We start from the raw sequence: 72,089 nt of genomic DNA on the forward strand, positions 1-72,089 counted from the left end.
TTGCTAGATTTTTTTCCAGTCATGAAGCTGTCTCTTCATGCACATTGATACACCAATGTTACTGATCTGGCACAGAAGTCACTGAATGAAGCCCCCCAAATGTTATATTATTTTCCCAGTGAACAATATACTTTTTCCTCTTCAACCTATTCTAGTTTATCTTTGTGAGTTGGTGTGCCCCTAACTCCCCTTAATACATAAGACTATATTTATTTATCTTTTGTATATAAAACATAATTCATATTTTTATTTGTGTGCCATTATGCAAGAAATGTACATGGTCTTGTGATTATTGGCCCAAGGCCACAGTATCTTATTAATTAGAATCTTTGTGTTAAACTAAGTTTCATGGTTTTTATGTTTTATTAAAATACAAAGTATTAGGTATTATTATAATGCTTTATAACCAAATTTATTTTACTTGATTCTTGCTTGTCCATCCTTCCCAATTCCCCTGACCTACCCTGTTTTGTTGTATACCCTACTATTACCCCCTCTGTTTTATAACCACAGGTGTCTTTAACACCCTATCCCCACCATCACTTCTTACCCTCATGGTCATCGATCTTGATTCATAGCCTATACCCACTCTCACAACCACTTATATACATACATATTAACATTGAAATTTAATATCCACTTGTGAGAGAGAACATCCACTTTTCTGTATTTCAGAATCTTGATCACCTATTTTATTTTTTTTATTTCCATCTTATTTCCTTGAAATTTTATAATTTTAGTATTATTTCAAAGATGAATAAAATTCTAGTTTGTATGTATAGCATATTTTCATTATTCATTAATCAGTTGCTGAACATCAAGGCTCTTTTCATTTACTGAATATTATGAATACAGTAATCATGAACATGGATGTATAAGTATCTCTGTGGTCAGCTATTGAGTCCTTTGGGTACATATCCAGGAGAGGTTGGGTCAGATGGTAATTCTATTTTTAATTTTTTTAAGAAACCTCCATTCTGATTTTCATAAAGGCTACACTAGTTTACACTCCCATAAGCCATAAATAAGCACTTTAATTTCTCCATAGCCTTCCTAAACCAAGATTTTAGAAGTTGTTTGCTTATATGATGAGATTTTTTTGCCAGTTACATCATATTATTTGGAGCTCTGATTGGAAAATTTGAGTTTCTTAGATAAAAACCTAGAAAAATGTACTAAATCTTGGTCATTTTTAAATAATGAAGGCATTCCTGGTTGAAATACTGGAAATTGTTCTAGTTGGTGATTATCCTGGTTAACCATGATTGTCAATTTGACATAGGCTAGAGGTATCCTTTTTAAGTCTGGAAGATTTGTCTAGATTAGATTGTCCTGTGGATATGTTTGTTGGGAATCATCATGATTATTACTTGATGCATGAGGGTCTAGCTTACTGTGAGCAGCACCATTCACAGTTAGGTAGTTTTGGGGTTCTAAAAGAAAGTTAGGTAAGCATGAGTTAATAAGTAGTATAGTTTATGTATCAGTTCCTGTCTTGGGTTTCTACCTTGGCTTTTCTCAATAATGGACTATGTTTTCTCAATAATGAACCAAGTTGTATAAGTGTAAAATGAAAGAAATATCTTTCCTTTCCTAAGTTGCTTTCTGTCTGTTTTGCCATACCATCGTACAGGAAATTATAGTGCTAAATGCAAACATGTTGAATTGGTATGTATATAAGTTTTGCTAATTATTTATTAATTGAAAATTATGTCAAACAACATTTATTTTTAATCTTGAAAACACATAGAGCACTTGGAAAGTCCTGTGAACCACTTTTTCTGTTCTTGAGTTCTGGAAACCTTCAGTGAATTCAATCCTCAGACCATTGCTCTCAGCATCACATATGCTATGTCATGGTCAGAAGTTTCTTTAACTCTTCTGGACAAAACAATTTTGGTTTGGGTCTGTGAATAAGGAATTATTCACTCACTATTGATCAAGAATATTTGCCAAAATAATTGCTACTTTGATATAGCTTTTTGTTTATTATCTACTGAATATTGTATAAGGGAATATCTTTGTCACATCAGTATATAAATGTACAAGGATGTAATGATATAGGTCTCTTAAAACCTCTATGGTTTTAAATTTGACATAGTTATCTTATTCTGTGGTAATTATCACTCTGTTTTGTGTTTTCACTATTCTGCTGATCATAATCATGAATGAAATTAGCTTATCATTATGACAATACCTATAACAACAGGAAATGGAAATGATAATATAAAAATTCAATGACCTTCTATGAAACTTGGAACTACCTTCCAGTAGTACATTAAAGACCTATATTTTCCTATTGATGTTCATGACCTTTATCATTTTCAAACATACCTTTATCTGTCCTTCCTTTACATCCTACTCTTTGACATATACTATTTGCTTATATTCCTTCTTCCCTATTTTACATGAACCTCTCTTTCCTTATTTTTATTTGAGCTATGAGCCCCCTTCTTCCTGTTAGAGGCATTTAGAGGATACAGGGACTTCCTAAGGGAAAATACTAACGGCTCACAAAGTTGATTTGAAATCAGCTTGCTTTTCATCTATTCAGTAAAACATGACCATTTACTGTTTCCTTATTTTTCTCATTCCAAATTCGGTCCATAGAATCTATAAGATTGTGTATCACAGAAAACAAACCATATTTAAAATTTATCATTTGATAGTTTTATGCATTTATATGATAAATTTTAGTTATGTTCCTCCCATGTGCCTCCCACAATTCTCCTCTTTCTCCAGCTGGATCATTTCTTCTTAATAAATCCCTACCCCATCTTTAATGTCCTTTGTGTATATGTGTGTAATCTACTGAGTTTAATACAAGTTTCTTGTCCAAGCATGGATGGAAAGTTATTTACTAGAGGAAAGACAATGTATCTGTGGCTACAATACTAAGGAAAAATGACAATAGCTATGGTGTTTTAGTCAATGTTCTATTGCTGTGAAGAGATACCATGACAACTCTTTTTTTTGGTATTCTTTTAGTGACATGATATATTTTGTTGTTTTTATTGAGTTATACATTTTTCTCTGCTCTTCTCCCTTCCTCCCATCCCTTTCTACACTCTCTAGTGGCCCATACACTCCCAATTTACTCGGAAGATTTTTCCATTTTCTCCTTCCTATGTAAATGCATGTATGTCTTTCTTAGGGTCTTCTTTGTTGCCAAGGTTATCTGGGGTTGTGCCACAACAACTCTAACAAAGGAAAACATTTGAGTTTCAGAAGTATAGTCACTATCATCATAAACAGTAAGCATGGCAGACATGATTCTGAAAAGGTAACTGAGCGTTCTAAATTCAAATTCGCAGGAAGCAGAAAAATGAGAGATAACTGGCTTAGCTTGCACATTTGAAACCTCAGTGCACCCACACCCACACATGCTTTGTTCAACAAGGCCACATATACTCTTGTCTTCTAATCCCTGCCAAATAGTTTCACTCCCTAATGACCAAGCATTGAAATCTATGAACCTATGAGGGTCATTCCTATTCAAACCACCACAATACCTGTTATGGTTTGTTTCTCAGTTGCTATGACAAAACACTGACCAAAAATAACTTTGGAGGAGATGGTTTATTTTGGCTTATATGTTATAATCCATCATCAATGATACCAAAGCAATAGCTTAAAGCCAGAACCTAGATGGAAGAACTGAAGCCTGGGTAAAAAAAATGTATTTTGCTTTGCTCCTCATAGTTTGCTTAGATTGCTTTTTTTGATACAACCCAGGGCTACATGCCTATTGGTAGGACTGACAAAAGTGGGTCAGGCCCTCCCATATCAATCAATAATCGAGAAAATGCCACGGCTGACTTTTCTGCAGAATGACCAATTTTTGGGAGATTTTTCTCAGTTAAGATTTCCTGTTTCCCATATGACTAATGTTTATGTTAAGTTGACAAAAATTAACCAACACAATCAAACCCTTTTCTACTTGACTCACAAATAATCAATAGTAAACTATAACTTCTCTTTTCTTAGTTATCTTCAATATCTCCCATAAATATAGTTATATACAACCTAATACAACATTTAAAGTCCCAAAGTCCTTTATAATAATAATAATAAACAACTGCAAATACCTGACAGTGCCGCAGGAAGCTAGAACTCATGGGCCCATCTTTCACCCATGATTATATGTTTATGGGACGAATCTTGTACAAGATAAACCCAGCTTCAATAAATTCATGGTTGCAATGTTTATGCCATATACAGAAGACATCTTTATTCTGCATCTCTCCCTATCATATAGTTCTCACATTCTTTCTAGCCCCTGTTCTGAAATGTTTCATGAACTTTGGATAGGGTAACATAACTGTCCTATTTATGGCCCTGAATTCTATCATCAATTATCTTAGCACTTACCCAATTATGGTATATACATTAACCACTGCAGTAAAAAGATTGTCGGATTGAGCTTTGAGTCAACACTAATCCTTAAGAATAGATGAAAGTATTTTAGAAGGCAAAGTGATCATTTAACAAAATAACAGTAGGTTTCCTGTATGACCCAAGACTTAGCAGCCATGGACCATTGACAGGTTTGCAGTACTATGTGTGACTTCCCTTTTCTGGAGTAATTATTAAATCCAACCAGAGATCAGTTTGTTAACACTATAACAGTGATACCACTATTGTACTAGCAAACACTTTGGGCCTGGAATGTCATTATCATAGGTCATAGGATTCATAGCTGGGTAAGACTGTTTTTGACATTTTTCTCTCTGTAACCTGCATAGAATCTCTGGAAATATGAAGATTGATTGTAGAGAAGTTTCTAGTTAAACTCCAACAATGTCAAAGAAAATATTTAGCTTCTTCTGTAGTAGTTTATTGTTAATGAGGTTTTTGTGATAACAATTGAGCTGATTACTTCAACTTTTTACATATATCATAACTAAAATGCTGTTTTATAGAGTAAAAATAGTGAAGAAAGACAAAATTTTCTTGTAGATAAACAAAATAATTGTGTTTGTCTACAGGTCCATATCTGATCACATGTGTACATGTTAAACATGCTATTTATATACCTTTGGGTTACATTATCAAGTGAGAAAGTGAAGTAACAATAAGGGAGCTCTCTTCTGATTGCCTCAAAACCAAATAAAGTAATTGTACAAATTAAGTATGTTAAAATTCTCCAAATTATTATTACAAAAATAATATAAGTATTTTTTAAAACAAAAGACATAGATTAAATCATAGGAAATGATATTACCTTCAATACTGTTCAACAAAACAGCTATTTTCTGAGTTACTAGGCATACAAACAGTATAAATATGTATTGTTATTCAATTTAAGATAATATTCCTAAAATTATTCAAATCTATTGATTAGATGATCTAGCCTTATACATACTAGATATTTAAGACAAAAATCAAGACTTTACGTGAAACCAAATAAAATTGTTATTTTATTAACTTTATTGCATCACAAATTGTATGTTGTAAGACCCTTGGATAAGTCAAAACCTTGTAGATATGCAAAATTTAATGTATTATTATTTATAAAATGTTTTGATGGGTGGGCAATGGTGGTACATACCTTTAATCTCAGCACTCGGGAGACTGAGGAAGGTGCATATCTGTGAATTTGAGGCCAGTCTAGTCTACAAAACAAGTTCCAGGACAGCTAGTGATACACAGAGAAATCTTGTCTCATGAAATAAAGCCAAAATAAACAAACAAACATGTTTTGATCATTTCTAAGTAAAATATAGAAATACTCATTGCTTTCAAACTTTAAGGCTGCATGTTTTAGACTGCTAAATAATTCATTCATTTTTGTAAATTTCAAAAGATATATTAAAAGATATATATTTATGAGTTTTCTTAATCTACTATAAAATCTGTTTATTATATATGGTTCATACCTGCAAGCTTACTATGATAAATAAAAGTACTACAGATAAAATGTATATTCAATGAATATGAATAAAACTCTTCCAGGAGTAATTGCATATAGTTGATCAGCTTTGAATAGATGCTTTTTTATAGAATATATTTTTATAAAATACATAAACATATTTTGAGACAGGTTCCTATTAAGGAGCTAATGTTGCCCTATAAGTAACTCACAGTACAGCCAGGCTTGCCTCCTCCTGCTTCAACTTTTTGACTTCTAAGATTTTATGAATATGATATCATCCCTTGTAAGATAAATGGATATTTATTAAGGAGAAAACAAACTTTGCTCTAAAATAGAATCTTTATTATTTACAGAAAGAGGATGTGATGCAAGATTTAAATAGCTATAAAAAGTATAAATGGGTCTGTTACTTCTTATGATAAGAGCATCTACACATTTTAAATTAACTAAAATGTGAGATGTTACGTTAATATAAAACTAGAATCTTATTTCTGTTAAAATAAAATTACTCATAATGTCACAGTCTTATATTAGTAGGAATTTATAAAAATTTATTTTTATTTATAAATTAATGAAAAATAAATTTATAAAAAAATATTGTCCTCCAAGACTCTGAATTTTACCAGATTATCTTTATGTTGAGTTTATCATGTCACTGTATAAACTTGTATTTTATTCTTATAGACTATAAAGTTCTTTATAATCATTCTATATGTCAAATATATATATATATATATATATATACATATATATATATATATATATATATATATATATACACACACACATAAAATCACTGTAACCTCCAGTGTGATCCTGTTTGGAAATGGGACATTGGTTGTTAACTATGTCATGAAGATAGAGACCTAAAAGCAAGAGACTTAAGAACTTGAACTCTTTCTCTTACAGTCTATTCCATATAAAAACAGGAACAGAGCAGGTGCTTGAACTCGTCATCTCCTGTGATCAGATTGATGACTACCTGAATTGTCATCATAGAGCCCTCATCCAGTAACTGATGGAAATAAATGCAGAGATCCACAGCCAAGTACTGTCTGAGCTCCATGGATCCTGTTGAAACGAGGAAGGAAGAAATACAAGAGTCAGTGATTCAATGTCATCACACAGGAACAGACAGAAATAACTATCCTGGGCTCACAGGACCTCACAGCCTCTGTAATGATAGCTAGGGAGCCTACATGGAACTGACTTAGGCCCTCTACATATATATGGATCTGTGTAGATTGGTGTATTTGTGAGTATCCTAGCAGTGGGATCAGGGCCTGTCCCTAATGCTTGAGCTGGCTTTTGGGAACCTATGCCCCATACTGGGTTACCTCACCCATTCTGAATACAAAATGAGGAGCTTAGTCTTACCTCAACTTAATATGCCATGCTTTGTTGACACTCATGGGAGGCCTGTACCTTTCTGAACAGAAGCACAGAAGAAGTGAATGGGGGTAGAGGGAGGTGGGGGAGCTTGTGGAAGGAGAGGAGGGATGGGAAATTGTGATCAGAATGTAAAATAAATGAAAACAGTAATTAATTAAAAATAAAAATATTAAATTCTTCAAAAAACACATAAACACCAAGAAGATGGTTATCTATAGCCAGGAATAAGTTCTCACTAGATACTGGATCTACTCAAGCTTTGATATTAGACCTCTGTCTTAGGGTTTTTATTGATATAAAGAGATAATATAACCATAGCAACACTTGTAAGGGAAACACTTAATTGGGGTTTCGTACTTACAGTTCAGAGGTTCAGTGCATTATCATCATGGTGGGACATGGTGGTGGTGCAAGCAGATGTAGTGCTGCAGAAGTATCTGAGAGCCATACATCTTATGGGAAGTAGGAAGTGGCCTGTGTCATTTGGAGTAGCTTGAGCATAGTAGAACTCAAAGTCTACCCCCACAGTGATACACTTCCTCCAACAAGCACATACCTACTTCAACAAGGTCATATCCCCTAACAATGCCACTCCCTTTGGGGTCATTTTTTTTCAAACTTCCACAATGTCCAGGCCTCCAGAAATGTGGGTAATAAATGTTCATTAATTTCACCAACCAGTTATATCTATATTATTTGCGGCTATACTAACCAAAAAAATGAGTAAGACTTTTCAATTCTTAAATTATTTTGTTGGCATTCAAGTTCAACACGGGTGTGAGTTTTTAAAACATGGTCCTATGTGTAGGAAGTACTAAAATGCTCTCAAAATATTTGACATTTTGACCTCTCCAAATCAGATGCTAAGTGGATTTATTTATTTATTTGTTTGTTTATTTTATAATCTGAGAGCCTTCTTTCAGAATTTTTTTTCTTTTTTTTCATGGTTTATTTTTTTATATTTAAAAATTTCCATCTCCTCCTCTCCTCCTCCCCCTTCCCTCCTCTCCTCCTCCCCCTTCCCTCCCCTCCTCCTCCCCCTTCCCTCCCCTCTCCTCCACCCATACCTTCCCTCCCTCCCTCTCCAGGCCAAAGAGCCATCAATGTGCCCCTGGGCAATCAAGAGAACTTGTTCTTTCACCTTATTAGAAGAGACACTAATAACAAAGTTATTAAAAAGTTATAAATTGCATGGAAGTTGCAGTCAATTTTAAAAGACGCTTAGTCCTATTCATGTTAATTTTATATTGATTAATTTTATCAGCATAAATTTTGTTATTGTTATACAAAACTATTAGAGATTTTTCTGTTTTCTTACTGTCCGTGAGATATGTCTATCTAGTAGAGTCCTGATCCTGATATTATTTCACTGGTACCCAATATCATATCAATAATTTAAAACATTTTATCACTAATTCTTCTCTCTAAACTATTCCACATCAAGAATTTAAGCATCTCAGTTTTCTGGACATCACTAATCATGTGTCACATTAAAAAGACCCTTACACAGTCCTTCTTACTATCTGAGAACACTATGTTAAGACTGCCTGTTCTGTGCAACAACCATTTATCTTTCTCTGCTGAGTTTAATATGATAGCATGTCGAGCAAAATGAACCATACATACTTCGAAATAAAATATGTAGATAATTCTTTCTATGAAAGCTGGATAGCCCCTAAGGAAACTTAATCTTACTTTCTAGGTACTCTCATTACCACTTATCAAATATTATGTGTCTCTGTGCATGTCTATATGTGTTTGTATGAGCATTGATTTATTTTGTTCTGGGGATCAAACCTAGACCCTCAGAAGCACAAGGCAAACTTTTTACACTGATTCAAATCCCCACTTGTCAAATCTTTGTCGTAATTATGATAAGTAACCTTGTTAACTTATTAAACTTGGGAAGAGGGAACTAAAAAATTCCTTTCCCAACTCGTTGCTTAATCTCAGTCCCCAACTCCAGAAAGCACTCCCTGGGAACTCATAGGTCATTGTAGCCAGGGCAGCAGGTAGTCTAAGTGCAGACCTTAACCTCTCCTTCTACTCCTCCAAATCTAATCCCCTGGTTTTATCCACTGCTCTGTAGCAGAACATCTGCTGCAGCCTCCCTTCCCTTCTGCCCCAATCTCCACTGAATCATACAGATTTTCCCCTCCAAACTTCCTTCTGTAAGCCCACTGTCTTAGTTAAAATGTCTTAGTTAAAATTTTTTCTTTATAAGAGTTGTCATGGTTGTGCTGTCTCTTTGCAGCAACAAAAACATTTAATTGAGGTGGCTAACTTAGAATTTCAGAGGTTCAGTCTATTATCATGATGGTGGGAAGCATGGCAGTGTGCAGGCAGACAGTGCTGGAGTAGCTGAAAGTCCTACATCTTGAACACAACAGGAAGTCAACAGACAAACTCAGCAGTATGTTGAGCTTAAGAAACCTCAAAGCCTCCCCTTAGTGAGAGATTTCCTCCAACAAGGCCTTACCCACTCCAAAAAGTCACCCCTCTTAACAGTGCTGTTCCCTATGAGATTATCCCCAATTACATTCAAACTACCACACCCCTCAGGTCTCTCCCCTGAGTACCTCAGTACTGCTAGGTTCCATCTGCAGAACACGCTAACTGTCCTAATGACTGGACTCTACCCTAACCCTACAGAGGTAAAAGCTCAAGTGTAAGAACCGAAGTTACATTTTAAGCTGCAATTACTATGCCTAAGAGATCCATGAAACAAAAATATGTCTGATCTGCAAGTCATCTGCCCAAGGACAGACAGTTCCTGAAATGCTGGAGGTTATTGTTTATGGGAGATAACAAGCCACATGTTTTTCATTACCCTAAACAAGCTTGTGTGACCCATACACACAAGATACCCTTGATCTCATGTGGGTAATTTTACAGGATGGAGGTAAGTCAGGATGTATGCCCGCCCATGATTTGACTTGATGGGAAATGCAATAAAGTATGGGTTTTCCTTCTTAAGCTACTACAAACTATGAATCTGGGCCATGTTCCAGGAACCTGGGTATGGACCTGGCCAGTAATTAATTAAAGCACTAAACTGTGGTAGTGGTCTTACTCTCGATCGGTAGGATTAACACAAATTCTGAACTTGAAGTCCCTCCAATTCCCATCATGGAAAGTTCCACACCCATTCTCAAAAAACTCTATGTAAACCCTACTTTCTGTTCAGTTCCCTTCTGTTTCCCAGTGAAACAGATCCAGTCACCCACCTGGTTTTGTCCTCCCAATAAATCTATTGTGTGAGTTTTGATGTGTGTTGTGACTTTATGGTATTATTTGGCTTCAAACTGCCAGGATACCTTTCCATCTGATTCCTAATTGATTTCCCCCAGCTCCCAACTCCAGCTGGTACTCCCTGGGAACCCTCAAACTACTGCAATTAGGAAAGTAGGTAGGCTGCCTATCACTCACCTCTCCCTCAGTTCCTCCAAATACAATCTCCTAGTCTCATCCTCAGTTCTGTAGCAGACCACATACTGATCCCCGACACCTTTCTGCTCAAATCTCAGTGTAACACAGAGATTTTCCCTTCTAAATTTCTCCCCCTCATTGCTTTATCCTGGCCCCAATCCCAGCAGGCATTAACTTCCATTTTAATTTTCTAGACACTGAACAGTCCAAAATGTCTACCAAAATAAGTGAAACCTGCATTAGTTAAGTCAACATCAGATGAATTTTGTAACCTTTTCTCACCATAAACTTGAAAATTTGTAGAAGAGGTTAAGATAAAAAGAACATACCTGTAAATGTCTGCCAGAATTTATGGTTGGCTAATCTTTATGTCCAAAACTGCTGTCAAGTCAACTATTTATGAAATTTACTAACACTCCAATATTTTATATGCTTTTCTCAGGAATTAAACAGAACTGTACATACTCTTACCAAATCTACCAAAACAACACTATAAAACTATCTATTACTACATCAGAAAAGTAAGACAACTACTTAAAAAGTTTCTGCTAAGCCATCTCCCTATATTAAAAAAATTTTCCTGTTTAATTTTGAGGCATTTATGTATATCAAGGTCAGAATTCTCCTTCTATCAGTAGCCGTTTTGAGCATTTTATTTTGCTCATCTAAATTTTGGATTGTTATCATTCACTGGTAGAATTTAGTAAAGAACCTGTGATATAATATGTGTCTTAGCTTCATTTATATTCCTATGATGAAACTTCACTAACAAAAGTAACCTGGGGGAGAGGGTTTATTTGGTTTACATATGTAGAATCACTAACATTTCCCTAAGGGAAGACAGGACAGGATCTCAAACAGGGCAGGAGCTTGGAGGCAATAACTGATGCAGAAGTTATAGAGGAGTGCTGATTACTGGCTATCTCCCCATGGCTTGTTCAACCTGCTTTCTTACAGACCCCAGCACCATCAGTCCAGGGAAAGCATGGCCAATAATGGGCTAGGCCCTACTCCATCAGTCACTAATTAAGAAATTATCCTAGAAATCCACAGGAATGACCTCAACTAAGACTCCTACAATAGTGTAGAGGGCATCTCAATGAACCTTCCCCTATAATCAGGTTAGGTCTACCTTAATCTTAAAGACTATTTATTGACTGAAGAAGTTCCCACAGCACCAGTAAACAAGGAGGACATTAAGAGAGACATACATGGATCCCCCTGGGAAGGGGAAATAGATAAAATTTCCTGAGTAAAGTGGGGGTGTGGGGAGGGAGGGTAGATTGAAAGTGGGGAGGGGAGAAGAGGAAGAGGGAGGAGAGCATGAAGGACTGGGAAGGTAGAGTTGGGGGAAAGACAGAAAGGGAGAGCAAGGAAAGAGATATTTTGGTTGAGGGAGTCATTATGGGGCTAGAAAGAAATCTAGCACTAGAGAAATTCCCAGGAATCCACAAGGATGACTCCAGCTAAGACTCTAAACAATAGTGGAGAGGGTGCCTTAACTGCCCTTACCCCGTAATCAGATTGATGAAAGACTTAATTGTCAGCATAGAACCTTCATCCAGTAACTGATGGAAACAGATGCAGAGATCCACAGCTAAGCAATAGGCCAAGCTCCTGGAGATCAGTTGTAGAGAGGAAGGAGAGATTATATGAGCAAAGGGGTCAAGACCATGATGGAGAAACCCACAGAAACAACTGGCCCGAGTTAGTGGGAGCTGACTGACTGTGGGATGACAGTTTGGGAGCCTGCATAGGATCAAACTAGGCCCTCTGAATGAGGGTGACAGTTGTATGGTTTTGGCAGTTATTAGGCCCACTGATAGTGGAACCAGGATTTATTCCTAGTGTATGAACTGGCTTTTTGGAGCCTTTTTCCTGTGGAAGGATACCTTGCTCAGTCTAGATACAGGGAGGAAGGCCTTGGTCCTGCCTAAAGTAATGTAGCAGACTTTGTCAGCTCCCCATGGGAGGACTCACCCTCTAGGAGTAATTGATGTGAAATGGGAGGAGCAGGAGGAGAGGAGGGAGAGGGAACTGGGATTGGTACATAAAATTTTTTTTTAAGATTTTTTTTTTAAATAACAAAAGTAAAAGGAATACAGCAGTATTTGTAGCAATGTAGATTGTGAAGGTACAGCTCAGGAGGCTTCAGAGGGGAACAATATTAGCACCTAGGCTAGAGGCCATTCTTGTGATAATTTGACAAAGAATGTGTCAGTCCTTTGTCCATTTCCTAAGAATGTACCAAACACTAATTAAAATGTAATGTATTAATCTCTTTGGAAGAGGCAATTTCAAAGCAACATAATATTAACTCTGTGGAATAGTTATGATTAATAACTCTTATACAGCTCTATGTAAAATAAGACAATGAATATTAATTTTGAAATCTATGCTTGTACTAAAAGAGATAAGAAGATTAACAGAACTAAGGAAAGATCTCATACCCTGCAAGAAATAAATGGAAACGTGTCCTCAGGGCAAGACCCCACCTAGCTAAGCTTCTGATTTATGAAAAAGGGTCAGGATCCATCCCAAGGTAGTATCTGAACTTGGCAGTATCGTGTATGTTTTATTGTTTTTATAGGCATAAAATATGTAAGATGGAAGTTATTCCTTCGTGATGTTAGAGAGCTTCTGAAGTCAAGCAGCATGTGACAGTGTGTGACATGCATTAAAGTCCTAAGAGGAAAAGAGGCCCCAAGTGACTCTTACATGAATCTGGGCCCATTACATGAAGTAAGGTGTGGGTTCCTATGGAGTCTCCAGGATATTAGAGATTTAAGAGGTATTGGAAATCTGCCAATGAAATCTATATACAAGAGGTAGAAAAAAACCAAAAATTTATGGTTCAGGGAGCAAAGGAGGAGGAGTGGGGCCCTTTAAAATTAAAACCTCACATGTGAATTATGGATTTGAATGTTTACTCTGCTAGAATATTTACTCTCCTCAGTTTTATTCTTGGTTTAGTATAGTATTTCCTTAATATGTCTCCATTCCTCTGTTTTTGGAATGGTAATATATTGTATGCTATTATACATTGAAAGTGTGTGACTTTCATTTTGAATTTTCAGGAAGTTAAAATTAATACATTGCCTTAAATTTCGGAAGACACTTTGGACTTTTAAACATGGTTGATATCATAAAAGACTGTGATTGTATTAAATGAATTTTGCCTTGTGATGCAGCCATGAGCCTGTGTAGAACAGAAAATAGATTGTGGTGGTTTAAATAACAAGTGTCCCCCAAATTCTCAGGAAATTTGAATACTTGGTGTTCAGTCACTGGTGCTGTTTACAGTGGTTTAAATGGTTTATATGTCATTAGTGGTAAACTCTGAGGTTTAACTCCTTTAGGGTTTTGCAGTTTTTTTCCTCTGATTCCTTGTATAGTTAAGTATATGAGCTTGAAGCTTTCTGTTCCGATTACTACATCTCCCATCCACTGTCAAACTTCTCTGTCATGATGGATTGTATTGTTTATATCTAGAACCATAAGCCCAAATAAACTCTTTCTTCTGTAAGTTGCCTTAGTCATGGAGTTTTATCACAACAAAAAATAACTAACACACAAAATATGTCATATTTAATTTTTTTTTTAGTATTCATATGGTTTTACTTACTTAAAAAAGATAATGAATTTGGGGTATGCCAGAAGCAAAAGGAGTAGTAGTATCATATTTATATATTGCATATGTGAATAATGCTGTTAAAAACAAAGAAAAAATTTAAAAATCATCAAAATATCATTTAAAAACTTATAAGAACTGCTATTTAAGAAAAAGAGCATTTTGCCCAACTAAAAATAATAAATTGATTTTATATGCTAGTATATTCATTAAAAGTAGTTCCAATCCTGTAATTTAAAAAACATTGTGAATAATTTTATACTTTTTTCTAATTCTTTGAAATTTGCATCATTTTGCCTACTATATAGTTAAAACAGGAAGCTTCTTTTGAAACATGTTTGTGTGATTGAGGAAAACAACTGCTTCTATATAGGATTCAGTTTGGCCAATTTTAAGTCTGTATACAGTAATAGGTACTATTTTAAGAGCTTCTACTTCTACAATTAAATATGTATATTTATTTTTGGTATGAAATGAGCTGTTGAATATTAATGTTTTAAAGAAAAAACTTTCTATACATATCTAAACAAGATAAAATAAAAACACGTGTATACAAGAAGGAAAATCAGCTATCAATAGAGTTATAAAAAAGTTGAAGGAGAAGCCCAGCCAATCACCTTGTTTATAAGGCATGTCCCCCTTAGGCTAATATTTACTTATAAAATCTTGCAGGCATGTGGCCCACTGGAGGACTCTCATTGGCTAATAAAGAAACTGCCTGGCCCATTTGATTGGCCAGCCCTTAGGTGGGCAGAGTAGACAGAACAGGAAGAAGGAAGTGAGGTAGATGGCTCAGTCAGATGCTACGCCTTTCCTAAGTTAGACAGACCTCCATGCCTCTCCTCAGGAAGACAGATGCAATGAAGCTAGCCACCAGGTCAGACGTGCTGAATCTTTCCCGGTAAGACACCATTTGTGGTGTTACACAGATTATTAGATATGGGTTAGTCAAGATGTGAGAAAGAGGCTGGAATTAATGGGCCAAGCAGTGTTTAAAAGAATACAATTTGTGTGTTGTTATTTTGGGGCATAAGCTAGCCGGTGGCCGGGAGCAGAGCGGCAGGAAGCTGGCCCACAGCCTCCTCACTACAGCCCACCTTCTCTTTGTTTTCCAGTACTCCTCGCTGGAACCTTGGACTTGTAAGTTCCCTTTTCGTCCCTTTATTAAAGCTGAATATTATATATTAAAGCTAGTTTGGTTAATCATAACTGCCGGTAAACCACGCCCCTTCAAAAAGTGATCATTTAATCAGCAAATGGAGAAAAATCAAAGCAAGAAAAATATGAACAAAATTAAAATAAATTCCTTTTCTTATGCCCATCAAAAATTTGAATCACATGAAAAACAGGCAAATGGAAAGACTGACAATTGACTTTACCTTACACAAAACAGAAATGAAAACAAACTGGTAGGAAGACTTAAACAGTCATTCTACTGAATTGGTTGAGAATCATTGTAGACCAGGTAAGTATAGGAAACTAAAGTGGGAATCTTGGGAAGATTTCCATTGCTGTGAGACAATGGTTTTACCCTATAAAGATTTGTTTCTTATACTTGTTTAATAAAATGCTAATTGGCCAGTAGCCAAGCAGGAAGTATAGGTGGGGCAATGAGAATTCTGGGGAGAGGGAAGTTTCAGTCTGAAGTTGTCACCCAGACATAGAGAAAGCCAGGCATAGAGCAAGCAAGATGTGACTGCCTCGCTGAAAAAGGTACCAAACTATGTCTCTAACACAGACAAAAATTATTGGCTAATATAAGTTATAAGGGTTAATAAGAAGCCTGAGCTACTAAAACAGCCAGTTCATGATTAATGTAGACCTTTGTGTATTTCTTTGGGACTGGACAACTGCAGGACCAGGTGGGACAGAAACCTCTGTCAACAGATTTGTTCAGTTTTATTTCCAGAATTTCCAAGAAATCCACTGTGATTCTGGCAACAGAAGTAGAAAAGCATCTGTCTTGAATATCCCAAAGCATTCTTTTAGTATGGTTATGAGGAGAAAATAATGCCTACAAACTGACTATATAGAGAGGCACTGATTACATAGGATCTCATTATACCAGCATCAGCAGTTAATAAGCTAATGGGGAGCTAATTATGTGATTCCATTCTGAGTCAGAACCATGAGTATTAAGATTGTATTAGTTATTTTTCTGTTGCTGTAATAAAATATAATGACTATGATAACTTAAAGAAGAAAGAGCTTCTTTTGGCTTATGGATCCAGATAGCAAAGCAGAGGTGTGACAAGAGGTCAGACATGGTTGTAGGAAGAAGAAGCTGACAGCTAACATCTTGATTCACAAACACATAACACAGACCAGGAAAGGAAATTGGCACGAGCATTTCAACACTCAGAGCAGCTACTAGTGATATGTAACATCTAGTTAAACTGAAATGTCTAAACATCACCAAACAGCATTAGCAACCTTAGACTAAGTATTTAAGTACATGAGACCATGGAGGACATTTGCAATCAAAGTCCAACCCTTAAATGCCATAGGAATTAGCCCAATTTCAAAAGTACTTTACAATATGCATCAATAATGTTTAAAATCCCCAAATCTCTCCTGAGATTAAGCACTATCTTCTAAGTGTAACCCCTTGCAAATTTAAAGGGAAAATTATGTACTTCCAATGTATAGTAACACATCATATGCATTTCTATTTCAAAAGGGAAAAATGAAGACACAGAGAGGAAATAACTGAACCAAAGCAAGACAAAAAAATGAGCAGGGTAAACATCCAAATTTTGAATCTTTAATACAGTTCTTTATCTTGTGGTGACCCTAACCATAAAATTATTTTTGTTGGTACTTAATAACTGCAATTTTGCTACTGTTTATGAATTGTAATGTAAACATCTATGTTTTTCCAGTAGTCTTAGATGACCCCTGTGAAAGGGACATTCAACCTTACAAAGTGGTCATGACCCAGAAGTTGAGAACCTCTGCTCTGTTTACCTTGTATGGGACTTTAATTTCCATGGCTCCACCTTAATACTTGTTCAATTTCCTGTGTGCAGCTCTCTTTGGCAGATATGCTATGACTCTCCAATCTTCAAATATTGGAGTATCCACTGCAACTCAGATTTTAATTTCATAGCTTGACACAATGGATTCTCACTACCTTCTGCCTACACAGTTCCCTCATAGAGGAAACTGCCTGCAGCATGCTGCCTTGCCTCAGTAGTTCTCAGGATCAGTGAAGGAAGAATGCACAATCTCTTTATTCTTTGATACTTTGTGCCTCTAAATCCAGAACCATGTAGTAGCAAGTTTTGTTGCCAACTTAGAATGGACCCTGGCCCTCTTGGATCACACCAATAACAGCTCTTTTTTTCAGTTATTTTTGAGGAGTGAAAACTCCTTAAGTGCACTTTAAGGAGCTGGAAGCATATCTGGGTGGGAGTCATTCCTTTGGATAGCAGACCTCTCTTAATGGAACAGCTCTTCCTTACAATTGTAGCCTCTGTTTCAGCACATTCCTTATCAACAACATTAATATTCCTATATCCTTTCTTTCTCCCAGCTATATATTTTATGTTTAGTTTTACTTTTTTATTATAGAACTACATAAGAGATATTGATAATAACCTTTCCATCTTAGCCAAACAAACAACAAAAAAACATTACATTGCTTTTTAACTTCATAAGTGCATAAATTAAACAGATTCTTTGTTAAAGCATCACAGAATTACTTCTCTAACAGTAGCTGATATTATTCCTCTCTGAAATTTCTTGACCTAGGCCTCAACATTCTGTATTGCTTAGTGCTTTGTCTTCCAAGCTCCTATAATACAGTCTATTAAGATCTACTTACAACATCCAACAACTTTTCTAGGCCAAAGTGGCATAATGATACATGGTGGCCAGTGCCTCGGGGAATTGTGAAAGAGGTTCCAAGAAAAAAAGGTAGAGGGCCTTCTACCTCAAGTGCTCTTTTTTCCTCTGGATTGTTCTTGGACATTATTATTCTTGTTGGATGTCAGAACATGGCTAAAAAACCCAGTCTAGTGAAAGGATAAGCTGAGTGCTGCCCTCAGTGTACACTGAATTTTGATATTGCCTTCTGCCTTGCTTTTTGCTTTCCCAAATATAATCCATACTACGTACCAGGCAATTGTGTTAACGTTGATCTGCCCTGAGAAAGTTCTGGGAAAGGGCTGCTCTGTTAATATTTAGTATGTGTTTGCTGGTGTTTGTTTACATGTTTTTATGATCATGTTTTTCTAAACTCAAACAATGTTTCTTGGATCACCATTTTCTTTGTTATGTTGTTTCCACAACATGAGACCCTCCAGAGACCACTTGGGGTCTGAATTTATATGATAAAGCAAAGAACCTTTATTGTAAGCTTGAGCTTGGGCTTTCCATACATTCCAACACAATTGTTAGATGAGGGAGAGGCTTGAGCTCAGCTATGGCAGGGTTTATAAGAGAAAAGGATGGGGGTAGGGGAATTCCTGATTCAGATTGGGGTTGAACTACTGATTGGACAGGAGTGAAGTAACAGAAATTTGGTCAAACAGGGATTGGTACTGGCATTGCTTTTATGAAATTGGCAACCTATATACAAGTTAGGTATGTTATTCTTAATATTGTAGAGTATATAGTACTTGTTTGTCTCAATTCTGATTGGTTCCCCACAGGGTACCGTGAGTGGCTTTTCCTAGTTATTGTAATGGTGAGGCTTAGAATCAGCATTGTTAGTTTGCAGCCTGTCATGACTTCACTGATCTTAAGTTAGGCCTTTTCAGTTCCATTCATGTACAAAAACACACTGAGATTGAGGTAAATATGTCTGCAATATTAAACTGTTGTCTGCATCATTCTTTAAGGTCCATGGAACCCAAGTCTCCCAAACAGATCTGCATAGGTCAATAAAGTTGACATGAAGTTCCAAAGACTTACATATTTCTTCAAAAACTAGGTCAGGTATTTTACAACAACAGCCCAGTTTCTGATTACAACATCTTTATTAGTTATTTTTCTGTTGCTGTAATAGAATACCATGACTACAGCCACTTAAGGAAGAGAGTTTATTTTTGGCTTATTACTCCAGGCATATTAGAGTGCCTGCCAGTGAATGAGAGGCATGATGACAAATATCAGGCCTGGTGGCAGGGAGCTGAGAAATCACAATTTGAACTGTAAGCATGAAGTGAAGAGAACAAACTGAAAATGGTTCAAGGATTTAAACTCTCTTACCCTGCCACTTTTGGCATACTTCCTCTAGCAAGGCCACATCTTCTAATTGCCCTCCCCAATAACAACACCAACTAAAGATTAAGTGTCCAAATTCAATCCAACCACCACAATGATATTGACTTAAATTTGTAAGCTGTCATATTGAAGGTATAGAAAGAGTAGATTTAAATTTAAGTTCCGGGTTCTAGATTGAAGGCAGGTAGGTAGAATTTCACCTATTCATTGTTTTACTTCTAGTCTAGACCATAGATCACTAGATGAATGAGGTCCATATAATCTTTTCTCCAGAACTCTTGATTCAGATATCATTTTTAAGCCTTATAGTAACTGTTTCACTAAATATCTTATCTAAGATTCATGACTTTATTAACCCTAAGTAGCTGACAAGTTGCCAGAACCAGGCATAATTTCTTCTGTTTGAGCAAATATTAAATTAAATTAGGATCTTTGAGGAGAACATATAACCACCACGACTTTATTAAAGAAGTACAATCCTGAGCTGGGCATTGCAACACACACCTATAATCCTAGCACTCAGGAGTTCAAAGGTCAGTCTGGACTACATAGTGAGTTCCAGAACAACTAAGCTACACAAGGGAACTGTGTCAAAAACAAACAAACAAACAAAAAGCAGAACAATCCTTAGCTACATTCTAAATATTTGTCCTTATACTCACAGATAATAATATTCTCCACCCTTATTAAGAAAACTTCTCTTTGCAAAAGTTGGAGACTATTCCAGAAAACCACAACCAATCAAAATGCAGAATTGTGGCACCCAGTCCCAGTGGATACAGCTGTAAAAAACACTCCTGCACCTAAGGCTCAAGGATCATTACAGAAGTAGGGGTGGAAAGATTGTACAAGCCAGAGAATCTGATAGTTTATTGTGAGTTTCTGCCTCCTAGTAGTGTCACAAGCTACACTCATAATGTCTCACCAACATGACTGTCTTAATATGGGCTGAACAAGGACAACCACAATGTACATGTTGACATGTACAGGGGAAAATTCATTAGTCCTCATCTCTATACAAAGAACTGCAGTCAACTAAGGAATGTCAAGAGTGGGGGAGTTCTGAAAACATATATTAAAAAGTGACATTATACAGATTGATCAGGTTGTGATATATATGTATGTGTGTGTATGTATGTATGTCTGTCTGTGTCTATGTCTGTGTGTGCATGTATGTGTATGTATATATACATATATGTTTATATATTTATATATTCATGTAACAACAATTAATGAAAACCAAGTAGATGAAATTGAAAGAGAACAAGGAGGGATATATGGAGGATTTGGAAGGAGGAAGGGAAAGTTTGAAATGATGTAATTATATAATAATATCTAAAAGAAAGAAGTGAAAAAATACCCTGAGGGCTAATAGCTCATAAAAAGTAAAACATAAAAGGAACTATTTATAGTCTTTATAACAATGACCTACTCTAAAATGGAAAAAAAAAAATCTGCTGTAGTTTTATCAGACCCAGAGAAAGACAAACATCATACCTTCATTCTCCTTTTGCTTTCAAATATCTCCCAATGTGAAGAGGAAGTCACAAAATGTTTCTAAAGGTAACATTTCTGATACCAACTGGAAAATAAACATTTATATATATATATATATATATATATATATATATATGTGTGTGTGTGTGTGTGTGTGTGTGTGTGTGTGTGTGTATGTATGTTCTTAATCATATTCTACCCTATTAACTGTAGATGGAATGGTGGGGCTGTGTCCCACCACCCAGCTAGCTTTATACCCAAAATAATTACACGGAAACTGTATTCTTTTAAATACTGCCTGGCCCATTAGTTTCAGCCTCTTATTGGCTAATTAACCCATATTTAGTAATCCCTGTAGCACCACGAGGTGGTCGTTTACCAGGAGAGATCTTAACCTGCGTCCATCTCAGAGAGGAGAGGCATGGTGGCTGCATATGGCGACTGCCTGAAGCGTCTTCCCAACTCTCCTTCCTTTCTCCCACAATTTTATTCTGTCTACTCTGCCTACCTAATTTTCTGTCCTCTAAAAGGGCCAAGGCAGTTTTTTTATTAATCAGTGAAAGTAACATATAGACACTCCTCCATCAATTAACTTCTTATAACAGTAAAGACTACTGTTTCCCTTCCTTTTATCAATTATCCTCTCTTCACACTTTATAACACTAAGCCCTAATGCAATAAGAATGTTCATCCACTCCATTATCTGTTACTACATTGATACTTTTAAAGTATAATAACAGTTGATTACTGTTGAAAAAACAACAAATTGAAGACTGTCCTCAAAACTGTATTTTAATAGATCCATGTCATAAGAGATCAAAGCAGAAGTATTGCCATAGTTCACTTTTCTGCCTTAACAGAGTATCTGAACTGAGGTGTTTTCTAAAGAAACAAGGATTATTTTGCTTATGAAATACTGGAATGTCAAAGAATATGACACGAGCATATGGTCAGTTTCTGCTAAATCTCATGCTGCCTTGATTCAATTAGAAGGGCAAAGGAATATGAGGAGAAAATAGGTCAAGGACTCAAAATACATGATAAAATGTTTTAATCAAACATCACTTCCTCTGAACATCTTTATATTAAGGGGTAAACATTTTAGTATAAAATTTTGTGTACATAAAGCATATACAAGGGCTGAAAATATAGCTTAGTGGTTAAGAGTAGTTGCTGTTCTTATAGAGGGCTTAGGTTCAATTTTCAAAACTCATGTAGAAGATTATAATCATTTTTAACTCCAGTTCTAGTGGTTCTTATGGTCTAGTCTCACCTCCATATATACCAGGAATGCATGTTGTATGCATACATACATACATATAGGCAAAATCTTCAAATATATAATATAAAAATAAATCTTTTATAGTGTATATATAAGTGATAACAGATACTACAAATATAAAGTGTTAAGTACCTAAAAGTTAAAGAAAAGTTAAATAAACCTAAATGCTAACCTGACTAACATAAAACCTCCAATATTGAACTTAACCTGAATAAGGGGAACCTGGGGACGCAGTTACCTTCAAAGAATCCCTACCACACATTGTCATGTGAACCAGCTTACAGAAAAACATCATCCTTCTTCATGTGTCTTAGCAAAAACTTATCAATCATCTCATAGTTTACTTATAACAAGGCCAGTCACAGGTTCTTCAAATTTCCATTCGTCATCTTGTAAGTACTAAATTAGATGAACTGCTTGTTCCTACTGATTAATACCAACAAAATGCCTATTATTGTGACTTGAGAAAAATTGGTGTCTCTCTTTTCCATTGGTTCCTGAACTTTGACTTAACCCTAAGTTTAAAAAAGAATTAAACTACATAATACTACCTCCTTAATGATCCTGCTTCAGAATGGACTGACTACAGTGTAATATATTTCTGACTCTTATTGCCAATCATATTTCATAAACATGAAAATCTTACAAATGATTTGATCATTCCACTTATTCATAACAAGTTCCTATTTGCCCTACTATCTCCTATCAGTGTGAAAGTACCAACTTACCTTAAAAAGATAAGCAATTTATTTTGAGCCAAATATTAGTAGCCATGATCCAGAACCCAGTAGATTTTGCCTGAATAAATCCAGGCATCAAGATTCTAGGTTCAGTGGATATAGAATTACTCGTCTATTGCTTTGATAAAAACACCAGGGCCAAAGTAACATATAGAAGAAAGAGTTTATTTGGGATTATGATTCCAGAGGATTAGACTCTATGAAAGTGTGGTAAAGGCATGGTATCAGGAGCAGGAACTTGTGTGTTCACATCTTGAACTGCAAGCATGAAACAGAGAGAGCAAACTAGAAATGGCATAAGTTTAAACTCTCAAAGCCCACCTCTGGTGGCATACTTACTCCAACAAGGCTACAAGCCTTATTGTAAATTTCCCAAACAATGTAATCATGTCCAAATGCCTGCGACTATGGGATACATATCATTCAAACAACCACTAGGGTGGGTGGGGTCATGAGGTTCCATTCCTAACTGATGAATATTGACAGTTGATGGCTTCTGGGAGAGGAAGGGTCAGTTTTCTTTAAGTGTGTCACCACTTACAGGTTGATTGTGTTCCAGTAGATTGGGTTTCTACAGTACAAATTGGCTGTACATAAAATAGGAAAGGAAGATTTCCAAACACTCTTTTGAATCCATTATTTCTCTGATACCAAACAAGATAAAGATGCAACAAGAAAGAAAGCTTCAACCAAACTAATTCATTAACAAAGATACTAGCAAACTGAAGCCAAAACCATATCAAAAGAATTTCATCATGGCCAGGTAATATTCATTCCAAAGATATAGTGACACTTAGTACCATGAAAATGCTAGTGGAAAAAGCAGGAATACAATTAAACTTATAAATATAGGTAAGGACATTGCAAATAGGGCTCTGAAAACTCTGGAAATAAGACCATCAGTTGACAGATAGGAGTTTGTGAAAGTTAAAAAAAAAAAAAAACTTATGTAAATCAAAAGACAACATCATTGAAGTGGAGAAATAGTTCACAGAACAAAAGAAAAATTTGCAAGCTATTCATCCTAACAGAGAATTTTAAAAATATAAAATGAAAATTGAACACTAAGAAAATAAAACTCAATTTTAAAAACAATCAGTTATGAAATTTAGTAGAAAGTTCTCAAAAGACAAAATAGAATTTGATAGTAAACATATGTTTTATCAACATCCTTAGCTATGAAAGAAACAGAATCAAACTATATTAACAAATCTCACTCAAGTTAGAATTACCATCATTGGGGTTACAAATAATAACAAAAGCTGGCATGGATGAAGGGAAAGCATGTCCTTTACATGCTTGGAGTGTAACTAGTAAACCCACTCTGGAAAACAGTCTAAACATTTCTTTAAAAAAGGATAGAAATATATTTATCTTATGACCCAACTATACAGTTCCTGGACCTACACTCAGAGGGCTTTTTATCTTATTACAGAAATAATTACATGATCTATTCATTAATGCTGCATTCACAACAGCTAGGAAATGGATTCCACCAAGATGTCCATCATCTGACAAGTGAATAATAAAATTGTTGTACATAGTCACAATCTAATGTTACTCATTTGTAAAAAAATAATAAAATAAAATCATGAAATGGGAAAAGTTATTCATAATAAGGTCACCATGTCCCCAAAAGACAAGTAGATGGATTCTAGGAATATAAAAGGGAATAAAGAGATCCTTAAACTAGGATAAGGGAAGGGGATAGAGAAAAGAGAAATCTGTTATGGGTCAATCCAAACTAAGAACATATGAAGAAGCCTCATGAAACTCTACCACTGTGTGTGTGTGTGTGTGTGTGTGTGTGTGTGTGTGTGTGTGTGAATAGTAAATAGTTTAAACAAAGGAATATAACATCAATGAACAATAATGTTACCAAAAGACAAGGTTTATATCAAAATTTTAGTGAGATAAGGGTTACCTCCTCAACCATTGCTGTTATTGCTCTTGGTTGTATACCAGAACTAGCTGGTAAAATACTATTGTCAAGATATCAAAATGGTTGCTGGGCACAGAGCCATTCGTCTTGAATGCACCAGGAAACCTTCTCTATGAGTAGGTATCATAGGTGCTATGCAAGCTGCTGGGAAAGAAGAGGGTTAATGGTCATGTTTTACTGAACACTGGTCCCTGCATTTTGTAGGCAGAAACTGCTCATTCATTTCCCAGCCTCCTAGATGTGAAATAATTATACAGAAACTATATTAATTACAACACTGTTTGGCTTATTAACTCAGGCTTTTTATTAACTCTTACATGATGGAGGAGTGTAAGAATCCTCCATCACTTACATCTTAAATTAACACATTTTTATTATTTTAAATTTTACCACAAGACTCATGGTCTACCTGTAAGATTATGGGGTTTCTGCCTCCTTCAGCAGTTACATGGTGTCTCTCTGACTCTGCCATTTTTATCTCTGCTTGGAATTTTGCCTTGCTCTATTCTGCTCCATCATATGCCCAAAAAGCATAAGGCTAGGAAAGATAAACTCACTCTTACAAGAGTTCTATGACTGTTTATGAGGGTAACCAACTGCTATCTTGATTTTAATTGGATTATATGCCTACTGTATAGGAGAAAATACGTGTTTGGTATTATATATAGACTCAAAGAACTATGGTGTAGAAACCATAATCTCCAAGGAAGAAGTCATTGATGTTGTGAATATAAATGTTCATGTTTCCAGCCTGTATTCTAAATTTTTATGTTTATATTCATAGATTTTTTTGCTGCTTTCAACTTTGGACAGAAAAGCTTTTGATTATGGTGGGTAGTGGTTAATGCAAAGATTATTACTTTTCAAAGTGCTAAGAATAAGCAACTTGAGAGGTCAACCATAGACGGAACACCTATATGAAACTCACATCACCAAGGCTCAGAAAATATCATGGATTATGGGGAGGGAAGAATGTAATAGGTACAGAATGGGGAAGAGTGCTGTGAAATTCTTATTTCTGGATGTATATGACACCTTTGTTGCACACAAGAACTCATAGTATCTGTGATTACATACACATGACCTGTACAACATCAAGCTATTTAAAAATTCTGTCATGGAACTAGAAGGGATTCCTGAAGCTCAAGCTCTACCCAAAGATCTATTGAAGGCTGATAAAGGAGGGAGAGTTACTTTCCATTAGGAATGTAGACATTGATATGTTCACTGGTCTACTGTGAATGAGTCCACATGCCTGCACATACAGGCAGTGCAAAAGGACCTCAGTGTCTTCAATAAATAACAAAACATACAAAGTAAGGACATGGCATTGAGTGTAAGAACTGATAGTGGGGAGCCTATGGTAGTTGGAGGAGGGGAATGAGGGCAGATAGGATCAAGATAAATTATATGGATGTATAAAGGTTTCCAAAAATAAAGAAAAAACAAACACTTCAAAGTTGTAGAAATGGAAAAGTATACAGTTCAATAATTTTTAAACTACTGAAATGTTAGAAAAGACAAAGGAGACACTTTCTAGGCTTCCAGCTGGGGCTAGTCTCACTGATTACTGCCTCCATCTTCCATCCCCACCCAGCTTGCACCCAGAAAAACCGTCCCTTCTTCCTCCCCCCCCCCTTCGGGTTCATAACATCTCCAGCTCAGCCCGATCAGGGTGCTGGGACTGCATAAGGAGTGCAACCAGCAGGCGGGAGCTTCTTTGTTTCATTAGCCTCCCTGCAGCAAGGTAGGCCCTCTCCGGAACTCCCTGGCCAGCAAAGACACTAGATATTACGACCAGAAAACACATCTGGGAGCTTGCACCCAGAAAAACCGTCCCTTCTTCCTCCCCCTTTCGGGTTCATAACATCTCCAGCTCAGCACAATCAGGGCGTGGGGACTGTGTAGGGAGTGCAACCTGCATGCGGGAGCTTCTTTGTTTCATTAGCCTGCCTCCGTAGGCCCTCTATGGAAATCCCTGGACAGCAAAGATACTGGATATTAGGACCAGAAAACACATCTGGGAGGACCAGAAGACAAATCTAGGAAGACCAGAAGACACATCTGGGAACAAAGACACCAGATCTTAAAACCGGAAGACACATCTGGGAGACGTCCCTCAGCTACCAGGAATCCCTGATTCAGTGCTGTGGAGTCCCATCTGGACAGCCTTCCCTAGTGAATTTAAGTGTCCTGACCCTGAACCAAGGACACCTAACCAGAGGGGGGAGAGGCCACCTCCAGGCAGGTCTGAGGAGCCTGGCAAGGGAGTGCAGGCTCCTTCAGATTATGCTGCAAGGAATAGCTCCTGCTCTGGCACTGCAGAGATCCACCCAGATTCAGTCAGAGCAAGGATTGGAACAAGTCACCAAGTCTCTCCTAGCTCCATTTGAAGAAAGAGATGGGCAGGCGCCAATGAAAGAACTCCTCCAACAACCCAAATGGCAACATGACATCACCAGAATCCAGTCATGCCGAAACAATAAGAATTGAACACCCTATTCCAGAAGAAATAGAAGAAATAGACCTTAAACAGTACTTTATGAAAATAATAGAGGACCTTAAACAGGAGGTAAAAAACTGCCATAAAGAAATGGAGATGACAAACAAAAAGGTAGATGAAATAAATAAATCTCTCAAAGATACTCAAGAAAAACAAGAAAAAGCAATCAAACAGGTAAGGGAAACAGTACAAGACCTGAAAAATGAAATGGAGGTAATGAGGAAAACACAATCTGAGGGAAGACTAGAAATGGAAATTCATTTTTTTTCCTCATGGTTCATTTTTTTATACTTAAAAATTTCCATCTCCTCCCCTCCTCCTCCCCCTTCCCTCCCCTCCTCCTCCCCCTTCCCTCCCCTCCTTCTCCCCCTTCCCTGACCTCCCCTCCACCCATGCCTCCCCTCCCTCCCTCTCGAGGCCAAGGAGCCATCAGGGTTCCCTAATCTATGCTAAGACCAAGGTCCTCCCGACTCCCCCCAGGTCCAGGAAGGTGATCGACCAAGCTGAGAAGGCTCCCACAGAGCCTGTCCATGAAGAAGAATCAGAGCCCAGCGCCATTGTCCTTTGCTTCTCAGTCAGCCCCCGCTGTTGGCCACATTCAGAGAGAAGGGTTTGATCACATGATCCATCAGTCCCATTCCACCTGGAGTTGGTGATCTCCCATTAGTTCTGTCCCACCGTCTCCATGAGTGAACGCACTCCTCATGTTCCTGACTTTCTTTCTCATGTTCTCTCTCCTTCTGCTCCTCATCAGGACCTTGGGAGCTCAGTCCAGTGCTCCAATGTGGGGCTCAGTCATTTTCTTCATCTATCGCCAGCTGGAGGTTCCCTCACGGTCCTGACTTTCTTTCTCATGTTCTCTCTCCTTCTGCTCCTCCTCAGGACCTTGGGAGCTCAGTCCGGTGCTCCAATGTGGGGCTCTGTCATTTTCTTCATCTATCATCAGGTGGAGGTTCTTCTTATTATCTTCTCAAGGATCCCAAATTTAAAGGCTCCATGTCCTCTAATTATGGCTAGAAACCGATTATGAGTGAGTACATCCCATGTTCATCTTTTTGGGTCTGGGTTACCTCACTCAGAATAGTGTTTTCTATTTCCATCCATTTGCATGCAAAATTCAAGATGTCATTGTTTTTTACCGCTGAGTAGTATTCTAGCATGTATATATTCCACAGTTTCTTCATCCATTCTTCCACTGAAGGGCATCTAGGTTGTTTCCAGGATCTGGCTATTACAAATAATGCTGCTATGAACATAGATGAGCATATGCTTTTGTAGTATGATTGGGCATCTCTTGGGTAGATTCCCAATAGTGGAATTGCTGGGTTCTGGGGTAGGTTGATCCCGAATTTCCTGAGAAACCACCACACTGCTTTCCAAAGTGGTTGCACAAGTGTGCATTCCCACTAGCAATGGATGAGTGTACCCCTTACCCCACAACCTCTCCAGCAAAGGCTATCATTGGTGTTGTGGATTTTAGCCAATCTGACAGGTGTAAGATGATGTCTCAAAGTTGTTTTGATTTGCATTTCCCTGATAGCTAGGGAGGTTGAGCATGACCTTACGTGTATTTTGGCCATTTGAACTTCTTCTGTTGAGAATTCTCTGTTCAGTTCAGCTCCCCATTTTTTAATTGGGTTAATTGGCATTTTACGGTCTAGTCTCTTGAGTTCCTTATATATTTTAGAGATCAGACCTTTGTCAGTTGTAAGGTTGGTGAAGATCTTTTCCCAGTCAGTAGGCTGCCTTTGTGTCTTAGTGACAATGTCCTTTGCTTTACAGAAGCTGCTCAACTTCGGGAGGTCCCATTTATTCAATGTTGCCCTTAATGTCTGTGCAGCTGGAGTTATGCGTAGGAAATGGTTCCCTGTGCCCATTTGTTGTATAGTACTTCCCACTTTCTCCTCTATCAAGCTCAGTGTGTTCAGATTAATATTGAGGTCTTTAATACATTTGGACTTGAGTTTTATGCATGGTGATAGATATGGATCTACTTTCATTCTTCTACAGGTTGACATCCAGTTATGCCAGCACCATTTGTTGAAGATGCCCTCTTTCTTCCATTGTGTACTTTTGGCTCCTTTATCAAAAATCAGGTGTTCGTAGGTTTGTGGTTTAAGATCCGGGTCTTCTATACGATTCCATTGGTCAACTTCTCTGTTTTTATACCAATACCAAGCTGTTTTCAATACTGTAGCTCTGTAATAGAGTTTGAAGTCAGGGATGGTAATGCCTCCAGAAGTACCTTTATTGAATAAGATTGTTTTGGCTATCCTGGGTTTCTTGTTTTTCCATATAAAGTTGATTATTGTCCTCTCAATCTCTGTGAAGAATTTTAATGGGACCTTGATTGGGATTGCATTGAATCTATAGATTGCTTTTGGTAGAATTGATTGATCCTCTCAATCCACGAGCAGGGGAGATCCTTCCATTTTCTGGTATCCTCTTCAACTTCTTTCTTCAACGACTTAAAGTTCTTGTCAAATAAATCCTTCACTTCCTTGGTTAGAAATACTCCCAGATATCTTATGCTATTTGTGGCTATTGTGAAAGGTGATACTTCTCTGATTTCCCTCTCTGCTTCCTTATCCTTTGTGTATAGGAGGGCGAATGATTTTTTGGAGTTGATCTTGTAACCTGCCACGTTACTGAAGGAGTTTGTCAGCTGTAGGAGTTCTTTGGTGGAGTTTTTGGGGTCGCTTACGTATACTATCATATCATCTGCAAATAATGAAAGTTTAACTTCTTCCTTTCCAAATTGAATCCCCTTGATTCCCTTATGTTGTCTTATTGCTATTGCTAGAACTTCAAGCACTATATTGAAGAGATAAGGAGAGAGTGGACAGCCTTGTCGTGTTCCTGAATTTAGTGGGATAGCCTTGAGTTTCTCTCCATTTAATTTGGTGTTAGCTTTCGGCTTGCTGTAAATAGCTTTTATTATATTTAGGAATGACCCTTGTATCCCTAATCTCTCCAAGACCTTTATCATAAAAGGGTGCTGAATTTTGTCAAATGCTTTTTCAGCATCTAATAAGATGACCATATTTTTTTTCCTTCATTTTATTTATATGATGGATTACATTGATAGATTTTCGTATGTTGAACCAGCCCTACATCTCTGGGATTAAGCCTACTTGATCGTAATGGATAATTTTTCTAATGTGTTCTTGGATTCGGTTTGCCAGTATTTTATTGAGAATTTTTGTGTCAATGTTCATGAGTGAGATTGGCCTGTAATTCTCTTTCTTGGTTGAGTCTTTGTGTGGTTTAGGTATCAGGGTAACTGTAGCTTCATAGAAGGAATTTGGCAGTGACTCTTGTGTTTCTATATTATGAAATACCTTAACGTGTATAGGTATTAGGTCTTCTTGGAAGTTCTGGTAGAATTCCACATTGAAACCATCTGGTCCTGGGCTCTTTTTGGTAGGGAGGTTTCTGATAACAGTTTCTAATTCTTCGCGACTAACAGGACGATTTAGAGCATTTACTTGTTCCTGGTTTAACTTTGGTTTATGGTATTTATCTAAAAAATTGTCCATTTCTTTTACATTTTCCAATTTTGTGGCATACAGGCTTTTGTAGTAAGATCTAATGATTCTCTGAATTTCCTCTGTGTCTGTGGTTATGTTCCCCCTTTTCATTTCTGATCTTATTAATTTGTGTGTTCTCCCTCTGCCATTTGATTAGTTTGGCTAAGGGTTTGTCAATCTTGTTGATTTTCTCCAAGAACCAGCTTCTTGTTTCATTGATTCTTTGGATTGTTTTCTGTGTTTCTATTTTGTTGATTTCTGCCCTTAGTTTGATTATTTCCAGTCTTTTACTTCTCCTAGGTGAGTCTGCTTCTTTTTTTTCCAGAGCTTTCAGATGTGCTGTTAAGTCACCAATGAGTGCTTTCTCCGTTTTCTTTAAGTGGGCACTTAGTGCTATGAACTTTCCTCTTAGCACTGCTTTCATTGTGTCCCATAGGTTTGAGTATGTTGTGTCTTTGTTTTCATTAAATTCAAGAAAGACATTAATTTCTTTCTTTATTTCTTCCTTGACCCAGGTATGGATCAGTAGTTGACTGTTCAGTTTCCATGAGTTTGTGGGCTTTCTGGGGGTAGCATTGTTGTTGAATTCTAATTTTAATCCATGGTGATCCTATAAGACACAGGTGGTTACTAATATTTTTTTTGTAACTGTGAAAGTTTGCTTTGTTACCAAGTATATGTTCAATTTTCGAAAAGGTTCCATGAGCCGCAGAGAAGAAGGTATATTCTTTCCTATTTGGGTGGAATGTTCTATAGATGTCTGTTAAGTCCATTTGGATCATTACCTCCATTAAGTCTTTCAATTCTCTGTTAGGTTTCTGTCTGATTGACCTGTCCATTTGTGAGAGAGGAGTGTTGAAGTCTCCAACTATTAGTGTGTGTGGTTTGATGGCTTCCTTGAGTTCTAGAAGTGTTTCTTTTACATAAGTGGGAGCTTTTATATTAGGGGCATAGATATTCAGGATTGAGACTTCATTCTGATGGATTTTTCCTGTTATGAGTATAAAGTGTCCCTTTCCATCTCTTCTGATTGATTTTAGTTTGAAGTCAACTTTGTTGGAAATTAGTATGGCCACATGCGCTTGTTTCTTAGGGCCATTTGCTTGATAAACCTTTTCCCAACCCTTTACTCTGAGTAGGTGTCTGTCTTTGTGGTTGAGGTGTGTTTCTTGTAAACAGCAAAATGTTGGATCCTGTTTTCGTATCCAATCTCTTAGCCTGTGCCTTTTTATAGGTGAATTGAGTCCATTGATATTAAGTGATATTAATGACCAGTGTTTGTTAACTTCGATCATTTTTTGTAGTAGAGTTTGTGTGTTTCCCTTCTTCTAGTTGTGCTGGTGAAGGGTCGCTAGATGCCTGAGTTATTGTGGGCATTGTTGGACTCCTTGGTTTGTGATTTTCCTTCTATTACTTTCTGCAAGGCTGGATTTGTGGCTACGTATGGTTAAATCTGTTTTTTGTCCTGGAATATCTTGTTTTCTCCATCAATGGTGAATGCAAGCTTTGCTGGGTATAGTAGTCTAGGCTTGCATCCATGTTCCCTTAGTGTCTGTAGCACATCTATCCAAGCTCTTCTGGCTTTCATGGTTTCCATTGAGAAATCAGGTGTAATTCTGATAGGTTTCCCTTTATATGTTACTTGACCTTTTTCCTTTGCAGCTCTTAATATCTGTTATTTATTCTTTATGTTTTGTGTTTTGATTATTATATGGCCTGGGGATGCTTTCTTTTGATCCAGTCTATTTGTTGTTCTGTAGGCTTCTTGTACCTTCATAGGAACATCCTTCTTTAGGTTGGGGAAGTTTTCTTCTATAATTTTGTTGAATATGTTTTCTGGGCCTTTGAGTTGTAATTCTTCTCCTTCTTCTACCCCAATTATTCTTAGGTTTGGTCTTTTCATGGTGTCCCAGATTTCCTGAATGTTTTGTGTTAAGAATTTGTTAGATTTGTTTAGTTCTTTAATCTGTAAATTTATTTCCTCTATAGTATCTTCAGAGTCCGAGATTCTTTCTTCCATCTCTTGTATTCGGTTGGAAATACTTGTCTCTGAAGTTTCTGTTCGTTTACTCAGAGTTTCCATTTCCAGTCGTCCCTCAGATTGTGTTTTCTCCAATACCTCCATTTCATTTATCAGGTCTTGTACTGTTTCCCTTACCTGTTTGATTGCTTTTTCTTGTTTTTCTTGTTTTTCTTGGGTATCTTTGAGAGATTTATTTATTTCGTCTACCTTTTTGTTTGTCATCTCCATTTCTTTATGGCAGTTTTTTACCTCCTGTTTAAGGTCCTCTATTATTTTCATAAAGTACTGTTTAAGGTCGGTTTCTTCTATATCTTCTGGAATAGGGTGTTCAATTCTTATTGTTTCGGGATGACTGGATTGTGGTGATGTCATGTTGCCTTTCATGGTGTTGGAGGAGCTCCTGCATTGGCGCCTGCCCATCTCTTCGTTCAAAAGGAGCCCGGAGGCACTTGGTGTCCAGTTCAGATGGAATGTCAGTGCACAGGATTAGGGATTCCAGGCAGCCCAGGGTCGCCGCCCAGACAAAAGGGCCAAGGTGGGGGCAGGGCGGGATGGAATATCACACAGTGTACCTGGCAGCACAATCTGAAGGAGCCTCTGGAAATTCTTTGTAAATGAGCAGAAACTTCAGAGACAAGTATTTCCAACCAAATACAAGAGATGGAAGAAAGAATCTCAGACTCTGAAGATACTATAGAGGAAATAAACTCACAGATTAAAGAACAAAACAAATCCAACAAATTCTTAACATAAAACATCCAGGAAATCTGGGACACTATGAAAAGACCAAACCTAAGAATAATTGGGGTAAAAGAAGGAGAAGAATTACAACTCAAAAGCCCAGAAAATTATATTAAACAAAATTATAGAATAAAATTTCCCCAACCTAAAGAAGGATATTCCTATGAAGGTAAAAGAAGCCTTTAGAACAACAAATAGACTGGATCAAAGAAAGCATCCCCATGCCATATAATAATCAAAACACAAAACATACAGAATAAAGAACAGATATTAAAAGCTGCAAAGGAAAAAGGTCAAATAACATACAAGGGAACCTATCAGAATTACACCTGACTTCTCAATGGAAACCATGAAAGCCAGAAGGTCTTGGATAGATGTGTTAAAGACACCAAGGTAACATGGATGCAAGCCCAGACTACTATACCTGGCAAAGCTAGCATTCACCATCAATGGAGAAAACAAGATATTCCAGGACAAAAACAAATTTAAACAATACATAGCCACAAACCCAGCCTTGCAGAAAGTAATAGAAGGAAAATCACAAACCAAGGAGTCCAACAATGCCCACAATAACTCAGGCATCTAGTGACCCTTCACCAGCACAACTAGAAGAAGGGAAAACACACAGACTCTACTACAAAAAATGACCGGAGTTAACAACCACTGGTCATTAATATCACTTAATATCAATGGACTCAATTCACCTATAAAAAGGCACAGGCTAAGAGATTGGATACGAAAACAGGATCCAACATTCTGCTGTTTACTAGAAACACACCTCAACCACAAAGACAGACACCTACTCAGAGTAAAGGGTTGGGAAAAGGTCTATCAAGCAAATGGACCTAAGAGACAAGCTGGTGTGGCCATACTAAATTCTAACAAAGTTGACTTAAAAACTAAAATCAATCAGAAGAGATGGAAAGGGACACTTTATACTCATAACAGGAAAAATCCTTCATAATGAAGCCATCAATCCTGAATATCTATGCCCCTAATATAAAAGCACCCACTTATGTAAAAAAAAAAAACCACTTCTAGAACTCAAGGCAGCCATCAAAACCCACACACTCTAATAGTAGGAGACTTCAACACTCCTCTCTCACCAATGACAGGTCAATCAGACAGAACCTAACAGAGAATTGAAAGACTTAATGGAGGTGGTAATGAACCAAATGGACTTAACAGATATCTATAGAACATTCCACCCAAATAGGAAAGAATAAACCTTCTTCTCTACGATACATGGAAACCTTTTAAAAATTGGCCATATTACTTGGTAACAAAGCAAACTTCCACAGTTACAAAAAATATTAGTAACCACCTGTTGTCTATCAGATCACCATGGATTAAATTTAGAATTCAACAACAATGCTACCACCAGAAAGCCCACAAACTCATGGAAACTGAACAGTCAACTACTGATCCACAACTGGGTCAAGGGAGAAATAAAGAAGAAATTAAAGTCTTTCTTGAATTTAATGAAAACAAAGACACAACATACTCAAACCTATGGAATACAATGAAAACAATGCTAAAAGGAAAGTTCATAGCACTTAGTGCCCACTTAAAAAAAAAAAAAACAGAGAAAGCACTCATTGGAGACTTAACAGCACACCTGAAAGCTCTGGAAAAAAAAGAAGCAGACTCACCTAGGAGGAGTAGAAGACTGGAAATAATGAAACTGAGGGCAGAAATCAACAAAATAGAAACACAGAAAACAATCCAAAAAATAAATGAAATAAAAAGCTGGTTCTTGGAGAAAATCAACAAGATTGACAAACCCCTAGCCAAACTAATCAAACGGCAGAGAGACCGCGCAAATTAATAAGTTCAGAAATGAAAAAGGGGACATAACCACAGACACAGAGGAAATTCAGAGAATCATTAGATCTTACTACAAAAGCCTGTATGCCACAAAATTGGAAAATGTAGAAGAAATGGACATTTTTTAGATAAGTACCATATACCAAAGTTAAACCAGGACCAGGTAAACGCTCTAAATAGTCCTGTTGTGAAGAATTAGAAACTGTTATCAAAAACCTCCTACAAAAAGAGCCCAGGACCAGATGGTTTCAATGTGGAATTCTACCAGAACTTCCAAGAAGTCCTAATACCTATACACGTTAAGGTATTTCATAATATAGAAACACAAGAGTCACTGCCAAATTCCTTCTATGAAGCTACGTTACCCTGATAGCTAAACCACACAAAGACTCAACCAAGAAAGAGAATTACAGGCTAATCTCACTCATGAACATTGACACAAAAATACTCAATAAAATACTGGCAAACCAAATACAAGAACACATTAGAAAAATTATCCACTACGATCAAGTAGGCTTAATCCCAGAGATGTAGGGCTGGTTCAACATATGAAAATCTATCAATGTAATCCATCATATAAATAAACTGAAGGAAAAAACCATATGATCATCTCATTAGATGCTGAATAGCATTTGACAAAATTCAACACCCCTTTATGATAAAGGTCTTGGAGAGATTAGGATACAAGGGTCATTCCTAAATATAACAAAGGCTATTTACAGCAAGCCGACAGCTAACATCAAATTAAATGGAGAGAAACTCAAGGCCATCCCACTAAATTCAGGAACATGACCAGGCTGTCCACTCTATCCTTATCTCTTCAATATAGTGCTTGAAGTTCTAGCAATAGCAATAAGGACAACACAAGGGGATCAGGGGATTCGAATTGGAAAGGAAGAAGTTAAACTTTCGTTATTTGAAGATGACATGATAGTATACATAAGTGACCCCAAAAACTCCACCAAAGAACTCCTACAACTGATAAACTCCTTCACTAATGTGGCAGGATACAAGATCAACTCCAAAAAATCAGATGTCCTCCTATACACAAAGGATAAGGAAGTAGAGAGGGAAATCAGAGAAGTATCACCTTTCACAATAGCCACAAATAGCAAAAAATATCTGGGAGTAACTTTAACCAAGGAAGTGAAGGATTTATTTGACAAGAACTTTAAGTCTTTGAAGAAAGAATTTGAAGAGGATACCAGAAAATGGAAGGATCTCCCCTGCTCGTGGATTGAGAGGATCAACATAGTAAAAATGGCAATTCTACCAAAAGCAATCTCTAGATTCAATACAATCCCCATCAAGGTCCCATCAAAATTCTTCACAGAGATTGAGAGGACAATAATCAACTTTATATGGAAAAACAAGAAACCCAGGATAGCCAAAACAATCTGTTACAATAAAGGTACTTCTGGAGGTATTACCATCCCTGACTTCAAACTCTATTACAGAACAACAGTATTGAAAACAGCTTGGTATTGGCATAAAAACAGAGAAATCGACCAATGGAATCATATAGATGACCCGAATCTTAAACCACAAACCTGTGTACACCTGATTTTTGATAAAGGAGCCAAAAGTACACAATGGAAGAAAGAGGGCATCTTCAAACAAATGGTGTTGCTGGCATAACTGGATGTCAACCTGTAGAAGAATGAAAGTAGATCCATATCTATCACCATGCATAAAACTCAAGTCCAAATGTATTAAAGACCTCAATATTAATCTGAACACATTGAGCTTGATAGAGGAGAAAGTGGGAAGTACTCTACAACAAATGGGCACAGGAGGACCGTTTCCCTACGCATAACCCCAGCAGCACAGACATTAAGGGCAACATTGAATAAATGGGGACCTCCTGAAGCTGAGCAGCTTCTGTAAAGCAAAGGACACTGTCACTAAGACACAAAGGCAGCCTACTGACTGGGAAAAGATCTTCACCAACCTTACAACTGACAAAGGTCTGATCTCTAAAATATATAAGGAACTCAAGAGACTAGACCGTAAAATGCCAATTACCCAATTAAAAAATGGGGCACTGAACTGAACAGAGAATTCTCAACAGAAGTTCAAATGGCCAAAATACACGTAAGGTCATGCTCAACCTCCTTACCTATCAGGGAAATGCAAATCAAACAACTTTGAGATACCATCTTATACCTGTCAGATTGGCTAAATTCAAAACACCAATGATAGCCTTTGCTGGAGAGGTTGTGGGGTAAGGAGGTACACTCATCCATTGCTGGTGGGAATGCACACTTCTGCCATCACTTTGGAAAGCAGTGTGGCAGTTTCTCAGGAAATTCGGGATCAACCTACCCCAGGACCCAGCAATTCCACTATTGGGAATTTACCCAAGAGATGCCCAATCATACTACAAAAGCTCTGCACAACTATCTTCATAGCAGCAATATTTGTAATAGCCAGATCCTGGAAACAACCTAGATGCCCTCAGTGGAAGAATGGATGAAGAAACTGTGGAATGTATACATGGTAGAATACTACTCTGCCGTAAAAAAACAATGACATCTTGAATTTTGCATGCAAATGGATGGAATTAGAAAACACTATCTGAGTGAGGTAACCCAGACTCAAAAAGGATGAAACATGGGATGTACTCACTCATAATCGGTTTCTAGCCATAATTAAAGGACATCGAGCCTATAATTCGGGATCCTTGAGAAGATAATAAGAAGGTGAACCCAAGAGAAACATATAGTAATCCTCCTGGATATTGGAAGTAGACAAGATCGCTGGGCAAAAATTGGGAACTTGGGGGTGGGGTGAGACTGGGCCAAGGAGAGATGGGAGAGAAAAGCGTGAAGGGGTGAATGGGGAGAGTTCTGGGGGAATGGGATGCTTGGGATACAGGAAGGGTGGATATGGGAGCAGGGAAGCATATATCTTAATTAAGGGAGCCATCTGAGGGTTGTCAAGAGACTTGACTCTAGAGGGGTTCCCGGGTTTCCAGGGAGATGCCCCCAGCTAGTTCCTTGGGCAGCTGAGGAGAGGGAGCCGGAAAAGGCCAGACCCTATAGCCATACTGATGAATTTCTGGCATATCACAGTAGAACCTCCACCTGGCAATAGATGAAGAGAATGACTGAGCCCCACATTGGAGCACCTGACTGAGCTCCCAAGGTCCTGGTGAGGACCAGAAGGAGGGAGAACATGAGAAAGAAAGTCAGGACCATGAGGAGTGTGTTCACCCATGGAGAAGGTGGGACAGAACTAACGGGAGATCACCAACTCCAGTTGGAATGGGACTGATGGAACATGTGACCAAACCGGACTCTTGAATGTGGCCGACAGTGAAGGCTGACTGAGAAGCCAAGGACATTGGTGCTGGGCTTTGATTCTTCTGCATGGACAGGCTCTGTGGGAGCCTTTTCAGCTTGGTTGATCACCTTCCTGGACCTGGGATAGTTGGGAGGACCTTGGACTTAACATAGAGTAGGGAACCCTGATGGCTCCTTGGCCTGGAGAGGGAGGGAGGGGGGTATGGGTGGAAGGGAGGGGGAGGAAAAGGGGAGGTGGAGGGGAGGAGATGGAAATTTTTAAATAAAAAAATAAACCATGAAAAAAAAGAAAAGACAAAGGAGGAGATAGATATAAAGAGCATTCTGTTATAAATTACCTTCCTCCTTGTGAAATGATATGATGTTGTTTGTAAGTTGTTTATGAACTCACCTATAAATTTATATTGCAAACTCTACAGAAACGACTAAAAACCATTTAAGGGAAGTATAATATTTATGCTAAGAAGACAAAAAATTGAATTAAATAAAGAATTAAAACCAGAGAAGATAAAAGAACTCTGAAAAGAAATAAAAAACGAAAAAGATATAATTAATAATTAACAGAAAACTAATTATGAAAAATAATTACTATCAACTACACTATAATAAATAACTAGCAATAAGAACAACTATGAATGGTTTAAATAAACTAACAGATACCATACTGAAGCTTAAAAAAATGAGACCCAATTATGTGTTGTCTATAAGAAGCAATATTGACAAATTATAATATAATCTAATGAATAAGGAAAGATCAAAATGACTTCAAATAAAACATTTGACTCACTGTAACTCATAAGACTTTAAATAACATACTTTGTAATTTAAGTAAGAGAAAGAAGAAAATATTGATTATGAAAAGGAAAATCATGGTCTAATGGATTGTTTTCATTTCATTTTATTCAGAGATAAACTAAAACAGAATGATTAATAGCATTTATTTACATAAAAGTTTTCCTGAGTATCTAAGCTCCCACATTAAATATATCTGTTATGCAATAGTCATAGGTATCACGCTGATATGTAAGAAACACATTGTGTTTGATTATAAAAATAATTTATACTTCAGTTAAGTGTATATAATGTATATAATGTTAAGTGTATATAATGTTAAGACCATGATGGGGACACCCACTAAAAAAAGCTTACCTGAGCTAATGGGAGCTCACCAACTCTGGCCAGACAGGGAAGGAACTAGCCATAGGATCAAACTAGAAACTTTGGATGTGGGTGACAGCTGGCTGGCTGGGGCACACTGGTCACTGGCAGTGGGACCAGGATTTATCCCTACTGTTGTACTGGCTTTTTGGAACCCATTCTCTTTGGATGGATACCTTGCTCAACCTAGATAAAGTAGGAAGGACCTTAGTCTTTCCTCAAAGTAATATGGCTTACCCTCTCTGAGGAGTTGATGGGGTTGGGGTGGGAGGGAAGTAGGAGGAAATGGGAGGAGGGAAATGAGTGGGAAGTGGTATTGGTATATAAAATGAAAAAAGATATTTTGTTTTATTTAAAAAGTGAATATAGGTAGAATAAATTAAAATATTTTTAAGATTTTTACTTTGTTTTATGTTCCTTTTTATATCTGCTAAAATATACAATGAAGAAAATATAGGCTGAAGAAAGTGCTTCTCATTTATCTTTCAGAATTTTCTGTTTTATATGATTGATATTTGTCACTCAAAACAACTAATTTGATTTATAAATATCTTTTAGTGTCATACTTATTTTTGTATATTTTTAAATTTTAAAATAAAAATTCAATGACTTTAAAGTAACATAAAATCAAATTCATTAATTCATTCTTAAATATTTATTACTCATTTTGTACCGAATATTCTCTGATATACCAATGGTTTAGCAGTAAATGAGCCTCATATATTTCACAAAACTACCTCTTACCATGCAAAACTATTAAATGCTATTCAATAGTTTTGATGGATTCTTTATATCCCACATTTTAAAAATATTTGTTTAAGGGAGCTAAATTTTGCAGATGTCAAGTTACTTATGAACATCACATAGCTAATGAAAATAAGATCTGGGCCAAGTTTATAACCCAATTTTGCATTTGACTTTCAGAGTAACTTCAGGAAATGACTTTGTTCTTTTTACAGGAATTATGTACTATATTTGAGTAGGAAATGTTACTGAAAGCAAATTGGAAGATGACCAAAAACAGCTACTGACCCCGATCTTGCTTGTTTAATTGTTTAGGATTTAATGGGCATTCATTGATTGTTGTGTCTCCCATTCTTCCATCAGACAGATACTGAAGATTGTAAGAGAATTAAAATAGCTAATTTGCTTAGAGGTGATATTTGGGAAGGGACTTTATTTAGAAAAGTCTTAACACAAAAAATGTGAATATTTATTTTGAACCTTTATGAGAAACATTTTAAGAACAAAATAATTTCGCAATAAAGTTATGCAGTATATATTTTTAAGCATGATATGTCATCGTTTCATTGCAGAACATTTTTTGAGTAACCTATCCACCAGTTCATAACTACACAGGAAGTTAGCATTTGAAAATAACTATAGTCATTAGTGACACATTTATAGTTTTGAGAAAAATATGATCCTAGTATGCCATCAACATAACATAATGAGAACAACATGTTTCAAACTAACTTTCTATGGCAATTTTACTCATATCCTTCCTCTCCCTTTATCTCTCTTGTTCTACTGTATTTTTTGTTTTCTTTGTTTTGCTAATATATGAATTTTGCTTCGGAGTATCCTATAGCAGCTCATAGAATTTTATTCTGACATATGGGACTACTTTTCCAATTACTAACTGGACTACTCCATTTACATGGAACAGAGACAATACTTCTGTATAACAAAACAAAAATAGTTTCACCTATATGCCTGCACATTTTGAATGAATCTAAACCAATTGTCATTTCCTCCTCTATATTTCAAAGAATGCAGAATCCTCAGATCTTTACTGTATATAACTCACTGCCAATATTTGCTTGCACATCAATTACTCCTCTGAATGCAAACACAATGCTTTATTTAATATTCACTGCTTTCATAAATTTTTAAATATCCCCATGTTAGTATCCTTTCTCCCCATGAAAATTAACCTTTTAGAAAAAAAAAATCCAAGAGTTCCACTCTCTTCTTAAGACCCATCAGCATATGTCCGTGACCTTAAACTTCAAACTTCTAACTGTAGAATTCAAGATCATTCATTTTATCCTAACTAACCAATTTTTCACTGCTTAGAACATTCAGGTGTTAGCTTAATTCGTGGGTAGTCACGATGGGTTTTATGTGAAGTAATGACATGATTAAAAAAAATTGTAGAAGGCACCAAAGCTACAGAGAAACCTTGTCTCGAAAAAAATGTATATTAGAAATTTTTCTGTAGTAGAAGAGTGAAAAAGAGGAGATGCTACCTGAACAGGCCTTGCCCTGTAGTCAGATTGATGAAATTTTACATCTAGCAATTGATGAAACAGCTCTGGACTGAGCTCCCAAAGTCCAGTTGAAGAGTGGGAGGAGTGTGAATATGAGCAAAGAAGTCAAGACCATGATGGGGACACCAACTAAAACAGTTTACCTGAGCTAATGGGAGTACACCAACTCCAGCCAGACTGGGAAGGAACAAGCATAGGTCTAAACTAGTCCTTTGAATGTAGGTGACAACTGTATAGCTGGTGCAAACTGTGGGGCCACTGGAAGTGGCACCAGGATTTATCCCTACTGCTTATACTGGCTTTTTGGAACATATTCTCTTTGGATGGATACCTTGCTCAGCCTAGATATAGTAAGGAGGGCCTTGGATTTTCACCAAAAGCAATGTGTCTTACACTCTGGGGAGTGAATGTGGTGTGGGCTTCAGGATAGAAGGAGGGGATGGGAGGATGATAGGTAGTGGAACCTGGGATTGGTATGTAAAATGAAAAAGGTAGTTTTTCTTTTTTGTTATTTTGTCTTTTATTTTTGTCGAAGCTGAGGCCCAAACCCAGGGCCTTGTTTGCTAGGCAAGCACTCTACCAGTGAGCTAAATCCCCAACCCCATTTGTTTTCTTTTTTAAACAAAATAAAATAAAATAAATATTTTAAAGTATGTAATATATCCTGATTACAGTTTATCCTCCCTCTACTCCTCGAAGTGCTTCCCCTCCTCCACTCCCATTTGGAAGCACTTCTTTTCTGTCTCTCATTAGAAAACAAACAGGCTCCTAAAGAATAATGATAAAGAAAAAGATAAAACAAAAACAAACACATTGGAACAAGACAAAATAAACAAACAGAAGGAAAAGAGTCCAAGAAAAGATAAGCAGAACAGATATAGAGACCAACTTATTCACAAACTCAGGAATTCCATAAAAAACACAGAACTGAAATCCATAATATATATGCAAAGACCTGAAGGTAAAAAGATGAAAAGTATATAATAAAAATAAGACAAATTTAAAAAAGCAACAATACAACATAAAACCCCTATTATGATCTTATGGGAAATGGAAAGAAGAAATTTAAGAAATTCAAAAAGAAGAAGTCTGAAAAAGGAAAAATCCAAAGATGACATTGAATTCATTTTCTATTGGCTATCTACAGCTGAGCATGCAGCATTTTCTTCAGATTGTTGGTTTCGCCAGTGAGCCTCCTTTGGAAGAAATAAAATTTTCATTTGCAAGTGGTTTTCAATTGGATATAGCTTCTGGATTAGGAGAGGGGGCATGTGTACATTTCTTTTCTCAGCTGTAGGATTCCATCTGGTTCAGACCCTTGCAGGCCCTGCTCATGCTATCCCAGGCTTTATATATTGATCCTGTTGATTTAGATGTCCTTGTTTCTTTGGCATCCTCTGTCACCTCTTACTCATACAATCATTTTACCTTTCTGCAGTGTTCCGTGAGCCATGAGGGGAGGGATTTAATGAAGATGTACTATTTAGACCTAAGTATTTTAAGTTTTCTCACTGTGCAAAATGTCTGACTATGGGCCTCTGTATTTATTCCCATCTGATGTAGAAGGAGGCTTCTCTGATGGTGACTGTGCAAGGCACTGCTCTATAAGTATAGAAGAAGGTCACTAGGAGTCATTTTAGTATTTGATATTATCCTAGGTCTCTGAGATATCTAGTCTCACATTCTTGGATACCTAAGCATTGTTACGTATGGCTTCTCTTTCATAGAGTGGACCTTAATTCAAATCAGATATTCCTGGTTACTGCCACAAGATTGCTGACACCAATGAAGTAGCATATCTTACAGGCAGGACACCAATATAGATGAAAGGGTTTCTATCTAGCTTGGTGCTTATGTTTCTCTTTTGGTAGTATGCAGGGTCCCTTCCTGTACCAAGGAGGCTACAATGTAGGAGTGAAGGCTCTATGTAGTTACCAACCTGACTTTATGTTCAATGTGTTTTGTAGGTGTTGTCTTCAGTAATATATCCTTGCCACCAGGTTCTGGAGAACAGTCTATAGTTTGGGGTTTCCTTGGAACTACTTTGACCAATAACTCAATTAGATGTAACCCATTACAGTTATTGGACGTTTCATTTGGTGACAAGAGCTGTCGAACTGGGGCCCTCTATCCCCTATTATTTGACAATTTCATCTAAATTGCTTTAACATATGTACATATTTTAGGAAGCTTCTATCTTATTAAATTTTAATACTATCACTCAAATGACCCTAAATTTCAGTGGTCTCTCCCTGTATTCCCTCCTTCATTTTCCTCTTTTCTTCCTCTCCCCATTTGACCCAGAAATTTTAGTCCTAAGGAACCTACTTTTATGCAAGAGAATATAAGGTAACAAGAGAGTATAAGAGAACAAAGACACTAACTAGTTAGAAGGTTCATGCAATAATTCACATGGTAGATAATGTTGGCATATACTATGGAAAAAGTAATGACAATGAGCTGGTGTAAAATACTAACACATCTTAAAGATAAATATAACAATATAAATAATTGAATTATTGAATAAAGGAGTGAATATATGTTAATGTATAGAGGGTCCAAGATCATTCCTTGAAGGCAGCATTGTTAATATGCTCATGGGAAGCAAAGGAAACCAAGAAAGAGCAAAGTCAGTATACTGAAGTTAAATCTGAAAAATACATTGGCCTGAATCCAAAGTTGGAAAACTATCTGCAGGAGAATAATTTTGTCATTATTACTGAAAAGGCAAATATCATGTGGAAGCCAGTATAGTTTGTGACTGTGATGAAAGTATTGCTCTGATTTTCTATTCTTACATAATGAATTAATTTCAAACATAATGCTTTGAAACAGCAACACTCATTTAACCACTGTATTTTATTTTCTTTCTGGTCTGACTGGGCTCTGCAAGGCAATTTTTACACAGGGTCACGCATGTAGCTATGATCAGATGTTGGCCAAGATAGAAGTTCTTTCATAGTCTTCTATATTTTGGGATACATGCTGATTGCCTATTGAGACTGTCAAACAAACAAGTTTGAGTGGGCTAACAATAAATGCACAACTTCTGTGAAACAAACAACTGTCAAACACCTTTGAGTGGACTATCAATAAATTCACAACGGCTTGTTACATGGCCACTAGCTTCCAAGAATGGACATACCAAACATCAAATAGAAAGAGTAACCATCCTCAAGAGCATATCTGAGAATAAAATCATATGTTATTTCTGTGTCATTTGCCACATTATACTTACGACAATAAAATCAGGCCTATTCAAAAAGAGATCAAGTAGACCCTGCTTCTCTGTGGGAGAAAAATAAGCAGAAGTATTTGAAGCCAGTACAAACGGTTTCAGTGGTTGACAATGTTCATGATGTAGGAATAAAAGGAAATGAGCACATAAATTAGATAAATTAATATAAACAAGTCTTTTGAGGGCTTTAAAATCTTTAGTGAAGGTTTGTAATTATAGTAATAGCTATAAATCAAGAGAAATCAAAGAACAACATTTGTTTTGAAGGGAAAGAACAGAACATTTTCATAGTGATTGTTCATAACTCACTAATGAAAAAAAATTTGATGATGGAAAACTGAAATGCCATTGAGGCAATTATTTGAACAAGTGAGGAGTGTGGTTGGACTTAGCTAGGAGTACTAATAATTCTTTCATGCAAATTGTATGAAGAAATTTATATATGGAAATATGTAGTTAATGAAAGGCTTCTTTGGAAGTTGCTTCTATTTATACATGAATTAGGAAAAAAGATCATCAGGTAGATCATATTTGGGATAAGAGGTGTTATAAGTTTGAAGGGAAAGGAGAAGCTATGACATAGTTACCTGGAAGAATGGGAGAGTACAAAAAATGAGGAACTATAGCTGTTGTTCATCAAAATTGAAGCTAATGATACGGAATATATAACATCATTCATCCACATGGTTGTGTGTGTGCTTTGTTTTGTTTTTATTTGTTTTGTTGCCATGCAAGGTTCATAAAACCAGAGATGGAACACATTTAAAAAGCTAGATTTAAAGACTAAATCAAAAACAGCATTATGACTTACAAAAATAAGTAAAATTGTATCGTTAAAGTGGGTACAGGAGAGCTGCAACAAGCAGTGTCATTGTTCTGATAATTGACTATTAGTTGTAATCTGGCTGCAGAGGAATCTGATAGTATGAGTGGAGTGACAGATACAAATGAAGTTTGTAGACTCAGCACATTACAGAGTTCATAGGTCTCAAAGGAGGCTGTTCTAGTTACATTCTGTTGCGAAAAATACCATGATCAAAAGCAATTAATGTATGAAAGGTTTTATTTGACTTAAAGTTTATCACCCACCATTTAGGGAAGGGCCATAACTCAAACAAGAACTTGAAACAGAAACCAAGGAAGAGTGTTGCTTGCTGGATTGGTTTTAAGATTATTATTGCTCAGTTTTATTATACATCCCAGGACTAGTTGTCAAGGGAATGGTACTCCCCATGGTGAACTGGACCTTCTTATATTAAGTAACAATCAGGACAACCCACACCAAGGCTTGCCCATCATCCAATCTTATCTGCCAAATCCCTCAATGTAGTGTGGAGCTGCGGGCAGGCCTGCTTTTCATCCCGCCCGGGTCCCGGCTACTGGCTAGCTTATGTCCCGAAATAACAACACACAAACTGCATTCATTTAAACACTGCCTGGCCCATTAGTTCCAGCCTCTTACTCACATCTTGATTAACCCATATCTAATAATCTGTGTAGCACCACGAAGTGGTGCCTTACCAGGAAGATGCTAGCATACGTCCATCTTGGGCCGGAGCTTCATCACATCTGTCTCCCTGAGGAGAGGCACAGCAGTCTAACTTCCCAGCATTCTGTTCTGTCTACTCCACCCACCTAAGGGCCGGCCTGTCAAATGAGCCAGGCAGTTTCTTTATCAATCAATGAAATCAACTCAAACAGAAGACCCTCCCACATCACCTCAATTAAGTTTCCTCTCTATATTAACTCTAGATGTGAAAAGTTGAAAATTAAAGCTAACAAGTACAGAGAACACTCTTTTACCAAGTCCTCCACCGACTTTTACAATCTTTCTCCTGCCCTTCTGTGATGATAACGAGCCTTAAGAGGATTGGATATGATATACATCTCTCATTTATGGATGAATACGCCATAGACATTTTTTTCTGCACTTTGAGAAGTTATTAGTTTCTGTATTATTTGGGAGTACTTTCCACTGCAAAATAAGTTTCTCTGATGAGAGTTGAAAGTTACATTTATCTAGAGAAATAGAGTTAAGCATTTGGAAGGAAGTTAGACATTATGTCCATATTTTAAAATAATTATAAATGATTCACTTCTAGAACCTATGAGCTGGACATGACTAGGAGGCTTATTACTTTTTGCTCTTAGGGTATATGTATTCCTTATACCTTTTTATAATTAGACTACTAACACCTATAAGTTTCAAATATATTTTCTTCTGTTCTATAAATTGCCTATTTTGTTGACTATTCTGTTTGATATGTATTTTTAATCTAATGTTTTCTATAGTTTTGCTGTTGTTAGTTTTACTTTTTGCCTATGTTTTAGATTTCATTCTTAAGAGATTCTTGTACATTGCAATGTTATGCAGTTTTCCCTGTGTGTTGTCTTATATCTTTGTAGTTTTGGGTATTCCATGTAAATGTTAAATCTATTTTTAATTCATTTTCATATATGCTGTTCAATTTCATTCTTTCACATGAAATTACCTAGTTTTTATAGGGCCACTTCTTGATGAGAAGATATGATAATGTTTATGAATTATACTGTGAAGGGAAGGGAGAATTTTAAGTCTATGGGAACACTGGGTTGGATAGCCTTACCAAGAGCATGCATAATTCTAAAGCTAATATTTGACCCATGATAATGGATTGATCGATTCCTGTTGAGAGATCCCATTTTTAGCACTTAAATTCACTCTTGACCTTTGCTGAATGAAGTCTCTGAAACAGCAATATGATGTTGTAAAAGGAGCCGTGGGCTGCTTCCTGCCGTTCAGCTCTCGGCTGCCTGGCTAGCTTATACCCCGAAATAACAACACACAAATTTTATTCATTTAAAGACTGCCTAGCCCATTAGATCTAGCCTCTTATCGGCTAACTCTCACATCTTGATTCAACCCATTTCTAATAATATGTATGTCACCACAAGCTCGTGGCTTACTGGGAAAGATTCAGCATGTCTGACCTGGCAGGTTCATGGTGGGCAGCTCTCTCTGACCCTGCTTTCTTCCTCCCAGAATTCAGTTTGTATTCTCCACCCATCTAAGGGCTGCCCTATCAAAGGCCAAGCCAGTTTTCTTTATTCAACCCATGAAAGCAATACATAGAAAGAAGACCATCCTACACCAATATGATGTTCTTCTGCATCTATGTACACTCTCTTAATATCTCCATATGTTATCCTGGAAAAATACTAATAACATGGAATTTTTATTGATTTATGATAAAGTCTCTGATTAAAACTCCATTTGCCTTTACTCTCCCAGTTGTCTATATTTTTGGTTTATTCAGAAAAAAATCAGAAGTTTGTAGAAGAGTTGTACTATTTACATGTGATATTATTGCAGAAAATTGATTATATTTGATATTTCACTGTTGATTTCCAACAAGTCTTCTTTGATGTATTTCTAAATAGGTTCACATTTACAAAACTATAATAGAGAATTGGAAGGTAGACTTTAGACTGAACTTTGGGAAAGCACTTACTTTCTTGATAATAGACTAGCATAGATATGAGAGGAAAACAAGTAAGACTTAGGTTAAATCATTATAGAAGTTATTGTTTTACTGAACTGCAGGTTGCTTGAACATTAGTTAAAATTAATGTGACTAAAAGGGTAAGTTTGTTTTAGGGGACCTAAAGAAAAACTATTAAAGACTCTGTACTCTATTTTGTAATAGAAGCCTTTAAAACAAGAACTAGAAAGCATAATATCCTTTACAAAAGAAATCACACTCATTTGATGCTGATCTTATTTTTGTTATTTTATTAAATTTATTATGGCAATTCATTGTTTCTTTTATTGTTTACTTTCATATTAAAAACCTCCAGTATGTGTGAATCCCCTTACAACTCCAAATAACTTTAATTTTTGGAACATGTTAATGAATGTTAAAATATTTACATATATACTAGGATTTTTGTAAGCGACCATCTCATCTCTTCAGGAAAGAAAAAAATACATAGCCTTTCTCTGAAACAGCAAAAAAAATTCGGTAGATCATATAAGAAAGCATAAAAGTTGAAGAGTGTTGGATGGTTATAATGTATGCAGAGCAAACATAACAGCCCTGGTATACACTATGACATTAGTGTTCTCTGTCCACATCATGTGGGTAGGCATTAGATTATTGATATTCTGCAAAGAAACATGAAAGTGTTCTAGCTTGCTTTGAAAGGACAGCTCACCCAGAGTGTCTTTCACTCTTATTGATTTTAAATCTCATTCAGTGACTGGCTTTGAATCATCAAGTGTGCTTCCTTGGAGTTAAAACATAAGAAAGATTTAATTAGAGACTTGCAGTCTAGATAAAAGACAGCAACTATATCAGATTTACAACCTGAATGAAACTTCTCTTTTGGTGCTTATGGTTAGGAAAAAAAAACATGTTTTAGGTTTTTTTTTTCCAAAATATTTGCTGAGGACTTCCTGAAGCTGAGGGCTCTGCATTATGTTATCTCCTCATCAGTAAAATCTACCAGATGCCCTTGATGGAGGACCCTCATTGGTTAATAAAGAAACTGCCTTGGCTTTTGGATAGGGCAGGATTTAGATAGGTCGAGTAGACAGATCAGAATACTGGGAAGAAGGGAAGTTAATCAGACACTTCAGGCAATCGCCATGCCTCTCTTCTCTGAGACAGACACAATGGAGCCAGCCTCCAGGTCAGACATGCTGAATCATTCCCTGTAAGACACCACTCGTGGTGTTACACAGATTATTAAATATGGGTTAGTCAAGATATGAATAAGAAGCTGAAACTAATGGGCCAGGCAGTGTTTAAATGAATACAGTTTGTGTGTTGTTATTTCGGGGCATAAGCTAGCAGGCCGCTGGGAGCCAGGCAGGATGAAAAGCAGGTCTGCCTGCAGCTCCTTACTACATGCCCTGAATCTGAGCAGCTATTATGAGGAAGTTTTTTTTTATTTGACTAAAATGTCTGCTAGCAGTTTAAAGGCATTTCAAAAGGAATGGCAACCCTAAATTGAATATTCCATGGTCTGAAATGTTTTACAAAAGTCTGCTTCAGAGATTACATAAATATTTCACTTTTAAGACTTAAAAGGAGCCCAAGATATTATATGTTAAACAGTTAAAATGTGAAACTAGAAGGAGGTTTCCAGTGTCACCTAGAAATTATTTCTGGTGGAAACTTCAACTATATTTATAGGTCTTGTCAAATTGTTATAGTTTTCATTCACAATGTGTACATTGCATGTAAATTTATGGACCTCTATGAAAATTTCCCTAGGACAAATCTTCCATCATCACAATTATTAGGGTTTAGGATATGCATATTTAATAGACTAATTAATGTCAATTTACTTTCCAGAATTCTTGCAAGAGCATACAGTCTGAATTCTTATAAAAGTATATTATCCCATCATCTCAGTCATATAGGAGATTATCAAACTTTCTAGTTTTAATGTCAAACAGTAAGTGCCTTTTTATATAAATCTACATTATTTTATTGAAGTATTTAAGTTTCCTTACCCTGAGGTCACTTGCCAAAAGTGACAGTTCTAGATGCATCCTCTGAAGTAGTGTAATTCCTTGTCTTATTTAACTTAGAGGCTGGGCAATCTATTCAAATAATTTCCTTTCTTGAGGAATTGCACTTTGCAAAGTATTGCTGCAATTCCTCTCTATCTAATTGCTTACCAGTTGTTGATTATTTGGAATTGTTAATGCAGCTCAGCTAGAAAGCAACATCTGTGCTCAGTAACTACATCATTTGTTGGCCCAGGTATAATTAAAAGATGTTTTTCAGAAAATTTAAAAACTTAAAATCTCAGTTACTCAGGAACACTCATTCACTGTTGGTGAGAATGCAAACTTGTGCAACCACTTTGGAAAACAGTGTGGTGGTTTCTCAGGAAACTGGGAATCAACCTACCTCAGGACACATATACACTTTAGAGTTCTACTCAGTGGTAGAACTGTGTTTTTAAAACATTGATCGATTAATACAGTTCGAATGGGTACAAGTATAAAAAATTGTCTTACTTAATTTCTACCAGTCATATAAACAAGAGCTACAGGGCAAGAGATTTGGCTCAGTGATTAAGAATGTGTATTCCTTTTGCAGAGGACCCAAGTTTGGTTCCAAGCACCTATGTAGGGTGGCTCAAAATTTCCTGTAGCTCTGTCTCCAAGGAATCTGACACCTTCAATTTAATATATAGTCATTCACTGATGAAAAATAAATTATTAAATACTCTCTGGTACAATATACATCTGTTCCTTTATATGTAGTAAATAAGTGTTTTCCACTATAGCTTTCATATATCCTTCATTATAGTATCTGTGCAGTGAATTCTTTTCCTTGAAAGGTTATAAATAGACTTTAATGTATATGAAAACCACAAAAATGAAGTTAATGCATTATGTAGGACTAAAATAGTGAAGTTTTGTGAAAATTTAAAATAAACGGTTCACATAATTCCCTGGCCATATTTTTTTTCAGAGGTAAACTTGATCTTTAAATGTTTTCCTTTATATGTAAAATAGATATTATGCAGTTATTAACATACATTATATATATATATGTCTTCTGTGATTTAACATTTTACTATAATCATATTTTAAAAGCATGATGTTCTATTGTGCAAATACATCTGAATGGAGAGTGGTTAATATTTAATTACAGTTTATATAGAGAAAATATTACAATCAGTATTGCTTTTGCATTTCTGAGTAGTAAAAACTCCCAAATTCTGAACTTAGGCAATACAAATAACATAGAGAATTAAGAAATAAAGATAGCATCCAGCTCTACCAAAATAGTCTTAAAGAACTACAAGACAGCATTGGCTTCATCATTTCAAATGTGCTATATTTTACAAATAACTTTCAAATAGTTACAGGTTTTTAGGTAGACCAAAATGATAATTGTATGAAATAAGAGGATCTTGCATATAAATGTAGGGTAATAAATAATATCATATTTTGTCTGAAACTATTTTAATATAAAAATATATAACTTTATAATATTTTTATTATTATAGAAAAAATTGCAAATACAATATCAACGCAATTATAAAAAGACTTAAAAACAAGCACACAGATAAACATAAAGACACATGTTTGGATTGGTCTTGGTTAAAGAAAAAATTATAAGAGGTTTGTCAGAAAATAATAGTATTGCTAATTATTTTTTTCTCTCTTGCAGAGTTCATGTGTTTTGTAGCATTTGTAAGTTAAATTCAAGTTTAAAAATAACTTCCTTTTTACAATTGATTCTACAATTCTGTAGTCATTTTAAAAAACGGTTCTAAACACAGGCACCTCAACATTCAAGTTATGTAACTAGCTGTTGAAATAAAATATAATTGTTTGTCTGAATGACAAATTTCCATTGCTTAAATATAGAAGTTTTTGAAATTTATATATTTACTAGTTCAGAGCTAACACCATTATTCTCTACAATGTGTCTCTATATTATAATTTACAATAAAACAGTTAAAATTGTTTTCATGTCCATTTTCATGAGCTCTAAAATATTAAGTCAACTAATATTTAATTATTTAATAGTCATTTTATAATTTCTAATCACATACTTGATTCAGCAAAGTAATTAATAAATGAGTGTTAAAGACTAAATTCTTTCAACTGACCCAAAATTAATCCAGATGACAATGAGGGCAAGGATTTAAACACATGTATTCTGCGAATATAACAATCTAAAAGAAAAATTTGACATTTTAAGTAAATACAAACTCTGTAAAAAGTATCCAAAAGGCCTGGGACCAGGTAGTGAGCACAACCAGGCGGGCAGGAGTTCCTTTGTTGCAATAGCCTGCCTGCAGCAAGGTAGGCACTTTATCTGCAAGCTCCCTGGCAAGCAAGGAGACCTGATTCTCTACTAGAAGATCCATCAGTGGGGTGAGTGAGTAACTGACCTACAGCACCAGCCCAGGAGATGGAGCATAGGCATTCCTCACCTCCCTATACTCCCTGGTCTTCCAGCAGGGGCTATTCTCCCTGGATGCTGCCTCTCTCTCTTCATATCCCATCCCAGCTTGCACCCAGAAAACCCCTCCCTTCTTCCTCCCCTCTACGGGGCCATAAAATCCCCCAGCTCAGCCTGTTTGGGCACTGGGACTGGGTCCTGAGTGCAACCAGGCTGGCAGGAGTTCCTTTGTTTCAATAGCCTGCCTGCATCAAGGTAGGTCTTTTGCCTGTGAGCTCCCTGGCAAGCAAGGAGACATGATCCTGTAAAAGAAGATCTATAGGGGAGTAGTTAGAGGAAGAGATGGGAAGGCGCCAATGCAAAAATTCCTCCAACAATCTTAAAAACAACATGAAAGCACCAGAACACAGCGAACTTACAACAGGAGGACTTGAACACCTTAATCAAGAAGAAGTAGAAAAAATTGACTTTATGAAAGTGATAGAGTCCCTTAAACAGGACATGAAAAACTCCCTTAAAGAAATGGATGAGAAGAATAACAAAACGTTTGAAGACTTGAGAAAATCTGTAAATGATATCCTAGTAAACCAAGGAAAAATAATCAAACAAATAATGGAAACAGTTCAACACTTGAAAACTGAAATGGAGGCAATGAAGAAAACTCAAACTGAGGGCCGGCTGGATATGGAAAATCTAGGTAAAAGAATAGAGACTACAGAAACAAGCATAACTAACAGAATACAAGAGATAGAAGAATCTCAGGTTCTGAAGATACCATAGAGAAAATAAACGCACTGATCAAAGAAAACAGCAAATCCAACAAATTCCATCACACAACATTCGGGAAATCTGGGAAACAATAAAAAGACCAAACATAAGAATGATAGGGGTAGAAGAAGGAGAAGAATTATGGCTCAATGGTCCAGAAAATATATTTAATAAAATTATAGAAGAAAACTTTCCCAACCTAAAGAAAGATATTCCTATGAAGGATCAAGAAGCATAGAGAACTCCGAATAGATTTGTAGCGGGCGTGGTCAGTCGACAATTGGAAATAACCAAACTAGCTTTATATAAAATACTCAGCTTTAAAAAAAGGAGAAAATAGGTGAAACTTACAGAGCCAGAGTTCCAGCGAAGAGCAGGGAACGAAGAGAGTAAAACAAACAAACAAACATGGATCTTTTAAAGGTATTTTGTGCCCAGGAGGGGTCACACCCTTCAGAAAAGGGATTGCTCAGCTTACACATCATAGACTGGACCAAAAAAAAATCTCTGTGCCATATAATAATCAAAACACAAAACATACAGAATAAAAAAAGAATATTAAGAGCTGCAAAGGAAAAAGGTCAAGTTACTTATAAAGGTAAACCTATCAGACTTACACCTGACTTCTCTATAGAAACCATGAAAGCCAGAAGGTCCTGGAGAGATGTATTGCAGAAACTAAGAGACCATGGAAGCAAGCCCAGACCACTATACCCAGCAAAGCTTTCATTCACTATAAATGGAGAAAACAAAATATTCCGGGATAAAAACAAATTTAAACAATCCATTGCCACATATCCAGCCTTGCAAAAAGTAATAGAAGGAAAATCATAAACCAAGGAGTCCAACAATGCCCACAATAACTCAGACATCTAGCAACCCTTCACCAGCAAAACTCAAAGAAGGGAAACACACAGACTCTACTACCAAAAAAAAAAAATGATGACCAGAATTTACAACCCCTGGTCATTAATATCACTTAATATCAATGGACTCAATTCACCTATAAAAAGGCACAGGCTAAGAGATTGGATATGAAAACTAGAAGAAGGGAAACACACAAAATCTACTACAAAAAAATGACCAGAGTTAACATCCCCTGGTCATTAATATCATTTAATATCAATGGACTCAATTCACCTATAAAAGGCACAGGCTAAGAGATTGGATATGAAAACAGGATCCAACATCCTGCTGTTTACAAGAAACACACCTCAACCACAAAGACAGACATCTACTCAGAGTAAAGGGTTGGGAAAAGGTTTATGAAGCAAATGGACGTAGGAAACAAGCAGGTGTGGCCATATTAATTTCTAACACAGTTGACTTCAAAGTAAAATCAATCAGAAGAGATGGAGAGGGACATTTTATACTCATAACAGGAAAAACTCATCAGGATGAAGTCTCAATCCTGAATATCTATGCCCCTAATATAAAAGCACCCACCTATGTAAAAGAAACATTACTAGAACTCAAGGCAGCCATCAAACCAAACACACTAATAATAGGAGTCTTCAACACACCTCTCTCACCAATGGACAGATCAATCAGACAAAAACCTAACAGAGAAATAAGAGAATTAATGGAGGTTATGAATTAAATGGACTTAAAGACATCTATAGAACATTCCACCCAAATAGGAAAGAATATACCTTCTTCTCTGCGGCTCGTGGAACCTTCTCGAAAATTGACCACATACTCGGTAACAAAGCAAACTTCCACAGATAGAAAAAAAAATATTAGTAACCACCTGTGTTTTATCAGATCACCATGGAAAAAAGAATTTAACAATAATTCTACCCCCAGAAAGCCTACAAACTCTTGGAAGCTGAACAGTCAACTACTGAACAACCCCTGGGTCAGGGAAGAAATAAAGAAATTAAAGTCTTCCTTGAATTCAATGAAAACAGATACAACATAGCCAAACTTATGGGACACTATTAAAACAGTGCTAAGAGGAAAGTTCATAGCTCTACGTGCCGACATTAAAAAAACAGAGAAAGCTCACATTAGAGACTTAACAGCACAGTTGAAAGTTCTAGAAAAAAAAGAAGCAGACTCACCCAGGAGGAGTAGAAGATTGGAAATAATCAAACTGAGGGCTGAAAACAACAAAATAGAAACAAAGAAAACAATCCAAAGAATCAATGAAACAAAGTGCTGGTTCCTTAAGAAACTCAACAAGACTGACAAAACTTTATCCAAATTAATCAAAAGGCAGAGACAAAACATGCAAATTAACAAGATCAGAAATGAAAAGGGGGACATAACAAGAGACACTGAGGAAATTCAGAGAATAATCAGGTCTTACTACAATAGTGTATATGTCACAAAGTTGGAAAATGTAAAAGAAATGGACTTGGTTTTAGATAAGTACCACTGACCAAAATTAAATCAAGACAGAGTGAACAATTTAAATAGACCTATAAGTCATGAAGAAATAGAAGCTGAAATAAAAAACCTCCCAACCAAAAAAAAGCCCAGGACCTGAAGGTTTTAATGCAGAATTTTATCAGAACTTCCAAGAAGAGCTGATACATATTCTCCTTAATGTGTTTCACATAATAGAGACAGAAGAGTCATTGCCAAACTCTTTTTATGAAGCTACAGTCACCCTGATTCCAAAACCACACAAAGACCCAATCAAGAAAGAGAATTACAGATCAGTCTCACTCATGAACATGGATGTAATAATTCTCAATAAAAATCTGGCAAACAGAATCCAAGAATACATTCAAAAAATTATCAATTATGATCAAGTAGGCTTCATTCAAGAGATGCAGGGCTGGTCCAACATAAGAAAATCTATCAATGTAATCCATCATATAAAGAAACTGAAAGAAAAAAATATGATCATTTTATTAGATGTGGAAAAAGCATTTGACAAAAGTTCAATACCCCTATATGATAAAGGTTTTGGAGAGGTTGCGGATACAAACATCATACCTAAATATAATAAAAAGCAATATATAGCAAGCCAACAGTTAATATCAAATTAAATGGAGAGAAACTCAAAGCCATTCCACTAAAATCAGGAACAAGACAAGGCTGTCCACTTTCACAATATCTCTTCAACATAGTTCTTGAAGTTCTCGCAATAACAATAAGACAACAACAGTAGATCAAGGGAATTTGAATCGGAAAGGAAGAAGTCAAACTTTTGTTATTTGCAGATGATATGATAGTGTACATTAGTGACCCCCAAACCTCTAACAAAGAACTCCTACAGCTGATAAACACCTTTAGCAATGTGGCAGGATACAAGATCAACTCCAAAATATCAGTTGCCCTCCTATACACAAAGGATAAAGAAGCAGAAAGAAAAATCAGAGAAACATCACCTATCATGATAGCCACATAGTATAAAGTATCTTGGGGTAACTCTATTGAAGGAAGTGAAAGATCTATTTGAGAAGAACTTTAAGTCTTTGAAGAAAGAAATTGAAGAGGACACCAGAAAATGGAAAGACCTCCCATGCTCTTGGATGGGTAGGATCAACATAGTAAAAATGGAAATTCTACCAAAGGCAATCTATAAATTCAATGCAATCCCCTTTAAAATCCCAACAAAATTCTTCACAGACCTTGAGAGAACAATAATCAACGTTATATGGAAAAACAAAAAACACAGGATAGCCAAAACAATCTTATACAATAAAGGAACTTCTGGAGGCATTGCCATCCCTGACTTCAAACTCTATTACAGAGCTACATTAATGAAAACAGCCTGGTACTGGCGTGAAAACAGAGAGGTCGACCAATGGAATCAAATAGAAGACCCAGATATTAACCCACAAACCTATGAACACCTGATTTTTGACAAAGGAGCTAAAAGTATACAATGGAAGAAAGAAAACATCTTCAACAAATGGTGCTGGCTTTACTGGATGCCAACCTGTAGAAGAATGAAAGTAGATCCATATCTATCACCATGCAAAAAACTCAAGTCCAGATGGATTAAAGATCTCAATATCAATCTGAACACACTGAACCTGATAGAAGAGAAATGGCAAAGAGTCTACAATATATAGGTACAGGAGACCATTTCCTACATATAACCCCAGTAGCACAGACAATAAGGGCAACATTGAATAAATGGGACCTCCTAAAACTGAGAAGCTTCTGTAAAGCAAAGGACACTGTCAATAAGACAAAAAGGCAACCAACTGATTGGGAGAAGATCTTCACCAACCCCGCAACAGACAAAGGTCTGATCTCCAAAGTATATAAAGAACTCAAGAAACTAGACTTTACAATGCTAATTAACCCAATTAAAAAATGGGGCTCTGATCTGAACAGAGAATGCTCAACTGAAGAAGTTACAATGGCAAAAAGACACTTAAGGTCATGCTCAACTTCCTTAGCAATCAGGGAAATGCAAATCAAAACAACTTTGAGATACCATCTTATACCTATCAGATGGCTAAAATCAAAAACACCAATGATAGCCTTTGCTGGAGAGGATGTGGAGTAAGGGGAACACTCATCCATTGCTGGTGGGAATGCAAACTTGTGCAACCATTTTGAAAATCAGTGTGGTAGTTTCTCAGGAAATTCGGGATCAACCTACCCCAGGATCCAGCAATACCACTCCTGGGAATATACCCAAAAGATGCTCTATCATACTATAAAAGCGTTTGTTCAACTATGCTCATAGCAGCATTATTTGTAATAGCCAGATCCTGGAAACAATCTACATGCCCCTCAATGGAAGAATAGATAAAGAAAGTGTGGAATATGCATTAGAGTACTACTAAGCGGTAAAAAACAATGGCATCTTGAATTTTGCATTCAAATAGATGGAAATAGAAAACATTATCCTGAGTGAGGTAACCCAGACCCCAAAAGATGAATATGGTATGTACTCACTCATTAGTGGATTCTAGCCATAGAATTGAGCCTATATTTCATGATCCTAGAAAAGCTAGATAGGAAGGTACACCCAAATAAAAATGTGTAGTTATCTTTCTGGATATTGGGAATAGACAAGATTGCCAGGCAAAAATTGAGAGCTTGGTTATGCGGGCAGGATGGGGGTAAGGAGAGATGGGGAGAGAGAAGTGAGAAGGGGAGGATGGGGAGAGCTTGGGGGAATGGGACAATTGTGATGGAGGAAGAGTGGATATGGAATCAGGGAAGTACATATCTTAATTAAGGGAGCCATTTGAAGGTAGGCAAGAGATTGGACTCTAGAGGGGTCCCCAGGTGTCCAAGGAGATGTCCCCAGTTTGCTCCTTGAGCAGCTGAGGAGAGGGGGCCTGAACTGGCCCTTTACTATTGCCACACTGATGATTATCTTGCATATCACCATAGAACCTTCATCTGGCGATGGATAGAGATAGAGACAGAGACCCACATTTCAGCATTGCACTGAGCTCCCAAAGTCCAAATGAGGAGCAGAAGGAGGGAGAACATGAGCAAGGAAGTCAGGACTGTGAGGCGTGCTTCCATTCACTGAGACAATGGGACCGATCTAATGGGAGTTCACCAGGCCAACTGGACTGGTACTGATGGAGCATGTGATCAAACTGGACTCTCTGAACGTGGCTGACAAGGAGGGCTGACTGTGAAGCTAAGGACAATGGCACTGGGTTTTTCATTCCACTGCATGTACTGGCTTTGTGGGAACCTAGTCTGTTTGGATCCTTACCTTCCTAGACCTGGATGGATAGGGGAGGAACTTTGGCTTCCCACAGGGCAGGGAACCCTGACTGCTCCTTGCACTAGAGAGGGAGGGGTGGGGGTGGAGGGAAGGGAAGGGAAATGGAAGGAGGGGAGGAGGTGAAAATTTGTAAAATCATATAATTTAATAAATAATAGTATCCAAAAGCAATCTGTAAAGATAAAATAACAGCTGGGAGAAGATACACTGGATATCTACAAAATTTGATTAAACGTTAATGATTAAAATATTAGTGAATAAAGTAAAGAGAAAATATTTAGAATGAAGCCAAAAGAAAAAAATGGAAAAATTAAATTCAAATCAGATAGTTGTTAAAAGATTATTAGGAATACATTTAGAAAAAGGTGAAAAGGAAATATGCAACATAATAGCTAAGATTTTTAAAGGACATTGTATAACATAAGTATAAAACATATTAATTATATCCAAAGGAAACATCAAGAAAAACACTTCTAAAGCATAATATAACTAATATCTTCAAAACTAGTAATACAAAAACAAAATAAAAAACTTTAAAACAAGTATTAAAAAACCAGACAACATACAGTAGATCGGAAAGCAAGAATATTAGTTGAAAATTTTAAAAGTCAAACTAAGAGTGGCATAATAATGGATGACTATAATCCTAGAAAACAGGAGGCTGAGTCTGGGGGAATTTTTGAGCATGTAGCCAACTTAGACTATACGGTATGCATCATGATCAACCATATTTACATAGCAAGACCATGCATTTTCCAAAAATATAAATGAAAGAAAATGAAGTTACACTGTTTACTAAGGTTTAGCAAATAAAAATGTCAGCAGACTTCTCACCATAAACAATGAAAGCAAAAAGAATGCAGCAGCATCCTTAAGACATCAAAATGATTTTTGCTTGCATTTCTATAATTACTAATGATGTTGACCATGTGTTTATGTACTGTTGGTCATTTTTACATTTTACAAGATATTTGCATTGAATATTTTGCAAATTTTTCATTAGAATTGTTTTTACTTTTGTTTAGTTTGTTTTTGATTAGTTGTAGAATTGGAAAAAGAGTAGATAGAGAATCTATAGTGAATAACATGAAAATAGAAGGAACTGCATTAGTTATTTTTTTGTATAATTTTGACAAAATACCTCAGAGAAGCAATTTATGGGAAGAAAAGGTTTATTTGAACTCCTAGTTTAAGGTGCATTTCAATTCATATTGATAGGGAAGACATGGAAGGCTTAGTGGCTGTACAAGCATGTGACAAATTTTCATCACATTGTACACACCTGGAAGTAGAGAATTCAAGTTGGAAGCAGTGCAATGTAAAGCTTTAAAGGCTTCTCTAAGTGACCCATTTTTGCCAGCAAGGCTATGTGAATAAGTGCATTAACCCATAGGGGACATTTTAGATTCAAGTCATAACAAGGACTTTATATTAGAAGGAGGAAGATTAATGGGAGGAGAAGAGGGAATAAGGTAAGGTAATGGAAGGTGAGTATAAGCAATGCATATGATACATGTCTAAATATGTCAAAATGTAACCTTATTTTGTAGATTCATTGAAAACGGATGTGATTCTTATACCAAAACAATTTTTTAGAAACATGGGCCAACTAAAGACCTCTTCAAAGAACAGATTCCACTTGGTTCAGTTCTTGCTTTAAAATTATTTCCAGACAATATTCACTTGCATCACCTTCACTGGGGTTGGTCAGATGTGGGATGTCCTTCTGTATATGTGTTACTTTTATTAGTTGATGAACTAAGCTGTTTTGGTCAATAGCTTAGCAGAGTAAAGTCAGGCAGGAAATCCTAACAGAGATATGTAGAGTAGGTGGAGTCAGGAGGTGCCATGTAGCTGTTTTAGGAGAAAGAAACCACCAGATATTTTTTTGTAAGCCACAGCCCCATGGTGATACACAGATTAATAGAAATGAGTTAATTTAAGATGTAAGAACTAGCTAGGAATATGTCTGAGTCATTGTCCAAGCAGTGTTATAATTAGTATAGTTTCTGTGTGATTATTAGGGTCTGGGTGGCTGGGAAACAAACTTAAAGCATCTGTTTTCATTGGTCCATTCGCACAGCTTCATCCTTGGATGAAGTCCACCACTGCATCCAAATCTTCATACAATAAAGTGGCCTCATCCACTTTGGATTTATGACTTCCAAATATTTTCAAATTTGAAGGCTGTTAGTAGTGATTTCTACGGCCCCTTTCTGCATCCTGAACACCTTCACCTGACATAATGTGCAAATATCAGTATTATCTCTGCCTTGTCTAATTAAATGTCATAGTTATCCTGCAAAGATCAGTACTCTTCCATCTGCAATGCAGACCCTGATGTTGTATACAACCCTCCATATATGTTCAGTTGCACCCTTTCTTTTCTTTTTTGCTTTAGATATGGACTGTCATAGAAGGAAACTAGCTTTAGAAATTAGTCTCCAGTCTCATCACTGATTGACTGAAGATTTGTCCCAGAAATCATCCATTTCCTTAGCACCTTCCATTCTCACATACCTGCTTTTTTCTACTGTCTTTCCCCATCACAGAACTCACATAAACAGAAATATTACCTTTCTACAACTTCATTTTATTTTCATCACCACCATCAATATTCCCTGTTGATATATGATTCAATATTTCTATGTTTGTTATTCCATTTTTCAGGCTCCAGGAAATGCTACAAATATTTGCAAGTTCTCAGATCTTTTCCTTAAGATGATCTTCATCTGAAGTGGTGAACTTATGAAGGGCTTTATCTATTCTGAGGATGGTTAAATATGGGTCTTATTTTTTTGTTTCTTACTTTGACATCTTCTCTTGTGTTGACACTTTTTCTTAGACTGACACTGTCTTTTATTTCGTTTCCTTGCTTTCCTTTCCTTCCATTTCCTACTTAACATATGATAACAAACATAAATTGTTGGTCTTATTGGTCTTTTACGTTTTTTTTGATGAACACTGTATGTTTGAAACTTTTTCTTTGTACGTCCTAGGGATCGTTTTGTCTTCCTTCTTGTCTTTGGTGCCTAGAAAGACAACAGGGGAAGTCCATAAAGATATTAGTTTACAGAAAGCAGTTAAGAACTTTATTTGATTACAGGCTTCATGAAAAGAGGTGTGAATTTGTACAATATTAGGGCAGAGATCTGGAGATAAAGTTAATGAAGAAGCTAGGTTGCCACTGTCCTACCTTAAAATGTAATCTGCATCTCAGTGGAATAAATGCCTTCCTCTTTTTCCTCCCTTTAGTCCTTGGAGTCAGTGTCAGCTTAGCCCAGTTTTGCTTTGTTGATTTTCTAGGCACCTTAGTCATGATGAAACCAAGAACTGGTCTGTCCAGGAGCTCCTAACACACCTATATGTTCATTCTAGGAGCAATGATAAACTATATCCTTCAAATTCATTGGTGAGCAAACTGTTCATTCCAGCCAATAGCATCTTAGGCATGCATAGACATCACAAAGCACTACTTCTGACACCTCTAAAGAGTAGAGACTAGTAGGAGGGCCATTATGAGTTTTCAACATCACAAGGTACAATCTCCCTGGAGAATCTTAAAGGAAAAGGAAATATTAGGAAAAGTGAGCTTTCTCTGACACCGTCTGCATATTCTTTCCACACTGATGTTCTTAGAATCTTCATCTCTCTAGGTTCAACTTTCAAGCTTACTCTGTAAGAATAAAAGTTTTTATTTTTTATTTTTTACTTTTTTTCCAAATCATCTTCTATGCTATTTTTTTTACTATTACTTACTATTTTACACGTCTTACTTTAAATCTGTATAAACTAATGCTCTGAAGAGAAATGTACCAGATGTACCATCCCCATGAGCTGCAGTGTCGGGCTTCTTTTAGGATTTTAGACACTTCTTTCTTCTCTGTCCAGAACACATTGACCAAGATCCTGAAAGATGTCTTGAAGTAGAGGAAAATCTACAGTGGAAGATAAGGACAACATGGATGGCCTGGAGATGACAGAAGCAGGAAATATTATGGAAACAGAAGAAATAAAATAAATCTGTGAAAGAGGATACTGACGGCAAAGTGGATAGCAGCAAACAACCAGTCTCAACTATTCAGTGGTCTATGTCTGATGAATCTGCAAACTTCCTGGTCTGTGTTGGTGTAGAAGCCAAAATCAGTGAATAATTCTGTGTGTTTTGTTATTGTGAAGAGAAAAGTTCCTTAGGACAGGGAAACTTAATTCAGTGTAATACCTGGACTTAATTTTCCATAAATGATTAACCTTGTAACAAGGACATCAATGACAACAGCAGTGGGACATGTGAGAAAATACAGAACTCAGTCTACAAAAGCAAAGAGGAAAAAGAAAAGAACCCCAGCAGAATGTAGTTTCTTTGTTAAGTGTAAGCACCCAGACCTCTTCTGAGGATCAGACTGGCAAGTTATGGGATGAACTCAGTCTGGTTAGCCTTCCATTTGCCTTTGCTGTCCAAACCTTATTTGATTCTACAAGCACTTGCTGGGCTCATCATCAATGTGTGGAGTGGTCACTGGGAATATACCAAATGGAAGAACCATTATTAGTGAATATGGACAATGCTGTTGTCTCAGTGAGCACAGAACAATGTGCATTTTGCAAAACCCTTGAAGCCCTTTTAAGAGGCTCTGCCAACAAATGGAGATTAGATTCAGAGTTCTTGTTTTAAAAAGGGGAGTGCTGTGGGACAATGGCCTTGTACCCTGAAAAGACTTGTCATTTGTATTGCTTTAATAAATTGCTGATTGGCCAGTAGCCAGGCAGGAAGTATAGGCAGGACAACCAGAACAGAAGAATTCTGGGAAGGGGAAAGGCTCAGTCTGTAGTCATGACCCAGACACAGAGGAAGCAAGATGAGAATGCCTTGCTGATATAAGTTACCAAGCCATGTGGCTAACATAAACAAGAATTGCAGGCTAAATTAAGATGTAAGAGTTAATAAGAAGGCTGAGGTAATAGTCCAACCAGTTTATAATTAATGCAGACTTCTGTGTTTCTTTGGAACTGAATGGCTGTGGGACTGGGTAGGACAGAAACCTCTATCAACAAATATAGGAATATTTAAGCCTGGATGGAGAAGTGACTTGTTTAATATTTGGTACTAGAAAAACTGATGTTTTAAGTAATATTTTTGTTCTTTGATAATTTCATATATGTATACAATGTGTTTGGTCATAATTGATAGCCATTATATCCCTCCAGCTCCCACTGGACCCTTTTAGTCAATCTCCCTTCAATCTTTCATGTTCTCTGTTTTAAACTAATGACCCACTGAGCCCAATTAGTGCTGACTTAACTGGTTTGATTTTGGACATGCAACCAGAGCTTTGTAAATTAATGTGTACCAACCATGCAATATACAGGGCAAAGCATTTCATAGGACTCTTTCTGATTCTCTGCCTCTTGCATTTTTCTATTTTCCTTTCCTCAATTTTCCATGAGCCTGTTTATTATTCAATTGTAGGGGATTTATTTGTATTTTAATATATAAAGATTGCCTGAGGATCTGAGAGTAAAACAGGAATCCTCTAATCACACCAGTCAGAGTAGGTACTAATAAATTTGTAATGAGAATTAGGGGGCTAATGTTTGAGGAAATATGAGTCTTAAAGGCAACAACATAGTTGATTTCAATGTGTCCACTACCTCTGAGGAAATAAACCATGTTAACCATAGTGGAGAAATTAATATTGAAGTGGCTGGTTCTTCTAACTGAGATCAAACTTAGTCTCCTTTCTTTATTCTATTAACAAAATGTAACAGGTCACGGTAATTTAGTCTTGAAAACAAATGTCAATTACATAGATAAAACACTTTGTTATAGTTCACACAGCTGGAGAGAAGTCAGGAATTGAGCATAAACTCTCCTTGAGACCAAATTTAGTGCTCATTCTTCAAACCCAATGCTATCGCTAGAATAGTCTTCTGCCGATATATCTCTCATGTTTCTAAATATAACTCTGTATACAGGATTGTTACCAGAATTATAATACTGATACTAGTACAAATGTTTTTGGTGTTCTTTGAAAAAGATCATGTAAAAGTAGGTGCAAGAACTCTATACCATTGCTTTTCAACCTTTGGTGTGCTGAGAAAGCATGTGTGGAGCATGATGTGCTGGAAACTTGCAGTCAGCAGGTGGTACTTCAGTTTCTACATTTCAACAAACCCTTAGAAGGTACTGATATTCCTGGCCCATCAACCACTTTAAAAAAAAGTTAGGTTCTAGAATTCATCTAAACTATTTTTGAAACATCATTCAAAAAATTCACTCATGGAAACGGTGGGACAGAACTAATGGGAGATCACCAACTCCAGTTGGAATGGGACTGATGGATCATGCGATCAAACCCGTCTCTCTGAGTGTGGCCAACAGCGGGGGCTGAATGAGAAGCAAAGGACAATGACTCTGGGCTCTGATTCTTCTTCATGGACGGGCTCTGTGGGAGCCTTCTCAGCTTGGTTGATCACCTTCCTGGACCTGGGGGGAGTTGGGAGGACCTTGGTCTTAGCATAGAGTGGGGAACCCTGATGGCTCCTTGGCCTTGAGAGGGAGGGAGGGGAGGTATGGGTGGAGGGGAGGGGAGGGAAGGGGGAGAAGGAGGGGAGGGAAGGGGGAGGAGGAGGGAAGGAGATGGAAATTATTAAATATAAAAAAATGAACCATGAGGAAAAAAAAAATAAAAAAAAATTTAATTTTGTCATTAACAGGGGAAAATACTTGGCATTCTCTTTGTCTCAAAAAAACACTTCATATTAAAGCCATTTTCATTGGACTTAACATTTTAAAATACATATGAAACTTGGTCACTTATCATTATTGCATTGTCCTTATGGACAAGTAAGCAAGTTATGGATGCAGTCTTCCTTAACAGATACAAATACATGTTTTTAGTTTCTGTATACTAGTTGTTGCATCACAGCATATGTTTTCCCCTATATTCTCTCTTATAGTGTTCAACATAAACACTTATCTGAATGACTGAGAGGACTGACAAGTTAGTTTTCTGAATAAATTGTTGGGGAATAATCATTTTGTACACTGTGAATATGTGACATTGTTATTGGTTCAATAAAAAGCAGAAGCCGGGAGGTGGTGGCGCACGCCTTTAATCCCAGCACTCGGGAGGCAGAGGCAGGCGGATCTCTGTGAGTTCGAGGCCAGCCTGGTCTACAAGAGTTAGTTCCAGGACAGGCTCTAAAAAAGCTGCAGAGAAACCCTGTCTCGAAAAACCAAAAATAAATAAATAAATTAATAAATTAATTAATTAAAAAATAAAAAGCAGAATGGGCAAAATAGCTAGGCAGAATTTCCAGGGACAGAGGAAGTTGGGTAGAAGAAAGAAGAGATGCCAAGGATGCAGAGCAAGCAGCATGGGCATTACAAAGTAAAGGTAACATAACCACTTTATAAAACATATATTCAAAATAATCTGCCTTTTAAGAACTAGTTAGGAACAAACCTAAGCAATTGACCAAGCTTTCATAATTAATATATCTCCATGTTGTTGTTTGGAAGAAAAAGACTCATTACAGTAAAAGTTTTTAAATTTATTTATATGTATATGATTATTTTCCCTGCATATTTGTCTGTGAGCCATATTCTTGTCTGTGTCCACATAGGCCAGAAAAGTTTGTCAGATCCCCTATAGATACAGACTGTTATGAACTACATTGTGGGTTCTTGGAGAAGAACCGGGTTACTCTGCAAGAGCAAGAAGTGTTCTTAACATCTGGGCCATCTTTTCAGTCCCTTCAAGGTAAATATTAAAGAATATCTGTTTTACTTTACAGAATGTTTACTTATTTGGAACACTGTTCATCAGAGGGAGAGCAGCATTGCACCTTTTCAGCAAAAAGGATCACCAAAACATTTCTTAAGTAATACATGTGATTGCTTTAGTGGAGCTATTCTCCCTTCTTGAGATCACTTTAAATGAAACTGAACACTGAAATAGTTGGGATGATAAAATCAGAGGTATTCTCTATTTTCATTTATTTAAGGCTCTTGAGAGCCTGGTTACCAAAGGACAGTTCCACTGGGCAACCTTCAAGGACAACTAAAATGTCCCTCAAATTATAAAACGTAGTTAAACTACTAAATTCTTGAAGACAAACTCACAGGATTATAACTTTTCCCCAAAGGATAGTAATCTTAAACTAGGCATTAAAACTGACATTTAGAAAGTTGTGTGTGTGTGTGTGTGTGTGTGTGTGTGTGTGTGTGTGTGTGTGTAGGGAGAAGCACATATACGGTTTTAAGAAATGAAATTTGTTTAGTAAGAGAAAAGGGGATGAATACAAGATTACTAGAAATTATTTACCCTTTCTGTTTTTAATTATTTAAAGATCTAGACAACCAAATTTTATCTCAGGCTGAACAATAATAAAGAACCTGATCGACCTTCATGTGGTACCAACTACTCCCTCTCTCTACATTGTTTCTGATCTACCATGAATTACTCCCATACTTTGAAAGAAATTAGATATATTGAGTTATTGTGGAAGTCTTTATAATTTTAATTACAACAACAAATTCTGGTAATTACCTATTTTTCTTTAAATCCTTCACATCTTAGAAATAAACATTTGAATAAACTGATACTGCTTATGTAATTTATTTAAGGTTCATTCTCTTCTAAATATTATACTATATAAAGGTACCATTCCGAAATACTGACCTTTGTTTGCTGTCAAACCTCACAGTTCCAATAAATGCAAATGGTGTTTTCATTAGAAAAACATAACCTAGACACAGTAGAGTTTTAAATATTTACTCACTAATAACTGTACCCCACATGTTTCACTTGGAGAAATCTATGTTTTGGTTCCTCAAAGGTTTTTGGATAGCAACAGTGTGCAAATTGATCCATGAGATCATAGGGAAATCCTGGTTACTTTAAAATTTCAAAGTGTTTTCATCTATATTTCTGAAGGATCTTCAATTGTTGGAAGGCCCTTCAATGGCCCTCTTTTAGCCATGTGTTGTAAATAGCCACAAGGGTGAATAGAAGATAAATTTGGATAGGTCTTTTATTATGTCAATCTTTGCAGTTTGCTTATTCATATTTTACCATATCATTTTTGGGTTTCTGTAACATTCCCCTATAATTAGGTTGGAAACAAATCAATAATGTCAGGCTATTAAATCTTATAAAATCATCATGGAAACAGATGTGATAAGGACTTTGTGAATCATTCCTTCCCCTCTCCTAATATCCACTTTTCAGCTACATTTCTGAAAGTGTCTTTGAAGTCTCATATCCTTTTTGTCAGTGCTAAAAGAAGATGGCTTTTTAACTGTGAAACCTGCTCTTTCTTAGCAACAAATGAAACATGTACCTCCAGAAGAGCTACAAGTTCTGTGCTCCATCTCTCTTGTATAGAAATTGACAGTTTGCTTAGTCTCCCCTCACCTACCTTCTAGTTAGTAACTACCTAGAGATAGACTATTTAGGTATCATTGACTTACAGCTGTTTGAATAAGGTGTAATTGTGTCCAGGATAATTGACATAAATAGGAGAGATGAATTACACTGGTGTAGCCATTCTCAAAATGGTGTATGACCTACCTCATTAAATTTTGTCTTCAGTAAAAAGGAAAGTAATAATCTTTTCTGTCCTTGCCTTGATGTATTAATGCAGATATGTCACTTGTGATATCAAAACATATAGTGTCATTGATATACTGAGGTGAGATGGTCCAAAATCCCATGGTCAGAATGACTCTTTGCTTAGTACATTGTATTACATCTCTTTATACACATCTGAGAAGCAGTGTAGAAAAGAAACTATATTAGCTTCTGATTTCAGGCTGGGTCTCAAAGTTTCAAGTAAATAGGAGCAAGGTATATATCTTCTCTGGGCTCAGTGCACCTATTTTCTGGCTTGAACCAATTCACTCATCCTTAAACAAACTGGTGGTTCCCTACTTCTTGGAAGTCACCATATTGATGAAGAATTTAGTGCAGAAACCCAATCAGCATAGTGCACTACAGCCTAGAACTCCTAGACTCAAGTGAATCTTAGAGTCCAGTGTCAGTCACCCCAGTAGTTGGAACTATAGGTATGTATCACCACACCTGCCCATGTATATCAATTATAAATTCTAGCTTAGGATATATCTCAGATCATTTCAAAGTAAAGATATCAAAATGATCAATTGCTATGATTTTTTAAAGTATATCTGAACAGAATGAAATTGCATTATATCACGTTTCCTTTTCTTTCAAGCACAAGACTAACTGATAAAGACATCTGACAAACACAACCCAAGAACATTTTGTAAAGAGAGGTGATATGGGATTCCCTTCTGTATGCTGTGAATACCATTGGTTAATAAAGGACTGTATTGGGCCTGCACAAGGCAGAATAGAGGTAGGCAGGGAAATTTAAACTGAATACTGGGAGGAAAAGTGATAGGGTCAGAGAGAAGCCATGTAGCCCCCCGCCAGAGACAGATGCTGGACAGAACTTTACCACATGGTGATACACAGATTAATGGAGATAGGTTAGTTTAGGATATGAGTTAGCCAGAAATATACTTAAGATATTGGCCAAGAAGTATTGCAAATAATATGATTTCTGTGTGATTATTATGGGACATGGCAGGAAAGAAACCTCCTACAACAGAGAGGGATACTTTTGATATTTACAATTTTAAAATATTCCAAAAATTACAAATATACTGACTTAAAAATTTGATATTAAGATTTATCTATTAACTTGATTAGGCAATATGTCTCATTACTCAATTCAACAGTAATCCAGATGCTTTTCTTAAGGGTTCTTTTTTGTATTTGATGCTACTTATCAACTACAGATAGTTGAATATTATAAAAGTCGGATGTCCTAAATAATTTGGGTGTGTCTCATGCAATCACATATATATGCTCATATTAGCAAGTGTGCAAACAAAATCTTTGTAGGCTCCTCCAAATGTTGATATCCTAATCACCAGATCCAAATTCTATGAATGTCATCTTACCCAGAATTAGGAGACTCTACAAATACATTAATAAATATTGGGTTATGAACATAGATGAGCATATGCTTTTGTTGTATGATTGGGCATCTCTTGGGTAGATGCATTATTTGTAATAGCCAGATCCTGGAAACAACCTAGATGCCCTTCAGTGGAAGAATGGATGAAGAAACTGTGGAATATATACATGCTAGAATACTACTCAGCGGTAAAAAAACAATGACATCTTGAATTTCGCAGGCAAATGGATGGAAATAGAAAACACTATTCTGAGTGAGGTAACCCAGACCCAAAAAGATGAACATGGGATGTACTCACTCATAATCGGTTTCTAGCCATAATTAAAGAACATCGAGCCTATAAATTTGGGATCCTTGAGAAGATAATAAGAAGGTGAACTCCCAAAAAAAGATATAGTAATCCTCCTGGATATTGGAAGTAGACACGATCGCCAGGCAAAATTGGGAACTTGAGGGTTGGGCAAGACTGGGCCAAGGGAAGATGGGGAGAGAAAAGTGTGAAGGGGGGAACGGGGGGAGCTCGGAGGAATGGGGTGCTTGGGATATAGGAAGGGTGGATATGGGAGCAGGGAAGCATATATCTTAATTTAAGGAGCTACCTGAGGGTTGTCAAGAGACTTGACCCTAGAGGGGTTCCCAGGTTTCCAGGGAGACGCCCCCAGTTAGTTCCTTGGGCAGCTGAGGAGAGGGAGCCTGAAAAGGCCAGTTCCTATAGCCATACTGATGAATTTCTTGCATATCACCATAGAACCTCCACCTGACGATAGATGAAAAAAATGACAGAGCCCCACATTGGAGCACCGGACTGAGCTCCCAAGGTCCTGATGAGGAGCAGAAGGAGAGAGAACATGAGAAAGAAAGTCAGGACCGTGAGGGAACCTCCAGCTGGCGACAGATGGGGAAGGTGACTGAGCCCCACATTGGAGCACTGGACTGAGCTCCCAAGGTCCTGATGAGGAGCAGAAGGAGCGAGAACATGAGGGAGAAAGTCAGGAACGAGAGGGGTGCGTTCACTCATGGAGACGGTGGGACAGAACTAATGGGAGATCACCAACTCCAGTTGGAATGGGACTGATGGATCATGCGACCAAACCCGTCTCTCTGAATGTGGCCAA

Source organism: Arvicola amphibius, chromosome X (genome assembly GCF_903992535.2).
Source record: "Arvicola amphibius chromosome X, mArvAmp1.2, whole genome shotgun sequence".
Taxonomy (NCBI): domain Eukaryota; kingdom Metazoa; phylum Chordata; class Mammalia; order Rodentia; family Cricetidae; genus Arvicola; species Arvicola amphibius.